The sequence below is a fragment of the Leptodactylus fuscus genome, chromosome 1 (genome assembly GCF_031893055.1).
Source record: "Leptodactylus fuscus isolate aLepFus1 chromosome 1, aLepFus1.hap2, whole genome shotgun sequence".
NCBI lineage: Eukaryota > Metazoa > Chordata > Amphibia > Anura > Leptodactylidae > Leptodactylus > Leptodactylus fuscus.
In genome coordinates this window covers 336,664,125-336,715,029 of record NC_134265.1, presented here as the reverse complement: position 1 = coordinate 336,715,029, position 50,905 = coordinate 336,664,125, and the positions used below count along the sequence as shown (strand labels likewise).

General features: G+C 45.3%; 1 protein-coding gene and 1 pseudogene across 2 annotated transcripts; both read left to right on the top strand.

Annotated features, from left to right (window-relative positions):
- The first annotated feature begins 31 nt into the window (after window positions 1-31).
- On the top strand, window positions 32-158 carry LOC142190765 (U2 spliceosomal RNA; annotated as a pseudogene).
- A 23,440-nt stretch (window positions 159-23,598) lies between these two features.
- EIF2AK3 (eukaryotic translation initiation factor 2 alpha kinase 3) lies at window positions 23,599-50,476 on the top strand. Of its 2 annotated transcripts, none has more exons than XM_075261336.1 (17): window positions 23,599-23,946; window positions 29,246-29,375; window positions 31,772-31,966; window positions 32,086-32,216; window positions 33,650-33,884; window positions 35,458-35,620; window positions 36,123-36,263; window positions 36,427-36,549; window positions 37,785-38,005; window positions 38,172-38,281; window positions 39,836-39,958; window positions 43,455-43,604; window positions 44,025-44,766; window positions 48,023-48,190; window positions 48,275-48,376; window positions 48,765-48,827; window positions 49,819-50,476. In XM_075261336.1, the coding sequence occupies exons 1-17, from the start codon at window positions 23,663-23,665 to the stop codon at window positions 49,993-49,995; spliced, it is 3,258 nt and encodes a 1,085-aa protein (XP_075117437.1). In that variant the 5' UTR covers window positions 23,599-23,662; the 3' UTR covers window positions 49,996-50,476. The 2 variants fall into 2 exon arrangements, with proteins under 2 accessions (XP_075117437.1, XP_075117444.1); XM_075261343.1 differs by lacking the exon at window positions 23,599-23,946 and adding an exon at window positions 28,663-28,704.
- Window positions 50,477-50,905: the final 429 nt, after the last annotated feature.

Below are 50,905 nucleotides of genomic sequence, written 5' to 3'. Positions count from 1 at the left end.
CTGTGCTGTGAAGAAGGACATCTCTGACTGAGTGGCTTCTCGGCCTTTTGGCTAAGATCAAGTGTAGTATCTGTTCTTATCAGAAGTGGCAAGTAGGCGAAACCGCTGGAGATTGCGATCCGCTAGGTCGGTCACAGCGGGAGTAGGCCGAAAACCATGGAGATTTGAACGTGAGAACCACTTTGGGCATGTTGCTGGGGGACGCAGCTAGTAGTCGGATCCGCAGGTGGTTAGGATGGGGCCACCGTAGGGAACCGACGAAGACTGCTGACGCTGGCAACATGACCACTTGACCACTCGTTGTCAAGGATCTTGGCTGAAGGTCGGTGAAGCGCTCGAAGGTCTCTGGTGTCGTGCCCTGGGGGTTGAGTGGCCCCCGGGGTGCCTTAGTCACTGGGCGTGGGAAACCCACTGATTTCGGCACATTGCTTGGCACCGGAATACACCTATTTGAGCACACCACTCCTTAATGCCTGGTTTTCCAGCATTGGAGAAATTTTTATAGATCCGGCGGTAAACCGGGCTCTGAATGGGCACTTTACCACTTGTTTAGTGTTTTTCTCACGTTTGTTTACACTCTGTCACCCTTTTTGTGTGTCTGACGAAGGGATGCTGTACCCTTTTGGGACGCTTCCTGACGATGTTTGGGGATGAGGCCTGTAATGGGTCTCTCCCCTCTGTCAGCTGACCTGTCCTGGGGAACCGGGGCAGGCGCAGACTTCTTTGCCTGAGCCAAGGAGTATCTCTGGTGGTGGCAGCCCGGAGAGAAACTTGGCGACTGGTTATCCTGAGTACCCCTGGTGGTGGCAGCCCGGGGGGAAACCGGATGTTGGTAGGGCCATCCTGCTCCGGCAGATGGTCCTTTCGGATACTCGACCTCACTCGGTCACCTTTTGGTCCTTGTGGGGAAGAGTTTAGTCAGGAACCTCTCTCCCCTTTAGGGGAAGGGTGCGTTTTTTGACAAGCATCCTGGGCACGTTTTTTTTAGTGTGGCACCCACACTTTTTTCGTGCACTTGGTGTTTTTTGATTGGCACATGCGGAGACCTTCAAAGAAAAATCTCTGACTGAGTGGCAGAAACTCCCTTCTGACCATAGAAGAGCTACGGTACCGGACCGTAAGCTCTTCACACTGGGCCCACATCGGGAGAGCCGACAGTGCGCTGAACTCAGCGCACTGTCAGCTTTCTGGCAGTATATAGAACTGCCTGTGGGCAAAATGGTGAAAGGTCTCTTTAAACATTCAGGTGGAATGAAGGGGCTCATGACACTGGGGGCAGACGAAGGGAGGGGGGAGAATGGCATGACACTGGGGCAGAGATGGGGGACATGAATCTGGGGGCAGACATGAAACTGGGGGCAGAGATGGGGGGACATGAATCTGGGGACAGAGATGGGGGGACATGAATCTGGGGGAAGAGATGGGGGGACATGAATCTGGGGGCAGAGATGGGGGGACATGAAACTGGGGGAAGAGATGGGGGGACATGAATCTGGGGGCAGAGATGGGGGGACATGAAACTGGGGGCAGAGTTGGGGGGACATGGAACTGGGGGCAGAGATGGGGGGACATGAAACTGGGAGCAGAGATGGGGGACATGAAACTGGGGGCAGAGATGGGGGGACATGAAACTGGGGGCAGAGATGGGGGGATATGAATCTGGGGGCAGATGAAGGGTGTATATGTAACTGGGGGAAAGATGGAGGGGGGGCATATAGTTTATGGGTGACTGTAGGAGGATTATACAGTGTGGGGGCACATGAAAAATGAATGGGCGGAGTCAACATAAGTGGGTGGAGCTAAATTTGCCGTGGTGCGGCCCGCCAACTGGCTGGGATCTTGCTCTGCGGCCAACGTGCTGAGTTGAGTTTGAGACCCCTGCCATAGACTATAATGGGCTCCGTGTGCTTGCCATGCACTGCCCGCATGAATCATTCATAGGGATGCATTGACCAGCGTTGATTGGCCGAATGCTATACAGTGTATAGTATTCGGCCAATCAAAGCTGGTTCTGAATCGAATCTTTACTGCGAATAGCTAGTAGTATCCGATCGAATACGAGTATTTCAAATACCATAGTATTCGCTTGAATATCTACTCGATCGAATACTACTCGCTCATCTCTCATCTAAACTGAAACATGTCCACAACACCCCATTGTCTCCCAAATGTTAACCTTTAGGGGCTATGTGTGGGGGTGTAACTAAAGGCTAATAGGCCCTGGTGCCAAAGCTCAGTTTTGTCCCCCCAGGCAACTTCTCACAACCATCAGTCACTTCTCATCCATACACTTGAGCAGCATTTACATTTCCTTTTCCTCCTCTATCTGGGCCCAGACCACACAGTGCTTGAAGGAACTCGGACAGGGAGGTTGTTCCCGCCATTTTGGAAAGCTAAGCACAAATCTTAGGCTTGCTCCAATCCTCCTCCTCCAAAGAACAAAGGTGAAACTAAATATTCATGAGATTTAGATTTCCCTTCATTTTGCTAATTGACAAAAATAAACTATTAACCCTTCTATTTCAGCAAGCATTCTTTACTGAGCAGCATTTTCCACACCTGCCTAAAACATTTACACAATACTGTAGTCATGTGCTGCTCATGTGTCTCAGACCCTTCAACAACCCTAATGTTGTCTGTCACCCATGACGGCTGACGCCATGTACAAAGTCAATATCTCCTCTGAGTATATGCAATAGAGTCATCGCCTACATGATAGAGTGAAAGCCGGGGACAAAATGAGGTGGAAAATTTACCATGTAGTAGACAATCGGGCAGATTGGTGGAAACTGTTTTAAAGAAAAACTGGCTCAGTTGCCCATAGCAACCAATCACAGCACTACTTTCATTTTCTATAGTGCTTTTGAAAAATTAAAGGTGCGCTGTAATTGGGTGCTATGAGCAACCAAGACAATTTTTCCCTCCAAACTGTCCTTAAAGAGGACCTTTCACCGATTTGGGCACAGGCAGTTCTATATACTGCTGGAAAGCTGACAGAGCGCTGAATTCAACGCATTATTGGCTTTCCCGATCTGTGCCCTGGGTAAAGAGCTATCGGTCCTGGTACCGTAGCTCTTTACACTCAGGAGGGCGTTCCTGACAGTCAGGAACGCTCCCTTCCTCTGCTCACAGTGCTCGTCTATAGACGATTATTATCAGGAGGGGAGGGGACGTTCCTCCCCGCTCACACTGTACAGCACGATAGGCGCTGCTGTGAAGAAGGACGTTCCTGACTGACTGTCAGGAACGCCCTTCTGACTGTAAAGAGCTACGGTACCGGGACCGCTAGCGCTTTACTCGGGGCACAGATCGGGAAAGCCGACAGTGCGCTGAATTGAGAGCATTGTCAGCTTTCCAGCAGTATATAGAACTGCCTGTGCCCCGGACCATGAGAGGTCCTCTTAAGAAAAAACATACTCAGTAGAGATGAGCGAATAGTATTTGATCGAATAGTAGTAGAGATGAGCGAGTAGTACTCGATCAAGTAGGTATTCGATCGAATACTACGGTATTCGAAATACTCGTACTCAATCGAGTACCACTTGCTGTTCGAATGTAAAAGTTCGATGCAGAACCAGCATTGATTGGCCGAATGCTATACAGTCGGCCAATCAATGCTGGTTCTTCTCCTACCTTTAGAAGTCTTCTCCGTGCAGCGTCCCCGCGGCGTCTTCCGGCTCTGAATTCACTCTGCCAGGCATCGGGCCTGGGCAGAGCCGACTGCGCATGTCCGCTTGTAGTGTGGGCATGTGCAGTCGGCTCTGCCCAGACTTGATGTCTGGCAGAGTGAATGAAGAGAAGGAAGACGCTGCACGGAGAAGACTTCTCGGAGGATCCAGCCCGACCCTCACTCGTGGACTTGGTAAGTATAATTTGATCGAACGTTGCCTACCCCTGAAACGAGCATTTTCCCCCCATAGACTATAATAGGGTTCGATTTGAGTTGTTGAATATTGAGGGGCTACTCGAAACAAATATCGAACCTCGAACATTTTACTGTTCGCTCATCTCTAAATAGTAGTATTCAATCAAAAACCTCTATTTGCATAGTTATTGGTGTATTCAGTCGAACACCGGGCGGAAAGGTGGGAAATATTCGTTTCCCCTCCAACCTCCCCTGGCGCCTTTTTTTTTTTTTAAACACCAATGTCTATGGAGGGGAGGTATTTGCTCGAATATACTCGCTCATCTCTAATACTCAGCTGTCCCTTGTTCTCTGTTGTCCCCGCAACAAAATCTACAAAAAAAAAGGTGCATTTCCACAACAGAAGACCTCAGCCTATGATGAGTTAACTAACCACCTGATGAATGAGGTTTTGTTGCTTTTTATGGTTGCAGATTTTGCTGTGTTTTTTTTCAGCCAAAGCCCGGAGTGGATTGAGACTGGTTCCCGTCTGCATCAGAGTCTTCTCTGACAAACGCCGGATGAAAAAGTGGAGCAAGTCTAACTTTTTCACCCAGCAGTTTCAGTTTAAAAGAATGCAAAACCCACAGATCCCATTATAATCAATGGGATCTACCGGCATGTTTTAGCGGTCCGAGTGTTCGTTGTTCTGGTCCTTTGATGGACTATAATAACAGACATAGGAGCACAGATGTGAACATAGTGTCAGCAGTAAGAAGTTGTAGAGCTTCTATTATATTACCCATATCGGCTTTGGCGTACACATGTCTTATTTTACTCTTCCACTGGCGTGAGATGAGTCTGAGTTACTAAGAGGCACTGCGGGTGGTCCCAGTGCACCAGAAATAAAACCTACACCCATAGAAGACTGCCATAGATTCCTGGTACAACGCACAAGAATTTTATGGAATGAGTTATAGTAAATTTATCATGCCTAGGTGTCTCCATTCTGCTCTACCCATTTTCATAAAAAGTGGCGAGCAGGGCGCAGAAAAATGAAGGTGGGAGCGGAACATTTTTGGTGAAAAGAGGCTGCATACCAAATATGTGCCATAACTACTCCCATCTACTCCAGTTTTCTGGCATAGAAGAAATAGAAAATAGTAACATATGAAAAAATTGCAGATGCCTCTGAGGTTCCTCTTTCTGTTCATTAAAAGTCAGGACAAATGCAGGACTGTCTATTGGACAATCTACTGGCCCAATGCTTGATACTAGCACAACTCATTATCAATAGTGGATAAAGACTGTATCGCTCAATAGCCAACCAAGGACCACCGTATATACTCGAGTATAAGACCAGTTTTTCAGCACAGTGTTTGTGCTGAAAAAGTGAAAAAGCCCCCCTCGGCTTATACTCAAGTGAAGGAATTTTTTTTTTTTTTTTTTTTTTTTTTTTTGGGGGGGGGGGGTGGGGGGTCTATGACCAGTCACAAAAGTATGTATAGAATCTCCCATAAAATAGAGAAAAAAAAAAAAAAACCTTTAAAAAAATATAATAATAATAATAAAAAAGTTCTAAATCCCTCCTTTCCCTAGAATACATATAAAAGTAGAAAATTATTGTTAAACACAAACAAATTAGGTATCCCTGTGTCTACTGAATATAGGGGATCTGCAGTGCTCCTGTTCCGTCGGGAAGGGGTTAATAGGAGCACTGCAGATCCCCTATATTCAGCCAGACTGAATTCCAAGTGGGGGGGGGAAAAAACTCAGTCCTCAAGCTCAGGGAAGGGGCAGACAAACAACCAAAACACCCCCTCCCCTTCCCCAGCAACTACTGCACCCAAAAACTCCGACCATTTTAATTTTTGAAATTTTCCAGTAGCTGCTGCATTCCCCCCCCCCCCCCCTCCTCGGCTTATGCGTAAGTCAATAAGTTTTCCCAGTTTTTTGGGGGGTAAAATTAGGGGCCTTGGCTTATATCCGGGTCGGCTTATACTCAAGTATATAGGGTACTTTTTATCCCTGAGCCTGTTTACTTAGCTAGCTGTGATTTTCAGTTTCACCACTAGGGGGTGATATAGAATAAATAAATGAGAAGCACTGCCGGTTAGTAGTGGACTAAGCTCTGTACATAGAAGCCTTACGGCCTCCTGTTCTGCCATGTACATGGGCTGTAAATCAGACACATCAGAAATAAACTTGGGTTAGGTCTACAACTAGTTTCTTAAAAATAAAGTTTTATGTTTTGCTGCACGTAGTTGTCAACTTTAGAGAGAGAAATTATCTGGGAAACAACTAGATAAATCCAATTTCCTCCAAACTCCCAGGTCTCCACAAAAGCGCTTAACTAATAGGGATAAGCTTTGTTACGACGGTGTTAACTATGCAGCCAAAATAACGTTACCCATATTTTGTGAGTTGCTATGATTAAAGCAATACCAAATTTATAGAGTTTTATTTATGTTTTAACTCATTAAAGGGATCCTATCATTACAACTATTTTTTTGTGCCTATCACATAGGAATAGCCTTGAGAAAGGTTATTCTTCTCCTACCTCTAGATGTCTTCTCCGCACCGCCGTTCCGTAGAAATCCCAGTTTTCGCCGGTATGCAAATGAGTTCCCTCGCAGCACTGGGGGCGGGCCCCTGCGCTCAAACAGCACTGGGGGCGTCCCCAATGCTATGAGAGAACTCTCCAGTGACGCCTCCACCTTCTTCAGGACATCCTCTTCACGTGTCTTCTTCCGGACACATAGATGAGTATGTTTTTGTTTCACCTTCCCCAGTTCCTGGCAGAGATCCGAAATTCCTCTGTTTAATTTGGAACTCAGCAACATACTCTATCATGGGGACCCCTTGATGTCCCTAACACCTCATATGGCTCTTTGAACGTGTGGTGGAAAATATCAGAAAATGGCTTTAGAAATCAATAATCAACAATAATTGTGTCCATCGCTTTAACAGAATATATTCAGTATATAAGAAGCTGATCCATTACAATGTCTTATCCCTCAGAAAGTTCTCACAATTTATTATCAAGGTGTCCTAATAAGATGGTCTGGCTGTCTGCCTCACTCCTATACTCCCTTTATTTGGGGAACAAGCTGAAGCTCCTTCCCAGCAGTAACTGACCATTGGGCAAGGCGCAGAACTACTTATACCCTCCCCTTAGTGATTCCCGCCACTGCCTACCCCCGCCTGTCTCCCTAGCAAGCCTGCACCTTCACCTTCAAGCCCTGTCATGGCGGCCTTCCCTGAGGCTTTGACTCTAAAAAACCCACTGCAAAAAAACTGTTTTGTTACAGCATATGGATCAGGCTGAAGTTTTCCAGGAGTTTGATACTAATTACCATATATACTCGAGTATAAGCCGAATTTTTCAGCTCAGTTTTTGTGCTGAAAAAGCCCCCCTCGGCTTATACTCGAGTCAGCAAAAAAAAAAAAAAAAAAAAAAAAATTATTTTTTTTTTAGGAGGGGGGGGGGTCTATGACCAGCCACAATATTAATGTATAGAATCTCCCATAAAATAGTGCAAAAGAAAAAAAAAAGATTTTAAAAACATAAAAGTTCTAAAACACTCCTTTTCCTAGAATACATACAAAAGTAGAAACACATTATGAGAAACACATACACATTAGGTCTCCCTGTGTCTGAAAGTGCCCGGTCTACTGAATATAGGGGATCTGCAGTGCTCCTGTTCCGTCGGGAAGGGGTTAATAGGAGCACTGCAGATACCCTATAGTCAGCCAGACTGAATTCCAAGTGGGGGAAAAAAAACTCAGTCCTCAAGCTCAGGGAAGGGGCAGACAGAGAACCAAACACCCCCTCCCCTTCCCCAGCAACTACTGCACCCAAAAACTCTGACCATTTTAATTTTTGAAATTTTCCAGTAGCTGCTGCATTTCCCCCCTCAGCTTATACTCGAGTCAATAAGTTTTCCCAGTTTTTTGTGGTAAAATTAGGGGGGTCGGCTTATATTCGGGTCGGCTTATACTCGAGTATATACGGTACATAGTTTTTAGGTCCTTCATCTGGCACAGTCACTGATCTACTGTCTGAAGAGACTGCAATGCAATGAGAACACTGGCTTCTCCTCACAGGCCTTCAAGTGAATGGAACTGAGTTGCAATGCCAAGTACAGCCACTAGGCAATGTACAGACCCCCTCACTGATGAACTATGGACCTGTGGATAGATCATCAGTATGAAAATCCTTTTGAGGCCAGGAAACCTTTCTGTTTTTGAAGGCATCCTTAGGGTAGGTTCACACTACCACTAGAAGTCCGTTATGATAGGGTGTATCCATAAAATACAGACTCCTATTATAACGGACAGCAAACAGACTCTAACGGATATTAATGTGTCCATTTTTGCAAATGATCCATTTAATGTAAAAGTTAAAACACACGAACACATTAATGTTAATGTGGTGTCCATTTTTCGGGGGGGGGGGGGGGGTGTTCTGCTTTCACAGCGTGCACAGTAAAAGTTGGACAAAAATAATGGACAACATTTAAGAATTTCTTTTTTTTTTCCATGTCACTATCAGTATTTTAAAATAGTTCTATATCCTGCCATTTCCGCTCTGGCCACTAGGCCTAGTAATAGGCTTGCAATTGCCAATTCTGTATAGGTTTTCATTGCAGCAGCCTCCTTATTTGCATCACAGACAAGACAGAGACAACTACAATAGAAGATAACACCTTTATAGATGACATCACATTATTGCATCCACTACGGATGATGATGTCACAGCTTATCTATTCCCCTTATTAAGCCTTTAGCTTATTGAGGAAACAATAACAAGTCTCGATTGAGAGACTATACCTGGTAATAATCCCAGCGTCATTGCAAAATAAAGGCCTCTTGGAAGGTCGGGCATGATGCTAAAGGGAGCAGCCTTTATTGGGTTATTTCACTGGAATTCTGTCATCCTAACTACATCAGGGAAGACAGGCTTGCACATTCCAGTGAGCGCCCTCTATTGGTTTGCAACAATGAGGCAGCTTCTGACTTCCTAATTACATCATGGAAGACAGATTTGCATATTCTTCCCATAATCAGGAACAGTAAATAGAATTAAAAAAAAAAATCTACAATATGAACAGATTAGAAAAAGTGATAGATTTCACTATCTGGTTTTAATAAATTAATTTGATCATTCCTTGTAAGACTCCCTGTGATAAACACTGAGTACAAGTTAAGTAGTACAACAAGTACCAGCAATCCCACACTCCCATTTCAGTAGATGACAGGAGGACCCATGTAGACTAATCTTTCCGAATTTCTGTTTATTTGGTTATTACACCTATGACCGCCGATAAGGACTGGAAAGGAACAGTATGACAGTATAACTATGAGCCGTCCTCCTCCATTGGAGCTGCCCCTGTCCTTGAGGCCCTGGCGTCTTCCAGCTGGGTAAACAGCGGTTCTCTGGGTAGATAAGAGTGTTTGTTCTCCAGTGGTTAATAAATAGCCGTCAACAAGTACGGTACGGCTTGTAGTTTCTTGTAATGTCAGCACAAGAAGCGATGACGTGTCAGAATCCAACTGGTGCGAACGTTCTCGAATCCAGACTCTATTTATGAGAGGGATACCTCCATCTTTAGTATGAAATTGAGGAGAGACCGGTATACAATTTGTGTCAAGAACAGAGGTCCTCTGGGGGATACACGGAATAGAGAGGAAGCCAAGTATGTCTGGCTATCTCCATTTACTTGTATGAGTGTTCCCAAAATAGCTAAGCAGGCACCCTTAGCTATTCCCACAACTCCCATACAAGTGAATAGAGAGACATGTACAGGTGTGACCTGCTCTCCGGCCCGGGTAGTGCACGTCATTCGCCCGACAGTTATCGTATGGCTAGCTATAGACTTCTTAAAGAACTTTGGGTTACAAATTGGTTTTCCAAAAGGAGTGGGAAGGGAGTGTCTGTAGTGAATTATAGTCAGAGAAGAGCGTCATCACTATTGTGACAGAGGGACCAAACGTGGGTTACCTGAGCATGCTCATGGACAGTGCGGTCATGTTCTTGCTTCATTTTGGTAATAAAAATAGGATGACGCTTATAGGTGCAGTCACCCAGGGCACATCACCATACCTGCCATCATTAAAACTGTACAGGATCCAAAGTGAAGTGCCCAGTGTGCCAAGAAGAATTTTTTCAAATAATGACCCCCTTCAGCAAACCCCAGAAATTTATAAGACTACACAAAGACCCCAGACCAAACCCATAAACAAAAACAGACCCTACATAGATCAGACCTTTACAAAATATAGACTGTCAAAAGAATACAGACCCCAGATTATCTATACAATACAGACTGAATCATGGACCAACAAAATAAATACAGATGTACGTGAGATTCTCTAAATAATAAAGACCCTGTGTCAGGGTCTGGGGGTGCTAGGTGGGGTGGCAAAAAAACACAAGTCCAGTTTCTTTTAGTCCAAAAGAAAGGTAGAGTTTATTTTCACTCAAAAAGGTAGTGCAGCAACAAAAGGAAACAATACAAAAATAACTCCCTGCCCGGCTAGGCTCTAACTAAACATAGAATAGGTTACCTCACCTAGAATAACAGAAACCCAAAAGCCAGTAGAATCATTCAGGACACAGCTCCAAAATATGACCTCTCTGTTGGCTCTCCAGCCAAGCTCTGCCCAAGTGTTGCTGCTGGAGCAACGTCTTAAGCCTCCTTGATGAGCAGACTCTCTGCAGCTGAGTTGCTGCTGGAACATCCCCAGAGTGTGGACTGGAGGGGGGTGGAATGACAGGTCCCACTACCAATCCTACCTGTCATTCCTAAAAATCCAGCCCAGTACTGAGCATTTGCCAAAATGCTCAGCAGATGAAAGTTATCTGCTGAGAACAAACATTCCTTCTGGGGTTTTCTCATCTCACCCACCTGAGTAGTCTGGGTGAAATGTACACCCCCTCCATTACCTGACCAGCCATCGGCTTACACCTGACAATAGACACCTTAAGGGCCCCTTCACACTACGGATATGCTGCCTGATTATGAACGTTAAAACACGTCCCCCCTGCAATTCTGTCAGATAATACTTCTTGTCTTCCAGAAAATGATTACAAGCACAAACTCTTTGGTATTAATATCTTCATTTATTTTGCTTGCAATGAAAAAACACAAAAGAGAATGAAACAAAAAAGGCAAATCATTGATCATTTTACACAAAACTCCAAAAATGGGCTGGACAAAAGTATTGGCCCCCTCAGCCTAATACTTGGTAGCACAACCTTTAGACACAATAACTGCGCACAACCGCTTCCGGTAACCATCAATGAGTTTCTTACAAGGCTCTGCTGGAATTTTAGACCATTCTTCTTTGGCAAACTGCTCCAGGTCCCTGAGATGTGAAGGGGGCCTTCTCCAAACTGCCATCAAGAGATCTCTCCCCCACAGGTGTTTTATGGGATTCAGGGCTGGACTCATTGCTGCCACTTTACAAGTCTCCAGTGCTTTCTCTCAAACCATTTTCTAGTGCTGACCTGAAGTGTGTTTTGGGTCATTGTCCTGCTGGAAGACCCATGACCTCTGAGGGAGACCCACCTTTCTCACACTGGGCCCTACATTATGCTGCACAATGTGTTGGTAGTCTTCAGACTTCATAATGCCATGCACACGGTCAAGCAGTCCAGTGCCAGAGGCAGCAAAGCAACCCCAAAACATCAGGGAACCTCCGCCATGTCTGACTGTAGGGACCGTGTTCTTTTCTTTGAAGGCTTCTTTTTTTTTCCTGTAAACTCTATGTTGATGCCTTTTCCTACTTTTGTCTCATCTGACCAGAGAACATTCTTCCAAAACGTTTTTGGCTTTCTCAGGTAAGTTTTGGCAAACTCCAGCCTGGCTTATGTCTCTGGGTAAGAAGTGGGGTCTTCCTGGGTCTCCTACCATACAGTCCCTTTTCATTCAGACGCCGACAGATAGTACGGGGTGACACTGTTGTACCCTCAGACTGCAGGGCAGCTTGAACTTGTTTGGATGTTAGTCGAGGTTCTTTATCCACCATCCACCAGTTCTTTGGTCTTCTTTCTTTTCTCCATGCTCAATGTGGTACACACAAGGACACAGGTTGAGTCAACTTTAATCCATTTCAACTGGCTGCAAGTGTGATTTAGTTATTGCCACCACCTGTTAGGTGCCTCAGGTAAGTAACAGGTGCTGTTAATTACACAAACTAGAGAAGCATCACATGATTTTTCAAACAGTGCCAATACTTTTGTCCACCCTTTTTTATGTTTTGTGTTGAATTAGATCCAATTTGGCTTTTTGACAGTTCTTTTTGTGGTTTTCCATTGAAGACAAATTCAATGAAGATAATAATACCAAAGAGTTTGTGCTTGCAATCATTTTCTGGAAGAAACTGAGTATTATCTGACAGAATTGCAGGGGTGCCAATACTTTTGGCCAACACTGTATACATTTATATACATTCATATACCATATATGTCAAATATATACATGAATGTATGAATACTATGTATACTCACATATATACATACACTCACACATTATTATAGCATACTGTATATACTCACACATACCTGTATGCAAACATACTTACTATCATGGTGTCTATCATAGTGATATGTGTATGGTAGTGGTGTATGATAGACACCATGATAGGACTTAAGGGTTAAACAAATGTACACATATACATAATAAATATTACATTTACCAAAATAAGAAAAAAAATATACTCACATTTGAAGCAAAAAGTGCAGCATCGAAGCAGACTTGTCTCTGTCCCCACACGGTGCGATGTAAGGGATAAGTGATGACTCACTGCTGGGAGAGGGAGGACGTCCAGGCTGCACAGAGAGCTCTTCATAAGATGCAATAGCTTCTGCCCCCCATGTCCTCCCGATGTATACTTTCCCTATATTAATAGGGAAAGTATGCCACTGATAGGCAGCCCCTGTGTGTGTATCAGGGCCCTGGGAAACTGCCGGCAGCCGGCCATCTTTAATCATTACAGCACTGCCGGCAGCCTGGGGCCCCAAGGTTACCTATCCTGCCCCGCACCACTATCAGTGCTCAGTTCGTCAATGCAAATGCATTGGACAGGGGCCCAAACCCCTGACATCCCGATCGGGCCCCTGGCCAATGCATCTGTGGCTCATGGGTCACTGTTCAGTCTCCTCTCCTCTCTCAGCGCGAAGTCGTGCGAGTGAGAAGTGGGTGGAGGAGATGCAGCAGAGAGCCGGAAAATCGGGGCAAAGTGACTTTTTAAAGAGAAAACACTCATAAGCGGGACAATCTCTAAGCTGTTCGGTACGGCGGGACAGGACTGCAAATGTGGGACTGTCCCGCCAAAATCGGGACCTTTGAGAGGTATGTATAGAGCCTAATAATAATATATAATAATAATAATATAGATCATGACCCCCCAAAAAATAAAGAGGGCGTTCCTCACCGCCCAGAGATGACACTGAGCTATAAGGCCGGCCCCTCTGACTAATATCACGGATATCTTTGCAATCGGGGCTGATACGAGCAAAGGTGACAGTGCGCTGAATTGTCACAAATATCCGATTATGTACTGAAGGTTCCCTTATTCAAAACCTCTATGGGACGTCACCAATAATACTGATTGTCCATTGACTTCAAAGCATTGCTTAAAGTGGTTGTCCCATTAAAGACACATTGCTGGGAGTCCGACCGCTGGGACCCCACTGTGATCAGGGGACTAACACTCCCCTTGCCTCTTACCTGTGATTGCTGCTTCAGTGCACTTACCCGACCAGTGCTCTATTCACTACTATAGGACTGCTGAAATTGCAATCTCCACAGCCCCATAGTAGGGAATGGTTCTGTCACACAAGTCATCACTCATAATTAGGAGGCACGGGGAACTTTCAGTCCCCTGTTCTCCTCATTACTGCGGGACCCAGTGGTCGGACCCTCAATTATGTATTTTTAATGAGACAACTCCTTTAGTGCCTTGCAGACACTTGTTGCATGACTTCCCTATAGGCAACAGCATTGTTCTGGGGGTTCTGGAAGAGGTACAACATGTGATCAGCTTCTTTTTCGGATCTTCTTTTTCGGATATTATGCCTACATAATAGTGCCATACGGATCTCACTATATAGGAACCAAGCAATACCACCTCAATGTCCCTGAATGCACCACCATGGGTAAGTAGGATTACAAAGACAGTGGGCTGAACAAGGTTAGATCATGGAGGTGATGAAAGTCTCTGTAACTCTTGGAAGATTTGGGGTGATTAACCCTTTTACAACTTGCACTCCTATATTCTGCTATCTCAAGAATAGTGTAATGGCTGATCCATATAACTTTTTTTTTTCCATTCATTCATAGATTCAAGAATGGAGATTGATTTGTGTCTTGGAGAGTTTCCCGGTTCCTTCACGAGACAGTAATGTTCGATTTCCAGCGCGCTCAGTTCCGTAGAATACTTTAGGTGGAAGCACTTATGGATTGTTCACCTCAGGAAATGAATGATCAAGTGATTTCAGTATTGACTGTCTCTGGGGCCTGTGAAGTCAATGAGTCATCAACACCAAGAGTTGGATTACATGGACATAGTCCTGGATTGGGAAAAACAGGGCGATTTCTAAAAATAATAATAATAATAAATATATTTAGTTTGGAAAAATACATGTGGAGAGAACAAAGAAAGGCAAAAAGCTAAAAAGCCAATCTATAGGAGATTCATATACAGAAACATATACAAGTGACATTAGTGTGGCGAAAACCAGACCGCTCTTCTTTATGGATAGGAAAATACACCATTATCCCAGATACAGGTCTCATTGGCTATTTTTCGATTTACTTTTTGACTTTTCGCCTTCCAAACCCCATAACTTTTATATTTTTCCATTCACAAAGCGATATGAGGGCTTAAAGGGATTCTACCATTAAAACCTCTTTTTTTTGTGGATAAGACGTCGGAATAGCCTTTAGAAAGGCTATTCGTCTCTTACCTTTAGATGTGATCTCCGCCGCGCCATTCCTTAGAAATACCGTTTTATACCGTTATGCAAATTGGTTCTCTGGTAGCGATGGGGGCAGGCCCCAGTGCTGAAAATGCGATGGGGGCGTCCCCACTGCAGCTCGAAAACACAGTCCTGCGATGCCTCTATCTTCGGCTGGATCCTCCCCTTCCCTGTCGTCTTCCTCCTGGATCACCTCCGACGCCTGCGCAGTTGGCTCTGCCAGTGAGACACCAGTGGAGCCGAGTGTGAATGCCGGCGGCCATTTTTGGGAGGCCACTCCTACATTGAACTTCAAGAGCAAGAGCAGCCTCCCAAAAATGGCCGCCGGCCGGCATTCGCACTCGGCTCCGCTGGTGTCTCAGTGGCAGAGCCAACTGCGCAGGCGTCGAAGGTGACGCAGGAGGAAGACGACAGAGAAGGGCAGGATCCAGCCGAAGATAGAGGCGTCGCAGGATCGTGTTCTTGAGCAGCAGTGGGGACGCCCCCATCGTATTTTCAGCGCTGGGACCCGCCCCCATTGCTGCCAGAGAACTAATTTGCATACCGGTAAAAAACGGTATTTTTAAGGAACGGTGCGGCGGAGATCACATCTAAAGGTAAGAATGAATAGCCTTTCTAAAGGCTACTCCGACGTCTTATCCACAAAAAAGAGGTTTTAAAGGTAGAATCCCATTAATATTTGTGGGACAAATTGTTCTTCATACTGGTACCATTTAATATTCCATACAATGTACTGGGAAGCTGGAAAGAAAATTCAGATTGAGATAGACTTGGAGAAAAAGGGAATTTGTGCGATTTTCTTACAGGTTTTGTTTTTATGGTGTCCGCTGTACAGACAAAATGATGTCTTCTGTATTCTATGGGCGAGTACGATTCCAGAGATACCACATTTAAATAGTTTTATTTATGTTTTAATCCCTTAAAAAAACCAAAATTTTTCAAAAAAAGAAACTTTCTTAAGAGTTGTCATATTGTGACACCCGTGACTTTTTAAAAAATATTTCTACATACGGAGATGCATAGGTGTCTTATTTTGTGGGGCCACGTGTAGTCTTTAGTGATACCATTTTGGGGAATGTCAATCGCTTCGATCACTTTTCATTCAAATTTTAATCAGACACAAAAGAGCAAAAAAACAGAAGTTTGACACTTTAGTTTTTCTTCTAATACGGCATTCATCATACGTCACAAATATTTTTATACGTTTGTAGACCGTCTGTTTTCAGAGGCAGGTATACCTAATGTGTATGTGTTCATTGTATTTTTTTACTTTTATTAAGGCAGCCTGTGGTCCCAGCTGCATGGCAACAGGACGCTAGCCTTACCAAGGCATGGGGATCCTAAATGCCCGAGATCAGTGCGAATGTTGGGAAGGGTTTAAATCAGACCTGGGCAAAGTCCGGCCCCCGGGCCACATCCGGCCCTCTGACTTATTCAGTCCGGCCCGCACAGCTTGACTAGGGAGGCGTGTCTAGGGGGGCGTGTCTTAGTGCCGGCCAAAGATGGAGATGTGGAGCATGTCATAAAGTACTGAGAGATGTAAGGTGAGCTGCAGGGGGGGGAGAGAGAGAGTGTGTGTGCCTGTCTATATGTGGTCTGTCTATATGTCTGTCTATATATGTGTGCCTGTCTATATGTGTGTCTGTCTGTCTGTCTATATATGTGTGTCTATCTATCTGTATTTGTGTGTCTCAGTAACCTAGGGACAGAGATGGAAGGGGAATGTTATACTAGGGCAGAGATGGCAGATGGAGGGGGGGACATGAAACGGGGGGAGAGATGGAGGGGGGGACATGAAACGGGGGGAGAGATGGAGGGGGGGACATGAAATGGGGAAAATAAAGGGGGATATGAAACTGAGGGAGAAATGGAGGGGGGACATGAAACTGGGGGTAGATGAAGAGGGCACTTAGACTGGAGGGACATTAAACCTTGGAGGAAGCTGTAGGGGGACCTGTCTGCCTCTAGTTGCCCCCAGTTTAATGTCACCCTCCAGCTACCCCTACGGTTTAATGTCTGCTTCCCGATTTTAATGTCCCCCTCTAGTTGCCCCGTTTCATGTCCCGCTCCAGCTGTCAATTTATTGCCCCCCTCCAACTACCCCACTGTTTAATGTCCCCCTCCAGCTGCCCCAGTTTCATGTCCCCTCTAGTTTCCCCCAGTTTATACTGGGGCACCAGGAGAGGGGCTTAATACTGTGGGGCAGTTGGAAGGGAACATTACAATGTGGGGACATATAATGTACGGTTGACTGTAGGAGGATTATACTGTGTGGGGGCACATGGAAAGATGATTGGGAATGGGCGGAGTCAACATAGAAGTGGGTGGAGCTAAATTTGCCATGGCACGGCCCTCTAGCATAGTTTCAATTTCTTATGCGGCCCCATGGGAAAATTAATTGCCCACCCCTGGTCTAAATAATAAAAATATGGAAAGGACAATCCTTTCAAGGCCAAAATCTGTAGTGGTCTAGGGTATTGAAGCAGTTAATACCAAAATCCATGGTAGTTACGGGTATCAAAGTAGTGAATTCTGACTTTCCACTCCGGATTAGGCCCGAATGAATGGGAATGAATGAGAATCTGTGGGAAGAAGGGACATGTCGCTTCTTTTTTCCGCTACTAGCTAGTGGAAAAAAGAAGCGAGCAGCTTCCATTCAAGTCAATGGGAGCCCTTTTTAGCAGCAGATTTTCAGGCAGATTCCATCTCAAAATCCACTGCTAAAAGACTCTGTGTGAACGAGCACTTACAGATTTGCACTGGTGCCCAGGAAATGCAAGCTATGCCTCTGACTACTGGTCTAGAGTATTGAGGTACTGTATATACTCGAGTATAAGCCGACCTGAATATAAGCCGACCCCCCCCCTAGTTTTAAGACAAAAAAAATGGGAAAACGTATTGACTCGAGTATAAGCCGAGGGGGGGGGGATGCAGCAGCTACTGGAAAATTTCAAAAATTAAAATGGTCGGAGTTTTTGGGTGCAGTAGGTGCTGGGGAAGGGGAGGGGGTGTTTTGGTTGTCTGTCTGCCCCTTCCCTGAGCTTGAGGACAGTTTTTTTTTTCTTCCCCCACTTGGAATTCAGTCTGGCTGAATATAGGGGATCTGCAGTGTTCCTATTAACCCCTTCCCGACGGAACAGGAGCAGATCCCCTATATTCAGTAGGCCGGGCACTGTCAGACACAGGGATACCTAATGTGTATGTGTGTCACAGTCATTTACTACTTTTATATGTATTCTAGGGAAAGGAGCGATTTACAACTTTTAATTTGTTTTAAAGCCTCTTTTTTTCCCCACTATTTTATGGGAGATTCTATACATTTATATTGCGGCTGGTAATAGACCCCCCCTTAAACTTTTTTTTTTTTTTTTGCTGACTCGAGTATAAGCCGAGGGGGGCTTTTTCAGCACAAAAACTGTGCGGAACAATTTGGCTTATACTCGAGTATGGTGGTCTAGGATATTGGTAAATGCCAGCATCCCTGTTAGTCTAGCATATTGCAGTAGTCACAGGTAACCCACTGTTTTTTTTTTTTTCAGTCATAAGTCTATGGGCAGATGTATCAAAAAAGTGGAGCAGTCGTCCATAACAACCAATTAGAATCCAATGTGGTTTTAGTTTGTTGGAAAATAAAAGACACATCCAGATTTTTTATTTCTTTTATTTTTGCATTCTTTTATTACACTATCCATTTATTAAAATGATATTAAACTATAATTGTCTCATCATCCCGGTGGATCTCGTCTGACCCCGGTTACTCTGTATTGGATCTACAGGAAACAAATCATTTTATTTGGCGCCAATGGCCATTGCTCGAAGACATTTTTTATGAATGGAAACCTGAAGATGACATCAGTGATAAGTGAAAACTATAAAGATGGTTAAATATGAATCCTCCCCAGAGACGCCGCAGGATGAGATCATCGGATATCTCAGCACGTGACAGGATGGTTTCTTTGCATCTTAAATGAGGCCGGTCAGACACCGCAGAGACAAGAGAATCCGTCCCCCCTCCCTCCTTGTGTGAAATAGAGGATGACCTCATTCATAGCCATTCAATAGTGATTCTTCCCCGGGAACCATCAAAGACTTGCTCTACCATGTAAATCAATACATAGCGACCTGAGTGTTGTACATCCTCTAATACATCCTCCAGTACAGCTGTAGTCCTGGTGTCTCCAAACATAACATATACACATGGAAAAATATGTATAACATAAAAATTACAGTCTGAGTCTACAGATATGAACAACACGACATTCACGGCTTAGCTCTTCCTATCACGTCACTTTCGCATGAGGTTTCTTCTTATGTACAATCCTCTGATTGACTGACAGGTAGTGTTTCCTCGCTCTTTAACCACTTAAGGGGTTCCCTTATGAAGACATCTGCTGCTTAGGAGACCCCTCATGTTCAGGTAACTTGAGACAATTATGTCACCAGAAAATTACCTATTTTTTTTTTTTTTTTAAGTTATACATTTTAAAATAATTTTTGGTGAAGTTTTTGAAAAGTTTCATGTTGTTATTTAGTTTTGACTTTGGCCACTAAGTCAAATAATATGCTGAATTCACTGTGGGAAAGCATTACTCAACGCTAGGTTCACACCTGTGTTGGGATTTCCGTTCTTTGGATCTGCTTGGGAACTCGAAAAACAGAAACCCAATCCTCTTATAAAGTGGCTATCCAGACAATTATGACAATACCAAATGTTATGCTTTATATACTCTGGAGGATGCCGATAGAGTGCCCAGCTCTCCTGCAGGCAGCCTGGCACTAGACAGGGACGATGTGGTGATGTCACTACAAGGTTCCTGCTTTCCCACTCCTAAGCCACCCCCTTTGCGCGACCCACCTGCAGCACGGGCCCGGGACCCCATTGCCCGGCGTCCCCCTTCCACCCCCCAGAATCCTGGCCCCCTTTCCACCATCCCTCCTCCATGACCCTGGCCCTCTTTTCCCCCACCCCCCCGTGACCCCCTTTACATCATCCTACCCGCGACCCCGGCCCCTTTCCCCCCGCGACCTCCTTTACAGCACCGCCCCCCCCCCCCAACCACAGACTCCCCTCCCCAGCCATCTTAGGTCCTTCATCCGACAAGGACAGTGATTCCGGGGCTCGCAGTGGGCAAACCCGGCAGCCTACGGAGGTGATAATGCGCCTATGTTTCATTCCGGGTGGCATTCTAGGTATGTGTGCAATTTGAGTGTAATCCGTTCGACTGGCATGATTGCGTAACTGTGAAGCATGGGGTTTTTCAAAAAAAACAATCGGACCTTGATTGATGAAAAGAATCCAAGGAGTTTATTTCAGGAAGTCCAGTTTTAACAAAAAAAAAAAATTCTTCAGAAAATCTCCATAATGTGTACAACAAACACCTTGTACCTCAGTCGCTGTAGTCTCACAAACTATTCATCATGTGACCTTCACCAACACCCCCCTCCCCTCCCTTTCTGGGCATTGGAATCATTTTATACCTTAGACATTACCCATAATCCTCTGCAGTTTTCCCTATAAAACCCTGGAGTTGCTGCAGACTTGCCTCTTATAAGGTCAGGGCGGACACACCCTAGTGCAACGCCACTACTGCAGGTAAATATACAAAAAAACACTTTCTAAATCCATGGTAATGTGAACAGTTCCTTAGTGTTAGTATATTGTTCCCAGATGGTAAGACAAGAAATAGTAGGAAAATAGAGCATTAGGTGGCCAGCCTAAGGAGGAAAGAAAGAAATAAGAAGCAGTAATAGAACATTCACACAGAGATATTACCAGACCTGGGGACTCCTGGACCACCACTAAGGTTACATAGAGGAAATCACATGGAAACATAACACAAAACAGTTTACCTCTTCACAAACATCCAAACACACAAACTTTCACATTTATAATATTAGTAAGGGCTCATTCACAAATGCGCCCGGTCTCCGTTCTGCAGGTTTCCGTTTCCTGCATAAAACAGAGGCAGGACACGGAAACCTGCAGGACTCTTTCATACCCGTTCATTTGAATGGGTTTGAAAGCTGTTTGGCCGTGAGCTGTCCACCGCGAAACCGTTTTTTTTAAAATCGGACACAGAGTCGGACATGCAGTACTCTGAGTCCGGTTTAAAAAAAACTGTTTCACGGCGGAGAGCATAAAAAGCTCACGGCCGGACCCGGTCTGTGGTTTCCGTCTTTTTGCATGCAGAAGACAGAAACCACAGAACGGACAGCTGAACGCAGGTGTGAACCTAGCGTCAGGATGTTAAAAAGTACAGTTAGACATATACGACTGTTACTGGATAATTAAAATAAATAATTGCATTATTTTCATTTATGCCATTTAGTCATCACTTTATATATTTTGGGTAGTACTATATAAATATATATATTTTTTTAAAAATTGTTAAAGCGTTATTTTTTACATTAGGTACGGTATGGTTTTTTTTTTCATACCAAGCTTTTTTTCTTTCCCTGCATATGTAAAATTTATAGAAAAATATCAAAATATCGCCATACACCTGCCAGTATATTGTATGCTTAGAAAATATATTGTTAAGAGATCCCTCAGTATACATTATTTAGGGACAGAACAATATTACTGCAGCTTGGTATAAGAATACAAAAAAAAACCTCCAGTGAATCTAATAGAGCTTGTGGCTCAGTATGTAGAGTAAGTTCACACGGATACATTTGGTCAGGATTTTGAGGCTGTATCCGCCTCAAAATCCTGACCAAAAAGACGGCTCCCATTGAAATCAATGGGAGCCGCTCAGATCGTTTCTTCCGGCTCCCGGAAAAAAGAAGCGACATGCTCATTCTTCAGGCCGAGTCTCCTCGCGATTCGGCCTGGACACTCCCTCCTCCCGACTAGGCCCATTCATTGGGCCTAATCCGGAGCGCAGTGCGTGACTGGATGCCGCTGCAGTGCACCGGATTTCACCTGGTTTTTGGTCCGGAACCTGAGGTAGCCTTCGCCTCAGGTTCCGGACCAAAAAACCCAGTCTGGACTTACCCTAACCATCTCACATACTCTATTTCCTGGGTCTGAATCTCTGCAGATACCTAATAAAAAAAATGGCATCACCTGTTCTGGTTCTGTGTCCATCCCAGTCTCCTCTAGGATTTCCAAAATTTATGGACAATTCCTTTAAACTTTAAATTAATAGAAAATCTCCCAGCAACCTCCTCATTGATATCTAATGCACTGATACTAATGAGCCAGGTGAAAGAGACTATTCATCGGGTCAACGGGTGAGGGGACCTCAAAAATGGGAAACCTGGATGAGTTGACATGTTTGTGTACCCCTCAGCTTCTGCAGAGCATGATATACATCACAGATGCTGCAAACATCATAAATCACACCCCAGCTGCTGCAGAACATCATAATATACACCTGAACTGCTGCAGAACATTCTAATGTACATCCCAGCTGCTGCAGAACATCATAATACACTCCTGAACTGGTGCAGAACATTATAATGTCCACCCAGCTGCTGCAGAACATCATGACATATAACTTAGCTACTGAAGTACATTATAATACACACCTCAGCTGCTGCAGAACATCATAATACAAACCCAGCTGCTGCAGAACATCATAATACACACCTCAGCTGCTGCAGAACATCATAATACACACCTCAGCTGCTGCAGAACATCATAATACACACCTCAGCTGCTGCAGAACATCATAATACACACCTCAGCTGCTGCAGAACATCATAATACAAACCCAGCTGCTGCAGAACATCATAATACACACCTCAGCTGCTGCAGAACATCATACTACACAACCAGCTGCTGCAGAACATCATAATACAAACCCAGCTGCTGCAGAACATCATAATACACACCTCCGCTGCTGCAGAACATTATAATACACACCCATCTGCTGCAGAACATTATAATACACACTCAGCTGCTGCAGAACATCATAATACACACTCATCTGCTGCAGAACATCATAATACACACTCAGCTGCTGCAGAACATCATAATACACACTTCAGCTGCTGCAGTACATCATGGCATATAACTTAGGTGCTGAATAACATTAATAACATACGCCAACGATGCTTCAGAACATCATACCATACACCTCAGATGCTGCAGAACATCATGACATACACAATAGCTTTCTAGTGTACAGGAATCCCGCTACAAAGTGATAAGCCAACCATGAAGGGGTTAACAGTGACGTGTGTTTATTTTGATAACGCCATGTGACCCTTAGCCCCGCCCCTGTCACCCTCTCCACACTTCCAGAACTCAATGGCGGCTGCTGAGACACTCAAAACCAGCCACGTATCTATTGGCGCCGCGAGCCAATCACAGCCCATTCTCTCCCCGATGTCCCGCCTCCCCTTGTGTTGACGTTATCACTAACCAATGACAAGTCACCTACTCACTCAATCCTTCGTCCAATCAGCTACAGGGAGACTCTGATTAATCCTATTGGCTGTTGCGGCAATGAAGAAAAAAAATTGGTAAACAGATGCGAGCGATGGGAGGATGTGATTGGCTGACAGGTGCGGTGCAGGCAGGGAACTCCCATGAGGCTTTGCGTGCTCGCCTGACAGAGCTTCATCCATTCACCAATAGAGTTAGAGTAAGTTTGTTAGTGGGCGGAGACGCTGGGATGAAACTGACAGATTGAGTAGCCAATAGGCGCACGATGTGTCATCTCTGCACGTTTTGATTGGTTTCATGCGCTCGTAGAGGCGGGCTCTCTGTCAGCGCACACACTGGGAGTTATCTATACCTATAAAGGTGTCATGGCGGCGCGGAGGGAGGACGTGTTATGAGCTGGTGACGCTTGGCGCTTTGGTCAGATGTTCGCTTGGTTATGGAGGGCCGGGGCCTGTGCTGCTGGAGGCTGCTCGGCTTGTCTCTCACTGCAGTGCTGCTGATTAGAGCGGTGGCTGCCGGGCTGGTGGAGCAGGGAGCTCCGGGGAGAGAAGCGGGATACCCCTGGGAGGAGCAGGACGAGAGCAGCAGCAGCAGTAGCCTTAGTCCTCTGGCGCCTGGTATCGGGGCTGCTGCGGCCTTTCCAGCCGGAGATGTCATCGTGGAGGACGACGAGTCCGGGGCTGAGCAGGAGGAGAGCGGCCGGGAGGAGAGCAGACCCAGGTGAGTGCAGGGGGGCCGGGCACAGCTGATACATCCCGGGGCACAGGAGCATGGCTCTCCTCTGGTCACTGCTCTCACTACCAGCAGGTGGCAGCCGTGTGTGTTGCTATTGGGCATGGTTTGATTTGTGCCCAGTCCTAGTGGCATGTTGTATAGGCTGGCAGTTCTTGCACTGGTCCGTGCATGGTCCTGGTAGGCACTGTGCCTGGGTTACTTTGGTTGGCATGGTGCAGTTATAAGTTTGCTCTGTGCTGATGTACTGATATTCTGCACATGGCTGCCATACTTGGCTTCAGTTTATGCAGCACTGTCCTCCAGACTTTCCTTGGACTGCAATGCCCAAAGGGTTCTTATGTATGCCGGGAGTGATGGGTCCAGTCTTGGAGACGTACCAAGATGAGGTCCGGCCAGTGCATCAGATGGTGCGGTGCTGCGCTCTGGCATGGTTCTGTTCTATACAGCAGAAGGGTTTCCAACTTTTACAAAGACTAACAGGATGTCGGCTATGCTGTGTGCTCTATTGTAACCGTACTGTGCCAGGTGCTGGTTGGGCCTCAGTGCCCTAGTGGCATTCTGTTACCCTCTATTCTATACATCACAACTCTCAGCAGGGTGACGGGTATGCTGGAAGTTATTGTTACTCAATATTAGAGCACGTTGAACTGGAGTAACGCCGTGCCACCGGGTCATAACAATTGTATGGATGCTGTCAGGGGTCAGCCTTCATGTCTATGGCTATCTGTTATCAGCACCTCCATCTATAGAGCAGAAAATAGAAGTTAAGGGTCATGTGACCTCTTATTGGTAGTTGCCACATGGCACAGGTCCTATAACAGTTCTCACGTCTCCTATATACAGATCACTGATGACTTCTTATAGGGCCCTTGGTAAACCTCAGGGCCTGTTAAATTCCTCCATGTGCCAGCAAGTGGAGATAATTACTGAAGCGTTACACTTGATTTGGGATTGGCGCAGGCGGTGCCTCATATTTTGGTACGGGCATAACTTCCAGAATCGTTATAAGATGGCGCGGTGTCTGTGTATACTTGTTTTCTGCCTTGCACGGTTTTGCTCCAGCTGTTCAGTCTTCTAGTTTCTTGTTGGCGAGTTTTCTATCTTGAGTTTCCGATTTTACGTCTTTATTTGGGCAGCCACAGGATCTGTCTGTGCAGCTTTGGCCTGGCTCACCGCTGAACGTAATCACATGTTGCCGTTTACTGGAATCTAGAGCTTGTCCTGAAGGGGAAGGTGAGACCCTGGAATTCTTCTGTGGTTTATGTGCGCACAGTCTGAGCTGCAGTACTGCGCATATCCTGCCGACAGGTGTGGTGCCTTTCCTTGAGGAAAAACAGGTTTTTTAACCCTGTACAACCTTTAAGTGCAGAGAGAGGCGACATGTGCAGGCGTCAGCAATACAGCTGTTGTGAGACTACAACTCCCAGCATGCAGAATTGTTCAAGTTCTTTTGAAACTTCCTTAAGTTTGGACAGAACATGTTTGTGGTTGTAGTTTTACAGCAGCAGGAGAATGATAACTTGTGAGGTTACTGGTTTCCAGTTCACAAAGGGGTGATGGCACAAAAATTATTTATCTCCTGTCCTGTGGCTAGAAGATAAATAGCTGGTCGATGAGGGGGTATGACTGCCGATCCCAAGAATTGGGGTGTTTCTACACTTGTCCTGTATGTGGCGCCTGTGCTCAATTCATTCCAGTTGAAACTAAAGTAGTGGCGCACGTTCTGTGTCATCTGTGGCTGCATTCACATTTGGTGGGGGGGGGTTCTCTGGATCAGTAGGATAAATGTGGCCAGACCCACGCTGATCAGCAAGTTAATCCCTATCCCCGGGGAGTATCTGCCCAGTGCCTCACACCTCTTAAACATCTGCTAGTCCAGAAAGTTTACTAATCCGGTATTGCTGCTCACAACTGCGTAATAACCTTTCCTTGAGCTGTATTTTATTTTGGGCTGGCCTAGTCTATGGACCTTTAAGTACTGATATGGAAGTATATCTGCTTCTCAAAACCACATAATTTTGTGATATTGTGTCACAAGATGATATGCTAGTTGTGTCTTTGTGGCCTCCCAGTGGTTGTGTTGTGCATTGCAGCCTATCAAGGGTTTTGCTGGTATGTTGTGAGCTTGTCTTCAATTGGTTTCTTGAGAAATTGGAGTTATTATTATTGTTTATTTATATAGCACCATTAATTCCATGGTGCTTAGCAAGATTGTGGCTAAAGTAAGGCTGGACATGTGTGCCTTATACTATGACGTTGCTATATAGAATACCGTACAATATATAATACCGGACACTACATTATACAATGACGTTGCTCTATAGAATACCGTACCTTATACAATGACGTTGCTATATACTGATGACACCGTACAATATATAATACCGGACACTACATTATACAATGACGTTGCTCTATAGAATACCGTACCTTATACAATGACGTTGCTATATACTGATGACACCGTACATACACGCCCCCTGTACACCTCCGCATCCTGTCAGTTCCTGCACTCCTCCAGCTCCTTTGTCAGTAAATCTTGTTCTGTTCCAGTCTTTACAAGGCAAATATTTGCTCAGGTCATACATCTTAGCAGGACGTTTCCATTGGCGGCCGCCAGACAACTTTATTAGCTTTGTGTGTGTTTTGGGTAATTTATAATCCTTAAATCCATGAGTTTGTCCTATATGCAGTCCCATGTAAATAATTTTAGGACGTGCACTGCAGGGTTAAATTCAGTATTTTTTGACTTTGGCTGTGACTGGCGGTGTTGACACCGCTGCTGTGTGTGTGATCCTGGCTATTTCTGCTCTCATGGCTGCCCCGTGGGGGCAATTAAAGTAGCTAGTCACTGAAGAGGGGTGCGCTGGGAATTGTCACCTCCTTTCCTTTACGCTAGCAACCACTTCAGTAAAAGCTTCATCTTTAGAAATACTCTTCTTACACCTTTAGTTGTTTCCCAGCTTTCCTAGAGTACTGAATGGCAAATGTCTACCATAGTACACTACTGGGGAATTGAGGGTTGTCCACCCAGAATCCTCATCTCTTGAGTAAAGGTCATAGAGGTTACAGTCTCTTCCTGCGGAGGACAAGCCATTGACGAGTCTCAGTATTGTGTAATGCTTCATTCCACCTGCGGAGGTGCTGCAGGCAAACAGAATGGCTGCCTTTAGATTAGAACTGATCGCTGGGGACTAAGTTGTGGTCAGTTTAGGAGATTCTTCTAAGTCTTGGTGTCCAAGTTAAACTTGCTTTTTTCTGATATCGGTTGGGAAGGCCTTCTTCAGGTATATATAGCTTGTGGTCTGTATTGTATACACTCATCTGATCAGGGATATAATGAACCGAACTTGCAGCAGCCAAGGTGCCACAGACTGAATTGCATGATATGGAACGCAAGATGCACGTTACGTCTCCTGAACTGAGCTGGGCTCACTGTAAAACATTATGTAGGACTTCAATATTAAATCCTGTCCTTGGAGTAGGTCCTCAATATGTGACATGTGGGGGTTCAATACTTGGGACCCTTACAGATCAGCTGGTTGCACCATTTGGGTGACTTTTGTGGCTTCTTTGCTGAATATCAGGCACTGTGCTGTATGTTTTTGAAGTGACTGTAGCCCAGCACCATTCACTTGAATGGGACTGAACCGCAGCCTTACCTTGTGACGTCATTGGCAGCTGACTGATGGGGGTCCACCACTATGACCCTGTCATATCACATATCAATGACCAATCTTAGTCTTAGGTTATATGAATGCAAGTCCTGAATAGTCGCCCAAAGGTTTGTCTTCTGAGACCCCGGCCCCAGCTACAGGGTAGTTGTGGCGTTATGTAGTCCCTTATAGGAATAGCTTTATATGTAATATATAGACGGCCCTCTTGGCTGTGCTGGAGGCTGCCGCCCCCCTCTGATGTCTATTAGGGCGACGGCATTGTCTCGGGTTAATAATTCTCGTTCGTATGGACTGGCGAGTGTTGTGAATGGCGCAGCGGTCATGTAAGTGCACTGCCATTCTATTCACATGGATGCATGGATAGGGGCCAAGTGTCCTTAATGGCACAACCCCTTTAAGACATTAGCTTTGGATGTGAGGACATGCCCAGACTATAGCCCAGCATGCCCTGACCTATTCCTATGTTATATACATGTGCCCTGGTGATGTAGATCATCACACTGATGGTGAAAACTAAATTTTTCAGACTTACAGTATTTTTGTGTGAAAGCTTTTATGGGTTGGTAGCAAAGGGTTTAATCCCAGTGCCGGTCTCTTGGTAGGAGTGGTGCAGTGTGTGGCGGTATACTGTAGACTGAGCAGCTGGCACCCGTGGCCGGGGATTTCCTGTGTAGCCATGGTGCCCGCTGATGCCGCCAGGGCCTGAGAACAGAACATGAAAGAATGTCTCTAGCTGCAGATGTCATCCCGACAATCCGGCTGGAAGGAATGAATTGCAGCATGGATTGTGTGCTGCTTGTGCATGCTGGGACTTGTAGTCTCCCTGAAGAGGTTAATGTATCAGGTGACTGCATCCTCTTATACGTTTACCTTGCCATGGGATCAGAGTAATCTGTTTACATTGTGGCTCAGCCAGCAAACTCTGCAACTCCACACCAGTATTATCAGTGTCCAGAGCAAGCACGACACCCGATCCAGAGCCTGCCTGAGGGTACAGGGGAGCCCGCCCGCTGCCCCCGCACGCCATGATCCAGACCCTCAATCTGGGAGTCCTGCATTTATCTAGGTATCTTATTCTCTGGGCTGAAACTTGGACAGGACATTGTGATTTGTTCTAGTGCTATGGTCCATGTTTTTTTTTTTTTTTTTTTTTTTTTGTTTTTAGACTTTTATTTTTAGAATATTGTATCTTAAATCCTTTGTTATATGCATACTTTTTATTTTATTCAAATTTTAACAATGATAGAAACTTTTATTTTGAAGTTATTTTTTGTAAGGGGAAAAATTCACATGTTCTATTGTATTTATTGTACATATCATATTTTTACAAGAAGTTTAGTTTTTTTTATAGTAACGTTTGGAAATATATTGTGTGTGTGTGTATATATATATATTATATAAAATTTTCAAATTTATATATTGTGCGCTGTTGATTTGAGCATGATATATTTAATTTTTAATATAATTTTTATTTGCATAATACAAAAACTTTGTAATCTAATAGTATTTACATTTCTTCTATATTAGCTATAGAGTGTACTCTAGCTATTGATGAAAATAATGATTAATGAAAATTATAGTTGTAAATGTCTATGTTCTGTCCCCAGGTCTCTGGTAATAATCAGCACACTGGATGGCAGAATAGCGGCTCTGGATGCAGAGAATCATGGCAGGAAGCAATGGGACCTGGACGTGGGCTCGGGCTCTCTTGTGTCCTCCAGCCTTAGTAAACCTGAGGTGTGTATGTGCCCCAGGCCGGTCTGTGACATAACATTTGTAATACTTATTATCCTATGTTATATGTAGTGTGCATATGCTTCTATTATTTAGTTATACTTAATGTTATTTTAGGCTCCTTGTACTTGGTAAGGTCCAGTGACTTTATGGTGTCTATTCTCTGTATACCTGGAGTGTCAGTATACACTGCACTGCTTCTGCTTTGCTCTGTATTGTATTAGTGCATATATTATATATATATATATATATATATATATATATATATATATATATATATATATATATATATATATATATATATATTATAGAATAGTCCTAAATACTCCTTATATACTTACATGGCAGCTTATCCTGAAGTCCAGTGAAACTGGTGTGCTTTATGGCTAAGATCACCTGTAGCCAAAAACTGCAATCCCAAAAAATGCTTACGGTTTTCACTGCTTTTCAGCCGCACTTGCTTTTTGGCTTACCCTTGTGCTGGTAAAATGAAAGGGGATGTCTGACGGTATGTAACCTACAGGACCAGTCATCCATGTCAGACCCTGTCCAGATTATCTGTTCGGCCACCAGAAACCATATATTATCTGCATGGCCAGAAACTGCCCTGCTCCTATTCCCGGTCAGCCTGGCTGGTGTGGCGGTTTCTGGCTTTATACCTAGTATTTGGCTTTTGACAGGCAAAACAGATCAGGGCAGGGTTTTGTTTTTTGTTTTTTTTGTTTGTTTTTTTTTACATTTTTTTATTTTTTGTTTAAATGCAAACATGTAAAGTAATAAAACCTTGAAAGAAGAAAAATTACAATATATTTGTTACAATTTTGTATTCTATAGATATATCAATGATAATAATAAATTCATGACTTTTGGAATGTGATGCCAAAAAATGTAAAATGTCCTTAATTGTCAGAAGCGGCCATTTACTTCCTATATTCCTATACAGGCACAATAGACATTCCTTCAGACACTGTCCTATGGATTGTCACTTGTCATTCATGGCACGCGGCCATCTTATTTGCTGCCTGCGCTGTTTACATCGTCACCTGATTGCCGGCCCTTCAGGATTATCTGCGTCTTTATCTCTTTAAAGATTGCTTGTGTATTGAAGGGAAACTACCTCATGGCTAATCCTTATCTGTCAGGCAGATTCATTATCTGTGCAGGCAATGTGTGCTTACCCCGCACCCAGTGACTCATTACAGATGGGGTGGGGTGGGGGGGTGGGATGAGGTAATGTCCTTACAGAGGAGGCTGATGTCATCCATCAGCTGCAGCGTCCTCCGCTATGTGAGTGTCCTTCATCTTCTGTGGTCCCTAGGGGCCCATGCCGGCTCATTCATAAATATTCATAGTGTTCCGGCACCTGCGCACCAGGCCTGCAACGTCCGTGCAGTGCATTAATATACATAAACCATAGCGGTGATGACATGTGGCCCTATGACGGGACAAAATACTGTATATTTCACTATCCGTATCAAAGGGACTGCATTGAGGTTTTATGCCCCCTCCCCCTCAAGACCCTTTGGAGACGTCAAGGCAGATGTGCGTTTTTCCTAGCTGAAGAATTCGGCTTCTGGAATTTTGAAGCAAAATTTTTCTGCTTGACCAATTTCTGTCTCGGATTTTGCACCGGCCAGGTGGAATTTTCCGCCTCCCACTCACTTCAATGGGTGTTATTGGGCAGGATTAAACATGGTGCTTATTTTTCCCAAAAGAAAATCCACCGATGCCTGCCTGGAACAACTTGGAGCTGACCTTGAGACAGAATCTGCCTCTTTGTGAACATACCTTTATTTACATGATTGGGGTTGTTTGTCTTAATCAAATGTATTAGATTTGGTTTTGGCAGCAGAAGGGTTAGAGAACCTGTCCTCATATGTCTGTCTCAGTAAATACTTGCATTCTATGTTAAATTTCAGTTCTGAGGAATTTTTTTTTCCACAGAACTGTTGGCATCCCTCAGTTATTCCTCCTGGAAATGTAGAACCATATGGATATGTGGGTGCTTCCATTCCAATTGATAATGGGTTGTGTCCTTGCTTAGTCTGATGATCTCCTGATGGTTACATACTGTGTTGAAAATGTTTTTCTCCATTTTCAGGAGGAGTAATGGAGTAACTGGGCACCATAGAATTTCAAGCAATGATATACTGTGGGAAATCAAATGATGTACTAAAACAGACCCTCTTTAGGACCTTTGCAGTCGTGTAGACCCTCTTGGCACGCAGTTTGCATTTCATTGACCTCTTGAAGGTCCCCACATGCCACTCTTGTTTAGTCCCTGGTCTATAGAAACCTGCAGATGTGAGGGCTATTCCCTGCCCAGCTATTAGAGGGCGCTCTTATTTATTTATTTTTTTTCTAGCTATCACATGACCTCCTTTGCTTTGTCCCCTTAGGTCTTTGGTAATAAGATGATCATCCCCTCGCTGGATGGTGACCTCTTCCAGTGGGATCGGGACAGAGAGAGCATGGAGGCCGTTCCTTTCACAGTAGAGTCCCTCCTGGAGTCGTCTTACAAGTTTGGCGATGACGTGGTGTTAGTTGGAGGAAAGTCCCTGACGACCTATGGGCTCAGCGCCAGCAGTGGGAAGGTGTGTGTCCGTGTAGCCTGCGGCTGGCAGTGCTCTCACAGGAATGCAGTGCTCTCATAAGCGGCCGCACTCACCCTGGGGCTGATGACTGACAACATGATCGTGTGTGTTTACTGCAGGTAAAATACATCTGTTCCGCCATGGGCTGCCGGCGCTGGAGTGAGGAGGACGGCGAGCAGGATGATATTCTCTTACTACATCGAAAGCAGAAAACTGTGCGTGCTGTGGGACCGCGGAGTGGCAACGAGAAGTAAGTGCACCCCCTGAAACATGCTGGAAATGGCCAGGAAATGACCTATTGTCTTAAATTCTGTTTTTATTTTTATATTGAACATATTTTTAAGCAATTTTGGTGGTGCTTTAAAATTTTTTTTTTTTTTTAATATAAATTTATTTTTATAAAGCTGCTGCTCAGTCCTGTTAGCTCTTATCATTGCATTGAGTTGTGCTTTTCCTCTGTAATTCACCCTGGAAATATATAAATAGTTTATAATTGGGTGTTGCCAATTGGCGGGGTGTCCCTACACTGTGACACTGTCCGGTCAGTGCTGACTCTGCCAGGCTGTCTATGGATGCAGCCATTAAGCAATGGTTATGGTAGCACCAGTTTGTCAATCAATGGATTCATAAATATTCAGGAGGAATAATAGAGGAATGGCACAACACAGATTTATGAGAAGAAAGTCTTCAGAACTGATATTTTTTACGGGAATGCATGTATCTGTTGAAACAGAAATCTAGTGGTGACCGTTCCAGTTCAGTAGCCCACTGTCTTATGTATACAGCACCTAGTTTCTTATATCTATGCCTGGGTCAGAAAACTCATTATGAGATGAATGGAGTGGTACAAGCTACTATCGAAAACTAGGTTACAAAGCTCTCCAGTGGTCCTCTGGTCAGAACATATCTGTCCACAGCTTACCCTCAGCTGTACTTTGTACCAGAGAATTCATTTAAAGGGGCTCTATCATTTGGAAAAGTCATTTTTAGATAAGCACATTCTTGCATAGGCTTTAGAAAGGACATTCCACACCTACCTTTAGTATGTAGATTGCCTCAGTAGATTTTGGTTAAGTCAGTTTTTATTCATATGCTAATGAGCTTAGACCGTGCACCGGAAGAGTCTGTGTGCACAACAGCATCTGCTATACATACACATACAGCAGACAGTGCACAGACACTTCCGGTGCACGGTCTAAGCTCATTAGCATATGGATAAAAACAGACTAAGGGTGCATGCACACTACGTAACGCCGGGCGTGTATGAGAGCCGTACACGCCGGCGTTACAGCAGGGCTGCCGAACACTTCCCATTCACTTCAATGGGAGCGCTCGTAAACGCCGCTGTTACGAGCGCTCCCATTGAAGTGAATGGGAAGTGTTCGGCAGTCTGCCGTAATGCCGGCGTGTACGGCTCTCATACACGCCCGGCGTTACGTAGTGTGAATGCACCCTTATACAAAATCTACTGAGGCGATTTACATACTAAAGGTAGGTGTGAGATAACCTTTAGAAAGGCTATGTAAGGATGTGCTTATCTAAAAATGACTTTTCCCAATGATAGAGCCCCTTTAATAGAAGGACACTGTTTCTCAGTAAGCCGTCACCGCGAGTAACATAATGAGTAGATCCTATTGTTTGAGAAATCTGCTGACTTCTCCCCCCTCTTTTCTTCCTTGTCAGATGGAATTTCAGTGTCGGCCACTTTGAGCTGCGTTACATCCCAGACATTGAACGTGGAGTGGGTTTTATCGAAGGCCACGTTGAACCCAGCGGTGGTACAGATGAGAACAAAATCATTGCTGACGTTGATGAGCAGGAGGCCGGCACAAAGGACATCCTCATCAAGGTGTCTGTGGCCGACTGGAAGGTCATGGCCTTTAACCGCCAGCTAGGACACCTGGAGTGGGAGCATCAGGTACAGCGACAATGCTTCTGTGTATTACAGGGCACAAGTGCTTTGTGCAAAACCGACCAGATCCTGGTTATGTAGATGACACAATGCCGCAAATACATATAGTACTACATAGTAGGGATCCGGAAAAGTCACAAAATAGTCACACACATGGAGTAAGGGGTTAATCCATGAAAATTCTTTATCCTCTATCGACAGGATACGGGATAAATTGCTGATCTGTTGGGATCTGATTGCAGAGACTCCCATGGATCCTGAGAATGGATATTTTTCTCTTCTACTGAGAATGTAGCAGTGGCGCAGACATGCCCCGGCTCCATTGGTTTCAGTTGGAGCATGTCTGAGTCCACTGCAAAATTGTTGGAGTGAAACGGGGGGGGGGGGGAACCCCTCCATATTACGTTAACAACCCTTTTAGTCGGAGGCCCCACGTTGCGGAAACACAGCTTCTTTTGTTGCAGATTTTGTTGCGTGTTTTTTTTTTTTTTTGTTTTGTTTTCAGCCAAACCTAGGAGTGGCTACAAATGAATTGGAAATGTGTAGGAAGCGGTTATACCTCTACGTTCTGCTTAGTCCACTCCTGATTTTGGCTCAAAAAAAACAATCTAAGGCTGCATTCGCACTGAGTAACGCTGGCGTTTTTTGTGCTTATTTTTGCACATTGCGCCGCGTTACGCGGCGTTAGCGCGGCGCTATGTGCAAAAATAAGCACAAAAAACGCCAGCGTTACTAAGTGTGAATGCAGCCTAACAAAAAAGCTGCATTTCCGAATTGTGGGGCTTCAGCCTTAGGCTAAGGCCCCACGGGCCGTAGCGCTCCAGAAAGAACTGCGGCGTGAACGCACTGCGGTTCTTTCTGCAGCGCTTTCAACAGAAAGTTCAGAGTTTTCCTCTGCAGACTTTCTGTTACAATTATATCTATGGGAAAGCCTCCGGCGTTTCCGTAGATATAATTGACATGCTGTGATTTGCAAAGCCGCAACGGCTTTGCAAATCGTAGCGTGTCCGCGCTTTTTTTTTTTTTTTTTTCATAAAGTGGGCAAGGGATTCGCACTTATCGCATGAATCCCATCCCCTTTGCTTGCACTGTAAAACGCTGCGTTTTTCCCGCAGCGTCTCCGCTGCAGGCAAATCGCAACGTTTATGTCCCGTGGGGCCCCGGCCTTAAAGTGGTTTTCTCCATCTCACTGTTTCAGCAGTCTGCCTGCCTCCTTCTTACTTCCTGTATTCATACAGGTCAGTGTGTTTATAGCAATGTTGTGTAAACCATGGGAGGAATAAGGTCACATAGCAGGCAAACAAAGCAGCATTTCTAAAGCAATATATTTAGGAAAAGTCTTCAATTTACATAATCTACCAGTATAGATAGGATGTTTGAGATGAGACAACTCCTTTAATGAAGAGTGATGTTACCTGTGGTGGTGCTGCAATGCGCCAGGTTTCCAAAAGTTTTCAGCTAATTTCTGGGGCCCCAGCAGAGCAACACTTCGGCTTATTATCAAGAAACCTTTTTTTAAGTAGTAGGGATTTTCCAAATCCTGGAACTTCTTTAACTCTTGCTCTCCTGCTCCACCCAGTTCTGCACTCCAATAGCCTCAGCCTGGCTGGTCAGAGATGGGAAGGTGATTCCTATCAGTCTGTTCGATGACACAAGTTACTCGACAGATGAGGATGTCCTGGAGGATGAGGAGGATCTGGTGGAAGCTGCTAGAGGGGCCACAGAATCCAGCTTTTACCTCGGTAAGTATGGCACTGGTATTAGGATACTACTATATCCTGCCTGATAAATTCTCTTGTCGAAGATGCAAATTTTGCACTTGCAGAAATGAGGGAATGGGGCCTAGTTGTTCTGACGTTTATTATAATTTATACCACAAAACTGTAGCCCATCCTACATGTAATCTATGCCAACTCCTCGGCTGGTTTCAGTTCTAGCCCTTGATGTGGTGCATCTAAAGCCGCAGACCTCTGTAAGTCCGCATGTAAAAGGCTGGATCTATAAATTTGATCCACTGAGTTTTTATTGGATCTTTCCAAAGTGCCATATTGAAGTAAAGCACCCCATACTAAAATATCAGAATGACACCCCCCCCCCCCCCCCCAACACACACACACACACACACACCACCACCACCACCACGATATTCCTGAATATGCTATGGCTTCTTGCTGTCCATTCTGAAAGTGTAAGTAATACATGAGCTCATGTTCTCTGTGTAATCCCCATCTGTCTGTATGTCAGGGATGTACCGGGGGCAGCTGTATCTGCAGGCATCTGTTCGGCCATCTGAGAAATTCCCAGTTAATCCTACAGCACTGGATACAAGGAAGGATGGGAACGCCATAATATCTCTGCCAAGGATCAAGTGGAAGCCTTTAATCCGTAAGCACATCTGTACACTCTGATGTTGTAGCGTCTGTATTCTTTCCTTGTCTGATACCTCTCTCCAATATTCGACAATCATTGGCACTCCAGGCGAGGTGTTGGGGAATGCTGGGACTTGTAGTTTTATGTAAGTCTAATCCTCTTACCTTGTCTTCTCCAGACTCCCCATCCCGGACGCCGGTGTTGGTGGGATCAGATGAGTTTGATAAGTGTCTGAGTAATGACAAGTTCTCTCATGATGAGTACAGCAACGGGGCGCTGTCTGTGCTTCAGTATCCTTATGGTAAGTATGTGTGGTTGGTAAGACTGGTGAGGAGATAACATACAAAAGTCCATGTTAAGCTTTCTCCTGGGCTACATGTCTTGTGCTCTTCTCGTGGTTCTCCACTGCTTATTTCTAGCATGACCCGAAGCCATGGTGAATCCTCCTAATGACCCTCTTAAAGACTTTGAGACTTCCCTCCATATAATCAGGGCACCCCAGTAACCCCAGCATTGTGACCCCATGTTCTGTTGTTTTCTTCTGATTTTTATACCTTGTTTCCAGCAAACAATGGAGAAGCCCCGAGACTTGAAAAGCAAGACTCTCCTCCTCCTAATGTAGCCGCTGTGCGTCTGGGCGCATTTCCTGATCAGCATCCTTCTTCTCTTAATATTGGTACATAGTGGTACTCTGTGACTTCCTACCTCCACCTCCCAAAATCACACCGACCATTGTTCATGTACCAGGTCACACCATGCTGATCACGTCCTCCATTCCATCGTTGACCATGTGGATGGGCTGGTTTTAAAGGGCATTCCCTAGTGCATTCTCAATACTTAATACCCTTGATCTCAGGAGTAATTTGCACAAGATAAGATGAACACTATTAAAGGCAAAGTCTTGTGGCAGGATCCCTCCCTTTTACAGGTCACGGGGTATAACCTCTGGCCAACTTAATTTACATGCATGCATTAAAGGGATTTACCAGGATCACCAGGGATGAGGTAAGATAAAACACTTCATCAATTCCATCCCGTGCCGGTCAGTGATGGGCTCATATGTCCACTGTGGACACTGCACTTCTGTTCGGTGCTAGCATCAACCTCATCTACTATGTAACTATGTATCAGATGGAGTGGAGGGGGTGCTATGTAAACAGAAGTCCTGGAATAGGAGACTATCCTCCTTTATATTACCCCACCCCTGGCTTCTGTATTTTGCAGTGATACTGGGAAATCCTTTTAACTCATCCTCTCTCCTTTCATTGTCAACGTGTGCCCATGTTTTTACACTTTACTGTTGTGTTTGCACATAGTTGAGTAATGTTGTAAATGTGATACATCCTGTATTGTACTCCAGAGCTGCACTCACTATTCTGCTGGTACAGTCACTGTGTACATACATTACATTACTTATCCTGTACTGATCCTGAGTTACATCCTGTATTGTACTCCAGAGCTGCACTCGCTATTCTGCTGGTGCACTCTGCATGTACATTATATGGATCTTGTATAAATGTCACTTCTTCTTTACAGATAATGGTTACTACCTGCCATATTACAAGAGAGAGCGCAGCAAGCGAGGGACGCAGATCACTGTTGGGATACTGGAGAACCCCAACTACAAGAACATTCGTAAGAAGGACCCTGTGGTGCTTCTACCCTGGTGGAAGGAGATCATCGGCACCATCCTGCTGTGCATCACTGCCACCACATACATCGTCCGCAAGCTCTTCCAGCCAACTCATAGCGCCAGGGTGTGTGAGACTCGCTTTAGTATACATCGCAGCCATGTTTTCTTCTCTGTGCACCTATTAGTTGTATGTCTACATACATTACATAATTTTTAATTCAGACAATTTTCAATGTTTTTTTTTCGTTTTCTTTTTTTTTTTTTTTTTTTTTTTTCATATTTGCCAACAGAAGAGGAAAGAATCTGAGACCCAGTGTCAGACGGACCACAAGTATGAGCCAGTGAGCGGAGATCTGATGGAGAGCAGAAGTGATTCCAGTAGCTTCAGCTACGTGTCCCGGTAATGTTCTGCTGTGTACACTACACTAGTCAGACGGCAGACTGAGGGTTACTTCTGTGTATCTCAAGGGTTTCAGCAAATATGCATGTGGTTCTGGAGTCAAACAGACTTTTCTACTCTGTATCCGCAGCTTGACCTCCATATATTACATATGCAGTGATATTCACCCCATGCATTGCAAACCGTGAAAATCTGCTTTATATATTTATACCACAGAAATACGTCTACTGCAAATTTTTCTCTGTGGGGATTAGATTTGTTAAAATTGCATCCCCTTTGCTAGTATTCCAATACACTGAATACAGAATCTGCTGGTAAATCCCATTATTTGTCCTGTGTGGAGATATATTTAAAGGGATTACTCGTGACTAGAGATGAGCGAACACTGTTCTGAACAGCACGCTCCCATAGAAATGAATGGAAGCGGCCGGCACACGGGGGGTGGGGGGGGGTGGGCGGGGTGAAGCCCGCGGCAAAGTCAGCGTCACAGGTGCTTCTATTCATTTCTATGGGAGCGTGCTGTTCGGATTGGCTGATCCGAACAGTGTTCGCTCATCTCTATTTGTGACTGATATTGACTGTTGTGGTCTCTTCACTGCATGGCGCCGTACAATGTATAGATGTCTGGTAATGCAGCTCAGCCCCATTCATTTGAGTAAGAACTGAGCGTCAGCATGGCTGTGTAACCAAAGTTTGGAAATTTGTCTTCCATGATGTAATTAGGAAGACAGTGCCTCAGTCATGCAGCCCAATAGAGGGCGCCCCCTTTAACATCATGCCCGACCTTCCCAGAGGCCTTTGCTGCAATGCATTGATGTTAAAGGGAGCGCCCTCTATTGGGCTGCATGACTGAGGCACGGTCTTCCTAATTACATCATGGAAGTCAGATTTGCATGTTCTTCCCATGTTCCTTTGCACAATGGAGCGCAAAATGGCTTAATAAGACTCCACACACCTAAATGGTGGTCTCTCCCTAAGGAGTGATGATATCCCCTTAACCAAAGTTTGATGTTGCCTGAAGAAAGGAAGTAACACTAGAGAATACAGTCCCGGGCAATCCCTTTAACTAGCCCTATTGCCCATTCATTTTGTGGTTAATGGTTTACTGTTCACGTCTACCATAGGAAAACCCATTTAAAGGTATATGTCAAGTTATTTCTGACTGCCCATAAACCCTCTACAACAGGGGTAGGGAACCTTCAGCTCTCCAGCTGCTGTGAAACTACAACTCCCAGCATGCTCCATTCACTTCCATGGGAGTTCCAAGCAAAGCAGAGAAAGTATGCATGCTGGGAGTTGTAGTTTTGCTACATCTGGAGGGCCGTACATTCCATACCCCTGCTCTACAAGCTGTCCCTTTGTGAGAAGATGGCTGGGTCCTGCAGCCTCCTGGATCTTGTCTGCAGGCACTTGTGGGGGAGGGGCTGCATACTTGGTATTGGCTTCTGATACATTGCAGAGCATATTGACAGGAGGCCATAGGTGAAGACTGCTCAGCAAGGAGTGTTATATTTGATGTGATGCCTTCTGTTAACCCTTTACTTCTCTCTGTAGGTATCTCACTGATTTTGAACCTATCCGGTGTCTAGGACGTGGGGGCTTCGGAGTGGTATTTGAAGCCAGAAATAAGGTTGATGACTGTAACTATGCCATCAAGAGAATCCGCCTCCCCACCAGGTAACTGGACACTTGTCTTAAGGTTTAGGCTTTATTTTATGTTCAGCTGGGATCCAAAAAAAATCCCCATGGGCATCTGCACCTCCCTCATCTAGTACTTCAGCTCAGGACTGCTCATGGGCATCTTGCAATACCAGACACTGCTCTAAGCAAAAAGGGGGTGCTGTTTAGCAGAAAACTGAATGTTGGCAAGTGTGAAACAATGGAGTTTCCATATGACACTTTTTTTACTAGTACAATAGATCCGAATCTGTTTCCTTCTGTCCTTGGCCATAGTGTTTAGTCGGCTATTTTACGAGAAGATGCATGTGCAGCAATGAGCTCATAGACTACATTTGCTATAGTTCACACTACTATAGATATCCTGTGTGTAGTGTATGTTTCAGTAGTTAGTCACCACGTTGTCCTGTGTGTGTGTGATCAGCCTGACCTTTACACTTCTGACTTGTTTGCTAGGTATACACTGTATCGCCTATACTTTGCCATGTTACGGTTTCAGCCTTTTTCAACCTCCCTTTTAGACGAAAAGTATTAAATGATGCTTAAAGGGATTGTTTAGTTTAGAAAGCCCATACACCCTGCTGGCAAATTGTGAGTTAGGCTGCAGTCACACTAGTGTTCCCTCTGCTGATTTCAGGCTGAAACCCTGTGGACCCCATTATAGTCTTTGGGTTATGCAGGTTTCCATGGTTAACCGTTTCCTTTTCAAGTGGATAGGGTTTCCGTTTTTGGGAAGAATGGAAACCTGAACACTAGTGTGAACCTAAAGTCCATAGGATGCTCTGTTAAGAATCTTAAGGAGGTGTTAAAGGGGTTGTCCCATCACAAGGATCCTATCTATACTGCTTGTTAATGTGGATGTAAGACTTTTCCTAAATACATTGCTTCAGCACAACTGCTTTGTTTGTCCACTATCTTAATTTATTCACTTCATTGTTGACACTGCGTTTCTATGGCTCTTGGAATTATCTGCTCAAATGTCAAGTGATGTAGCTGCCTGCTCTCAGGGGAGGAGGGGCTAAGTGCTCGGGAGCGAGCCTGTGTCTGTAGCCGTTCCTGTGTCTGTAGCCGTTCCTGTGTCTGTAGCCGTTCCTGTGTCTGTAGCCGTTCCTGTGTCTGTAGCCGTTCCTGTGTCTGTAGCCGTTCCTGTGTCTGTAGCCGTTCCTGTGTCTGTAGCCGTTCCTGTGTCTGTAGCCGTTCCTGTGTCTGTAGCCGTTCCTGTGTCTGTAGCCGTTCCTGTGTCTGTAGCCGTTCCTGTGTCTGTAGCCGTTCCTGTGTCTGTAGCCGTTCCTGTGTCTGTAGCCGTTCCTGTGTCTGTAGCCGTTCCTGTGTCTGTAGCCGTTCCTGTGTCTGTAGCCGTTCCTGTGTCTGTAGCCGTTCCTGTGTCTGTAGCCGTTCCTGTGTCTGTAGCCGTTCCTGTGTCTGTAGCCGTTCCTGTGTCTGTAGCCGTTCCTGTGTCTGTAGCCGTTCCTGTGTCTGTAGCCGTTCCTGTGCCTGTAGCCGTTCCTGTGCCTGTAGCCGTTCCTGTGCCTGTAGCCGTTCCTGTGCCTGTAGCCGTTCCTGTGCCTGTAGCCGTTCCTGTGCCTGTAGCCGTTCCTGTGCCTGTAGCCGTTCCTGTGCCTGTAGCCGTTCCTGTGCCTGTAGCCGTTCCTGTGCCTGTAGCCGTTCCTGTGCCTGTAGCCGTTCCTGTGCCTGTAGCCGTTCCTGTGCCTGTAGCCGTTCCTGTGCCTGTAGCCGTTCCTGTGCCTGTAGCCGTTCCTGTGCCTGTAGCCGTTCCTGTGCCTGTAGCCGTTCCTGTGCCTGTAGCCGTTCCTGTGCCTGTAGCCGTTCCTGTGCCTGTAGCCGTTCCTGTGCCTGTAGCCGTTCCTGTGCCTGTAGCCGTTCCTGTGCCTGTAGCCGTTCCTGTGCCTGTAGCCGTTCCTGTGCCTGTAGCCGTTCCTGTGCCTGTAGCCGTTCCTGTGCCTGTAGCCGTTCCTGTGCCTGTAGCCGTTCCTGTGCCTGTAGCCGTTCCTGTGCCTGTAGCCGTTCCTGTGCCTGTAGCCGTTCCTGTGCCTGTAGCCGTTCCTGTGCCTGTAGCCGTTCCTGTGCCTGTAGCCGTTCCTGTGCCTGTAGCCGTTCCTGTGCCTGTAGCCGTTCCTGTGTCTGCACCACACGTGACCTAGCTTCCTGCTCTCAGGGGGGAAATGAGTGCTGCTTTCTTATATAAAACAGTCTAAATCCTAGTGGGACCTGGTCCCTCTGCTCTCTAGGATTTAGTTTTCTTATATATAGCGGGCTAAAAGCTAGTAGGTAGAAGGACCTGGTCCCTTAGCCCACTAGGATTTAGCCGACTCTATATAGAACAAGCTAAATCCAAGTGTTATAGGACCTTTGATGACCTCACAGGCCCTTCAGTCGTCCCATAGGATCATGCTATGTGGTGGGCGGAGCTACATGCTATTTTGGGGGCGGAGCTAAACTGGAGGTAGTCTGACAGTATGGCTTTGCATATGAAACCCCACCCACCAATTGACGTCGAAAACCTGGAAGAAAGAAGTCTTTGCAGCAGCGAAGACTGGTGAGCAAGGGACATGGGAATACCCCTTTAAGGTTTTCATGACTAATCTTTAGGATCGGCCATAAATACCTGATTGGTGGAGAGCTGATCAACTATACAGAGCGGTTTTCTGCAGCTGTCCTATACATAGTACAGGGTGGAAGCAGAAGGAGGTTCCGTCCCGACCTCTAACAGTTCACGTATTTATGGTCTATCCTAATAATGGACAATAACCTTAATTCTGGCTAATCTCTTTAATCTGTTGGTCCATGTCTGAACCCAAACTGTTCTCTTCCGACCCCAGAGTGAAGGTGACCAAACCGTGTTACTCGCCTCTCTTGTGCTCTGACACAACTCCTTCTCAAAGTCTTCTGACCGGCCTCAGCGGTCACATGGGTCATGTGGCATTACATTACTTGCATCTGTGCCATGTGGCCCTTACTGGCCAGAAGACTGGTAGAGGGATCCATGTAAAGGAGAGTTGTGTAATTGTTTGCTCACTTCTCCTTTAACTCCACCTATTATACTCCGGGGCCTATAGGGACCTTAGAGTATAAGAGCAGTTTCAGGTCGGACATGTTCGGTCCAAACCAAACCGCTACTTGAAGCTCCCCCAATGCTTTACTCCTTAATTTACATCTTTTTAAATGGGGGTGACCTAAATAATTGCTATTAATCGAGGAAATAAAACACAATTATTATTTGGGTCCTATTGGCCCAGCCCTGCTGCCAGGTTTCTCCGGGTTATAGGTGCTCATAGAGGGTCCCATCGGGACAGTCTTGGGACTTGCCTATTGTCAAAGGGCCTTTTAACAAGGAGTTCTTGTTCAGAGCAGAGCGCCCCTTTAATGACTGATCAGGAAAGTGTGACTAAAGCGAATATGTAAGCCGTCTTGTATCTGTAAACCTCTTTACTGTAGACCAATCTGGTAACCTGGATGTGTTCTGCCTTCTTCCTAGGAAACTGGCCAGAGAGAAGGTGATGAGGGAAGTGAAGGCTCTGGCCAAGCTGGAGCATCCTGGGATTGTGCGATATTTCAATGCTTGGCGTGAAGAGCCGCCAGAGCTATGGCAAGAGAAAATGGACGAGCTGTGGCTGAAGGATGGATGGTACGGTCTATAATGTTCAGACTTCATCCCCAATACCTTTGGGTTAGCACGGGGTTAACGTCTACCTTGATGGGAATCACATGATGGGAAATATGGCAGTAGCGATGCAGCATATTGCACCTTTGTCCCATTCGTTTGAATGCTATCGAGGAGAATGTCTTGTTGTACAGAGCAGTGTAAAAGGGGTTGAGGCCTCAGGTCTCTGGACCCTTTAATTGGCTGATCAGTGTGGGGGCTGGGATGGGTCTTCAGTACTGTAACCCTGGATAACTTCATCACGTGATGAAGATTGTATTTCCTCTGCATGTCAAAGAGCATGCTCACTATTCACATGCCCACAACTCTCCCATCAAATTTAATAAAAATGTTATATATTTATTAGTAAAGTGTTCTAATAAATGCATGTCTTATCTATTTCAGCACGGAGTGGCCCTTCAGCTCTCCAACCCCTATGGATGGCCTTTCCATCAAGGTTCGCAGTGCAGACCCCTACTCTATGAAGGAACAAGTAGAAGTCCTCACTCCTTCTTCAGAGAGTCAGAGCTCCACCAGCTTTATCGCTGTTGATTCAGAACACCATAGGAGGCGCTCTTTTCCTCTTCACTTCTCGACAGATGACTTTAATGAGTCACATGATGCCAGGGTGAACCTGCAGGACTGTTTCCTTACAGACTGTGATCTGGAGCAAAGCACAATGAGTGAGGACCCTGGGATTCTTTACCAGCCACAGGATGTCTTATTACACGAGAGGACCTCCTCCTCCATCATCTTTGAAGACTCCGGTTGTGACAACGCGTCCAATAACATAGACCACAGGACGGATGTGTCCGTTGTGGTTACGACCAGTGAGTTTTCCCATAAAGACTCCTCCAGTGAGAGTAAACCCACCTCTGCAAGCACTTTGTCCATTTCTCCTCCTAGACCAAAAACCTTGAACTTGGACTTGACCAAAAATACTGCCGAGAAGCCGAACCCCAGCTCTCCTAAGGTATACCTCTACATACAGATGCAGCTGTGCCGCAAGGAGAACCTCAAAGACTGGATGGAGGCACGCTGCACCCTGGACGACCGGCCACGGGCTGAAAGTCTTCATATATTTCTGCAGATTGCAGAAGCTGTTCAGTTTTTGCACAGCAAGGGCCTGATGCATCGGGATCTGAAGGTAGGTACACCGGGGAATACACACCAGGCTGGGGTTATTGTCTTGGAGATGGTTGGGGGGAGCACTAAGTTCCCTGGAGATGTTTAGTATAATCCTATATGTGCTCCAATGAGCTGTCAGTACCAGCAGGCACCGGTCTAGCTATGTATGGTGCTATACCTGGGCACCATTCAGCGCCTCCATCATAGGGGTTAGTTGGATTCCTCCTGATCCAACATTGATGGTAGATCTTTATACTTGGCTGTTAATAATACAATGGTGTTCTGGGACTCTCATAATGAGGCGTTCTCCTTATCATAAGGTGGGAGTCTGACACCTGGGACCCATATTAAACAGCTACTCGAGACACCCCTTGATGCCACTGGCCTGTCGTGCTCTTTATTGATATGGCCTGTTCACATGAGTGGGGCTGAATTTCAATATCCAGCACAGAACTAGGCAATACTTTTTTGAGCCAAAGCCAGGGATGGATTGAGCAGATGGAAAAAGTATCATCTTCCTATGTGTCCCATTCCTTTGCAGTCCTTCCTGGCTTTGGCTCCCAAAAAAACAGCAGCAAAATGTTTAACAAAAAGCTGCTTTTCTCCAATGTGGGGCCTCCACCTAAGAGAGAACCTTGTTATGTCTCTGATATTGTCTGTGTACCACTAAAGGCTTACAGGGCACTGGTTTCAGCCACTCCGTGGTGCCAGCTTGTTCTCCGGTTGCGGAGATATTTGTGCTGTTCGTTTCGGCCTAGCCCCAGTATCTCTAAGACCAAGGCACTAATGACGGTGTGCTGAATTCATTGTAATGCCCAGTCTGCTTTCTGATGGTTTTGGTATCCCCCCTTTATTAAAATCTAAAATCCTGCAGCCTCCACTAGAGGGAGCTTAATGCTCAAGGATTGTACATGAATTCCAGTAATCTGCCACGCTGAGATTAAAGGGTTATTCCTACCTACAAAAAATTTGTGGAGATGCAAATATCCCTTTTTAACATACCAGAATCTGTCTTTATATCCCCTAAATCTAAGTAGGGCTGAGGCCTCTCGTTGCAGCAACGCAGCTTTTTTGCTGCAGATATTGCACTTTTTTTTTTTTTTTTTTTTTTGAGCCAGTGCCAAGAATGGCTACACATAGAATGGGAAATGGCTTAGGAGATTCTTATATTTCAATCCATTCCTGTCTTTGACTTTAAAAAAAAAACAAAAAAAAAACACTGCAACAAAAAAGCTGCATTTCTGCAAAGTGGGGCCTGAGCCTTACTTGGGTTAATGGATCCTAAGGCCCATTCACACAGCTGAATCTGCTGCTGATTTTGGCCTGGAGGAAGAGGAAAGCGTCCTGCTCCATCTTGTCATGGATTCCGCGGGTGATTCAGCCGCAGAGTTCACGGATTATGACTGAGCCTGGAGGTAGAACATTAAGAAGGATATGAGGAGGATGTCCGCTTCAAGATCATTTTCTATAGTTTGCATGAAGCCTTAAACTCTTTGGGCCAGTTAAACCATTTTATAGGGCTTTGGCTGTGGCTTTGAGAAAGTTATTCGGCGCCTCTTCTATTCATGTGGTCTAGTTCTGAACGATCTACAGTTTACCAGTAAAAGTGGTGCTCCGGGGCTAGTTACGCTGCCATTGTGACTGCTCTCATGCTTGGCCTTCCATTAGTTGGGTGCTGGTGCCCGCTGGGCATACCATGTGGTGAGGCAACCATAGAGGCTCTTATTAATAAGCATAGGGTTCTGGCAAGATATTGTGCCATTGCCTCATCAGCTGGTATTGCTCAGTGTGTGCGGGGTCTCCTCATGCCCCATGTAAGTTCGGACATGCGTGGTCATGACCCTGCATCACTGTGCAGACTGTTCTGAATGAAGCCACGTTTCAGGTCACTTCTTGGCAGGTCGATGGAACCCGTGCTATGCAAAGGAAATGTCCAAGAAGTCAGCATCTCCTTCATTCTTGGAATCCCAGTGATCCCGGACGTCAATGATGGTCCAGCAGCTTGTTAGATATCACTCACTGGCAGGTAGAAATAATGCACGCCCTTTGTTTTGTCCAGAGGAAGTCTGACTTGAGTGAATTTACCTTTAAAAAGAGATGACAATGAAAATTGAAGTTCCTATTGGAATCCTCCATTGGCCTGGCCTTTAGACTAAGCGCTCATGCAGTGAGCACATAAGTCCTTGCCATACTATAATACCGTCACATCTCCAGGCTCTTGTGTCACTAGTGGGCACTACAAATGCTTGTGGCACATTGGGATACCATTGTACTTGCACAAGGCAAGATGGGGACAGGGTTTTGCTTCCTGCACCTGAGGACAGATGAATGGAGCAGGAGGCTCGCTGTATGTCTCAAGCTTCTGCACTACCGTGCTATAAGAGACTTAAGGGGTGTCTGCTGTGACTGTTTAGGGGGTAGCTGCTGTAATTAATGGCAAGGGGGTGGAGTGATAGGGTCCCCTGCTGGAACTGCTAGAGGAACAAAGGGGGGGGGGGGGGGTTATGCTATGACTCCTGGGGTGTAGCTGAAATGTTTTCAAAGTTGCTGCTTTGACTACTAGGGAAATGGCAGTGGGGACCTGCTGTGAATCCTGGGGCAGCTGCTGTAACTACTTGTAAGGATGGAGGGTCCTTGCTGTGATTACTAGAGGAATTTGGGGAAGGAGGGGGGGGGAATCTGCTGTGACTAGTGGAGTATGGCATCTGTAATGGTGAGTTGGAGGGTCCCTGCTGTGACTCATAGGGAAATGTCGGAGGGAACACTGCTGGAACTACAGCGGGGCTCTGTACTGGATACTGTGTGGGAGCTAAACCTCCAGGCTCCTGTTTAAAGGGGTTTTCTGGCCTAAAATATACTGTCTATGCTGATGTATCCACAGGATGGGTCGTCAGTGTCTGATCTGTTGGGGTCCAACACTCAGGCCCCACACAGATGAGCTTTTCCAGCAGCCTCTGTGTGCCAGAAGCTACGCAGTCTGCTTCCATTCAGAACCCTGGCATGCTCCAGTGGGTAACATCTGCTCCCTGTGGACTACTGTTGTTTCTGGGGCCTGATCTGTGTGGGGGCTGGGTGTCAGACCCTACATATCAGATACAGATAACTTATCCTCTGTATCCATCATCAGTATGAACAATCCACTTTGAGATGACGGAGGGCTGATCCTGAGCAGCGTACATATATAACCAGACTTCCTGTATTCGGGATCTTTAGGATCATGTGATCGCTACCGCCGCAGATTTCCCTTACTTAATTCCGCTTTTCTTCCTTTGCAGCCTTCCAATATATTTTTTACAATAGACGATGTAGTGAAGGTCGGAGACTTTGGGTTGGTGACGGAGATGGAACAAGAAGAAGATGAAGAAATGGCTTTGACCCCGATGCCAGCCTATGCCCGGCATACTGGGCAGGTGGGAACCAAACTCTACATGAGCCCTGAACAGGTAGGTGTCAGTAATGCTGAGGTCAGCCGCTGTCTGTAGAACGATGCTATCGTGTCTTACAAGACGTCTTCTGCTTGTCTCCAGATGTATGGCCAGAGTTACTCGCACAAGGTCGATATCTTCTCCCTGGGCCTGATCTTATTTGAGCTGCTGTATCCGTTCAGTACCAATATGGAGAGAGTGCAGGTCAGTGCCAGAAATATAAAACCTACTGTGATCTCCTGTCGCCACACGTGGCCTCTTCTCACCATTCTCCATCAGCTGGACACGTCTTCATGGACTAGCGGAGTCATCTTGTATTTTTCCCTACCTGGTTAAATATTTGCAATGCTTCTAGAAATATCCCAGTACAACAATGTCATCTAGGCAGAGGGGGAGGGGGTAGTGCTCCCCCCCCCCCCCCTTTTTTATTTTTTTTATTTTTTGCATGTAATACTTAAGATTTCCCCTAGATGGCACTACATCCCTAGAAAATACTGTAAATGGTAAATGCGGAGGAGCTGGTGGAAGAAGCGGCTCAGTGTGACTCTTACACAGTCGGACACGTCCGTTTAAATCTTTTCTTTTTCCATAGATACTAACAGACTTGCGGGACCTGAAGTTTCCAGCCCTGTTTACACAGCAGTATCCACAAGAGGTAAGGATCTTCTAGTTGTCTCCAGTGACCAAAGGAGCTCTGATTAAATACTCGTGTAGTGACGTCTTTCCTCTGTCCTGAGTTACAGCCTGTATTATACTTCAGAGCTGTAGTCATAATTCTGCAGGCTTCAGATAAGATCTCTCCGCGTTCTTTTCTTGCTCCAAGTTTAAACAAAAATGAGTTGTAAACTCTGTATTCTAGTGTTCTACTCCGGAGCTGTGTTCAAAATGCCGCTGGTTATTGGAAGCCATCGGCAAGCATTAGTCATAACTGTCCCTCAGCATTATAGGATCTTCCGTTCAGTACTCTTGTGGAGTAGGAAAAAGTAACGCTATTCAGAGTACAGAACACTAGAACAGGCTTTGTATAGATGAACTACAGAATTCTGAATTTGGCTCTGAAGCATAATACAGGGTGTAACTCAGGATCAGTACAGGATAAGTAATGTAATGTATGTACACAGTGACTGCACCAGCAGAATAGTGAGCGCAGCTCTGGAGTATAATACAGGATAAGTAATGTATGTACACAGTGACTGCACTAGCAGAATAGCGAGTGCAGCTCTGGAGTATAATACAGGATGTAACTCAGGATCAGTACAGGATAAGTAATGTAATGTGTATATACACAGTGACTGTACCAGCAGAATAGTGAGTGCAGCTCTGGAGTATAATACAGGATAAGTAATGTATGTACACAGTGACTGCACTAGCAGAATAGTGAGCGCAGCTCTGGAGTATAATACAGGATAAGTAATGTATGTACACAGTGACTGCACTAGCAGAATAGCGAGTGCAGCTCTGGAGTATAATACAGGATGTAACTCAGGATCAGTACAGGATAAGTAATGTATGTACACAGTGACTGTACCAGCGGAATAGTGAGCGCAGCTCGGGAGTATAATACAGGATATAACTCAGATTTAGCTAAGCCTCCCCATACAGACGGCTCTGTATAACCTCTGGCTTCCTGTGTTTGTCTCGTGCAGCACACCATGGTCCGGCATATGCTTTCACATAACCCCAGCGAGAGGCCTGAAGCTGAAGAAATTATAGACAGTCCTTTATTTGAGAACATTGAAGTTCCCGGTAAGCTGACGCTCAGGCAGAGGTCCCGGACACTGAGCACCTCCGGTTTGAAAAGCCTAAAGAATTCCAGCAAGTGATCGCCTCTCTCCTAAAGCAGAAAGACTGTACCCGTTCAGCACCCCTTAACGCCTCCGTTGACCCAGGGGGTTGGATCGGCTTTGTATTGGCACAATGCATATTTTATACTGTCGGACATTTATACCATTTGTTGGACATTTCTATTAATGCAGAAGAGCACAGAGTACCTGGCGGCATTAAGAAGACCGTTATGAGTTTTGCAGTTTCTCTGGTCCTGTTAGTAATGGCTGTTATTGGTCAGATCTGTCCTTAAAGGGCACCACACCTATTAATGTTCACTGTAGTCTTCTAGAAGATTACCTGTAGCAGTCAGGGTTTTTTTTTTTCTTTTCTTTTTTTTTAATATATATTTTTACATCTCATGAAGCACAGACTGGAGACAATGTTGGAGGAGACCAGGGGGTGGGAGTTCAGTGGTTTATAAAAGAACAAATATTTTTCTATGGGTTTTTTTTAGGATTCATTTGTTGCAGGTTTTATATTACTGGAAGCAAGTTTATTAGAAGACTCTTCCAAAATGGGGAGGAGTAGATATGTCTTCCTACTTTACATTTCAAATGGATGAATCCAGTATAAAGGGGTTCTCCGCCTTGGCAATACCGATGGCCTATCATGGCTGTCAGCCCTGACAGGTTTAATATTAATGCCCTATGTTGCCATGCAGAGAGCCGTGCTGCTCACTTGCCATATAAAGCGGTGGACTTGTCCCATTGAAGTCCATGGGACATTGCTGCAGTACCTAAAGCCACCACTACACTTTGTAGACTTTGGGCAGTGCGGTTCCCAGCATGTAGACATTACCAGGAACTGATCTGTGGGGTGGGACAGCCTGGACCCTCCGCAGATATAATACTGAGGACATGTCCTAAGAATGGGCCATCAATATTAGAGGTGGACAAACCCCTTTAA

What these genes read in the sequence shown, in the direction of transcription:
- EIF2AK3 (XM_075261336.1), top strand. Translation starts at nt 23,663, where the DNA reads ATGGAGGGCCGGGGCCTGTGCTGCTGGAGGCTGCTCGGCTTGTCTCTC. An exon ending in TCAGCGCCAGCAGTGGGAAG is followed by an intron (nt 31,967 to 32,085) that starts GTGTGTGTCCGT and finishes TGTTTACTGCAG; the next exon opens with GTAAAATACATCTGTTCCGC. An exon ending in CCAATATGGAGAGAGTGCAG is followed by an intron (nt 48,377 to 48,764) that starts GTCAGTGCCAGA and finishes CTTTTTCCATAG; the next exon opens with ATACTAACAGACTTGCGGGA.